Source organism: Ostrinia furnacalis, unplaced genomic scaffold, assembly GCF_004193835.3.
Source record: "Ostrinia furnacalis isolate ACB-3 unplaced genomic scaffold, ASM419383v2 OfSCF3159, whole genome shotgun sequence".
Taxonomy (NCBI): domain Eukaryota; kingdom Metazoa; phylum Arthropoda; class Insecta; order Lepidoptera; family Crambidae; genus Ostrinia; species Ostrinia furnacalis.
Genome location: NW_021133398.1, coordinates 1 through 56,254, shown reverse-complemented (window position 1 = coordinate 56,254; position 56,254 = coordinate 1). Strand labels below are relative to the sequence as shown.

The 56,254-nt window shown below is 40.5% G+C and overlaps 1 protein-coding gene across 2 annotated transcripts; it reads right to left on the bottom strand.

Moving 5' to 3' along the window:
- Window positions 1–219: 219 nt before the first annotated feature.
- Window positions 220–32,730, bottom strand: LOC114357468 (genetic suppressor element 1-like). Of its 2 annotated transcripts, none has more exons than XM_028311083.1 (6): window positions 31,679–32,730; window positions 5,129–5,242; window positions 3,876–3,984; window positions 2,580–2,678; window positions 1,233–1,505; window positions 220–547 (listed from the first exon to the last, which is right to left on the bottom strand). In XM_028311083.1, exons 1-6 carry the CDS (start codon window positions 31,740–31,742, stop codon window positions 289–291), a joined length of 918 nt encoding a protein of 305 aa, XP_028166884.1. In that variant the 5' UTR covers window positions 31,743–32,730; the 3' UTR covers window positions 220–288. The 2 variants fall into 2 exon arrangements, with proteins under 2 accessions (XP_028166884.1, XP_028166883.1); XM_028311082.1 differs by having other exon boundaries at window positions 2,580–2,681; window positions 31,679–32,728.
- Between the last annotated feature and the right edge of the window lie 23,524 nt (window positions 32,731–56,254).

Genomic DNA, 56,254 nt, shown 5'->3' with positions numbered 1-56,254 from the left:
GGCTCGTAGGGCGCGTAGGGCCGGTAGGGCCGGTAGAGCAGGGCGGCTGTGGGAGGTCTAGCTACCTGCGGAGACGGGCTGTGGAGAGGTCTAGCTACCTGCGGAGACGGGCGGCGGAGAGGTCTAGCTACCTGCGGAGACGGGCTGCGGAGAGGTCTAGCTACCTGCGGAGAGGTCTAGCTACCTGCGGAGAGGTCTAGCTACCTGCGGAGACGGGCGGCGGCGCAGGGTCTGGCGGCGGCGGGTAGGGCGCGTAGGGCCGGTACAGCAGGGCGGCTGCGGAGAGGTCTAGCTACCTGCGGAGACGGGCGGCGGCGCAGGGTCTGGCGGCGGCGGGTAGGGCGCGTAGGGCCGGTAGGGCCGGTACAGCAGCGGCGGCGGCAGCAGCGGCGCGCGCAGGAACACGCCGGGGTGCGGCAGGTGCGGCGCGAGCGCGGCGAGTGCTCGCTGCTCGTCGCGGAGCGCTTCGCGCGTGCGCGTCTCTTTCTCGCGCGCGAGCCGCTCGCGCTCGCGTTGCTCTTTCTCGCGTTGCTCGCGCTCGCGCTCTCTGCGAACGTTAAGAAATAGTTACGACCAGGGATTTTAAGGTGTTACATTCTTACGTTGTTGTCCACTTGTTTATTTCTCTCTGTTTGAATCTATGTCTAGGCTGCTTGTATACCTTTCTTGCAAATAAAAAGTTTTCTATTCTATTCTATTCTTACGCGTGCGACCATCAACAGTCAACACTTAATTAAACAGCAAATACACCATATTCTATTTTTTTTTTCTAATTTGTATAACGTAACACGTTCGCCTCAGCAAAATCATCATTAAAATTAACGTTTCTCGTTCCCTCCGGCTTCCACTCTTTTTGTAGCGCGATCTCCTGCCTATTACCTTTATCTCGCTCATACTGGTGCATGTACACGTGCGACAAGCGCCACCAAAAATGGACGCTAAAATAAAGTCTTACCTTTCCCGTTCTCTCTCCCTCTCCCGTTCATGCATATGCGCCGCATGTGCATGAGCATGGGCATGGGGCGCGTGGTGTCCGACGAGCGGCAGTGGCGGCGCCAGCGACGGCTAGAAAGCTTAAAATGAAGTCTCACCTTTTCCTCATCCTTTCCCTTTCTCTCTCGCTATCTCCTGCTCACTCTAAAGCGCGATGTCTTTCTTTCCGTTGACTCTATCTTTCTCTCGCTCACACGCGACGAGTGCCAGCAAAAATGGACATTAAAACGAAGTCTTACCTCTCCCTCTCCCGTTCCCGTTCTCTCTCCCTCTCCCGTTCCCTTTGCAACGCAATTTCCTTCTCCCTATCATCTCTATCTCTCTCCCGTTCATGCATATGCGCCGCATGGGCATGGGCCGCGTGAGCATGTGCATGTGCATGTGGCGCGTGGTGTCCGACGAGCGGCAGTGGCGGCGCTAACGGCGGATAGAGCGCGTAGGGCGGTAGCCAGCCGACGCCCACGCCGCTGCGAAACACCCGCTCTAAGTACATCTGCTCTTCCGCCGCTAGCCTGCGGGGAAATAACATTATTTGTACCACAGTTCAAATGCTTATAAAGTAAATAGGTATAAATAAATATCTTTGGACAATCTCATACAGCGCCATCTAGCCCCAAAGTAAGCAATTAATATGCTTGTGTTATGGGTGCTAGCTTAACGGATATACTACTTATATACTTTTTTTTTAAATACATACATATTATACATAGTAACACCCAGACCCGTCACAGAAATTAAAATTCATCATTTCAATTTCTGCCCGGCCGGGAATCGAACCCGGGACCTCTCGGCATAGTAGTCCGTTCTGAACCACTACACCAAACGGCCGACAAACGTAGAGGATATAAGTAAGCGGAGGAAATACAAATGAGTAGGTCATCTTCATAGAAACGCACCGAGCGCGGTTTGTATGTGAGCGCGCCAATACGTATGCGGCGCGCACGCACACACTGACAAAATTCGGGGCAACTCACCGCTAATCAACGCTAAATTTTGTCAGTGTATGCGTGCGCGCTCACATACAAACCGCGCTCGGGCGTTTCTATGAAGATGACCTACTCAGTTGTATTTACTCTAGTATAAGTCACAAAGACAAATAAACCAACATGATAAAAAGGCTAAAAAAGCTGTAGTTGGGCTATAACATAATTTCTTTCGATTCGTTCGGCTTGGGTAAGTGTGCGTTTACCTAAGGATGTAGCCTATGTTACCCAGGGCATAATAACGAATCGATTGATGACATCTTATTCATCAAAATCGGATAAATTGTTGAAGCACAATGGAGGAATATAAGTAAATGCAAATTATCCACATAGATTGTTACAATCATAACCCGTACCTTCGGCAAGCTCGGAAACGGAGTTTTCTAGCCTGGTCAAGTTGGACATGCAAATTTAGAATAATTTGATTCAACTCATTGAACTGTCACGCTCCTGCATTTGATTAGCACATGCTGTGGAGTTTCTTCTGTCTCCATGCAGCCTCTACAGTATCCATCTATCGCTTCAGAAGTGGAAGTAACCAGCCTAAGTAGTTTTAAGAGTACAATTTACTATGTTATTGGATGAATAAATAAAGCGCTTTACCTGTACTGCAGCGCTGCGCTGGAGTAGAGGCTGGGGTGGTAGGGCGAGTAGGCGGTGGGCTCCAGCAGCGGAAACGACGCCGCCGCCGGGTGCGACAGTCTGCTGTGGAGAGAAGTATATTAGTCAAAGATCCATATTATTTAAGTTTTGATGAGACTTGTCTGCTGTGGGAAGAACTGTTGTATTAGTCAAAGATTCGTATTTTATGTTTTGGTGAAACTGTCTGCTGTGGGGAGAATTCTAATAGTCAAACATTCATTGTTTATGGTTCCGTTAGAGTTGAATAGGACCCACTCTTCCCGTGGATGTCATAAGAGGCGACTGAGGAAAAAATATGCGAACACGCCAAAACCTTTTTACCTCTGGTTAATAAGAAAGCCTAAGGTTTTAAAATATTATTCATGATATTAAGGTCATTTAGACTTCACTACAAGAAAACGACCTTCTCCAATTTTTCAATGAGTAAAATTTCCGGGACTATTGCCACCTCTTTTCCACCACTGCAAACTGCTGTTTAACCAGGATCTGCAGTTTGGCCTCCAATGAAACCTAACCAGTAAAGGATGAGGGGATAGCTATCTTGGAACGAATTTAGTTATTAATAAGAATATAATGTTAACTTCTAAGAACTTAAAGAAATTGAAATTGCTTAAGGTGGGTCAGGTTTATAGGTCCCTCCCTTCTGGAGGAGAGAGCCCCACATACCCGTCGCGCTACTACAGCGGCGGGTATGCAAATCAATGCATTTTTACCACCAAAACAAAAAGAGGTCGGGTTTACCCAATGTCTAAGTAGCTCAGCAGTTAGCAATCGCCTGGCAAGAATTTTTGAGTGTGTTTGAAGTTTTTAGTGAAACCCTAATAATATTTTATTATTAGCGGCCGCCCGCGACTTCGTACGCGTGGATCCCGTTTTACCCCCTTCATCTATCTTACGCGGTTAAGATTTTTTCATACAAATGTTTTTTCCCGCCAACTCCCGTTCCCGTGGGAATTTTGCAATATCCTGTTGTAACTAAGCTTTAAGTTGAATTCCTAAGTATGTATATTATAACCTGCCCAGGAGTATGAATGTACAAATAATTGTACCAAGTTTCGTTAAAATCCGTCGAGTAGTTTTTGTTTCTATAAGGAACATACAGACAGACAGACAGACAAAAATTTTACTGATTGCATTTTTGGCATCAGTATCGATCACTAATCACCCCCTGATAGTTATTTTGAAAATATATTTCATGTACAGAATTGACCTCTGTACAGATTTATTACATGTATAGATAATGTGAGCATGACTCACCTATCATCAGGTCTATACGGCTGGAACCCGCTGGACGGCAGATGGTGCGGCGAGGCACGCTTGGCGGCGGGCGGCGGCTTCTCTTTGCTCGGCTCGGCGGCGGCGGCGCCTGCACACTCGCACACTGAACACGGCCGCTACGGGAAGGCTCGAGGACGGTTGGTCCTTCGAGCCTTACTAAATGGTCCTTCGAGCCGGATTTTTAAGTAGGATTGATGATTATTTGTGGCGGAATAATATTGCTACGAGAAGGGTCGAGGACGGTTGGTCCTTCGAGCCGGATTTTTAAGTAGGATTGATGATTATTTGTGGCAGAATAATATTGTTATGAAGGATGATTCTTTTCACTTTTTCAAAAGATCCTTCAAGCTTTTTTGAATAGGATTTTAAGGCTTTTTGAACAGGATCAATCAAGATTATAGTCTGACTTGGTTTTTTTTTAAATTTTAGCAACAAGTCAGTGCTTATTACGATTTTTTATATTAATTGATAATCGGATATAATGGATGATTTTTGGGAATTTTAATCAGTTTCAAAATGACCAAAAATCAACCAGTTGCGACACTACATTAGATGATAGTAATTTAGGATAAGAATATGAAAATGAGCGATCCTTGATTCATGGTGACCTTTCTGGGTGCATATCATTCAAAATATTAATACTTTAGCACAAAATTACATTCAAGTACTAATACTAAAATATTTAAAGAATTTTTTTTTTTTTTTATGTGATAGGAGGCAAACGAGCAAACGGATCACCTTTAATATATTATTTAGTCATATAAATAGGAAAATTGGTCCTTTGAGCCGGATCGAAGCGACTCTTAAAAACAAAAAGATTATGGTTACACAAATACAGAACTAATTGCAAATATGCACAAAGCTTAATAAATATAAAGATAACAAACATTTTACAAAAGCTAAAAGATTGACTAAAGTGACTGAAACACTTTGGTCAACCATCACAATGATATGCAAATAATCGAGTAAGTAATCAAAGGTATTCCTAGCAGTAATGAAAACAGTATGGACTAATACGAAACCCAACAAGTGTTGGCCCGAATATAAATCGCTTTAGGAACGAAAATAAAAAATGAAAAGGGATAACTTTGGTGGTGGAAAACGCAAAAATTTCAACATGACTTGAAAGTTTACAAGGTTTCTCTCAAGGGCGTTATATAAATGATTGGGAAATGAGGGTAGTTGCGTGTTCCACCAGCAGAGCTTGAGGCAGCAGCGCAGTAAGCACTCACCGTCCTTGGCGTCGGGCCCCGCGTTCTTGGCGAGCGTTCGCAGAGCAGCCGCGAACGGGCCGCCTTTGTTCGGCGCGAGCTCCGTTCGCTTCGCTATTTTGTTCGCGCTCACCGCTGGAAAGAAATTAATGTGTGATTATGTTGTTTGACAATGATTAAAATGTACGTAACCTTAAGTAAATTATGCATAGCTTATGCTTTAATGACTTGGTAAGGGATAGACTTGTTAATATTACGGGAATGAAATTATAAACATAGATGGCGCAGATTTAGGCCTCTGATTGGTTAAATATTAGGAATATTCCTGAGTTTACATTCAGTGTCATAATTATTTCAGGAAGCCCACTGCTGGACATATGCCTCTCGCAATTATTTCCAAGCCTTTCTAAGGTCATCTGTCTACCTTGATTTCCAGATTGGCCGTTTGGTAGGAGGAGACTGGAATGCTTTCCTGCAACCTTTTTAAAGTCATCGCTTTCAACCTTATATGGGTGGACGTCCCAACATAATGGAGTGTCCAGTGAGCGAGCCATCTAGCTTTCCCCCGGGACAAACTTGACCTTCATTGGTTGGGTTTTTATGGCGGTCAAGCTGTAGATCCTGGCTACACAGGAGTTGCAGTGGTGGGACGGAGAGGTGGGAATAGTCCCGTTTATCCAGAGGGTTGTCGTAACACTACCTATTCATAAAATACAAAGCAGCTTTGTCTTGTGGGAAAATCTTTCAAGCAACCTTCGCCTCTACCAGCAACAGTAGCACACCGGTCCGTGCGCTAATTGCACAGTGATTACCAAAACAACACGTCCACCTGCTTATCGCCATCGATATTAAGGTCTTATCGGTGATCTGACGCTGTGGCGCGAAACGAAACGCCCGCGACCCTCGCATCTGCGGGTACAGTCCAACTAAAACGTAAAGCTTCCGTTTGGAAAAAGCTTTTGTGAACTTTAGGAGAAGCCTAACTCGAGCTTAATACACGTGTGTTACAAAACGATCGCTGAAGCACACGCTTTGTAAAGCATCACTAGTCGTGTATTATAGTACCTACGCATTCAGGATTTCTACGCTCGTACAAGATTCACGAAGATAAGGGCACGTGTCAATACCCTTATAAAACCAACTTATACAATAATAGGGTGGTCAGAATCGGTGGAAAAAACGTAGTTTATCCCTTATACACCCAATAGATTAATAGGTTGATCCTTAGAAAACTTTTTTAAGTGGCAAATCACGCATCACCGACCGCGCTAAAATGCATGCCAGAGTGAATCAACGTCTAAATACGACGCAAATTCCCGCTCTGCGATTGAATCAAGTAATCCGCTGTTAAATGACACTTATATGAAGGCATATTTTAGTTCTACATGCCTAAAAAGTGCTCTAAAATAAAACAAGCATTCCCCAACTAAGCGTACGACTACAGAGTTGCTATGCGCTCCTAATACAGTCGGCTGCATGTGACGTAATTGTCGAGCCGAGTGTACCACCCTCCGCAATTATGTTCACACTTAGTTAAATATGAAAGGCTCCAGCTGCGATCGACACGCCACCTAGCAGTTGTTAGGCGTTTCAAACAACTGCTGCTAAGAGTAGTGTTGTCCATCGGCAACTATCGATGTCGTTTGATAATCTCGAATAGAGAATCCAAAAACGACTTTATTTGTAAAGGTCCTCCATTTGTCTCTGGTAAATGAGAGAGTCGTCCTTTTACAGTGGAGACTTAACAGTGGAGTGACCGACCCTTTTCAGGTCACTGAAATACATCACAAATATAGCCATTCGGTGTTGAATTTACCAGTAACTAGACTGAGTAGGTACCTATACTCTAACATATTAGTACCTCAGACGGAATCAGAACACTCCAGCAGCTTCAGAATCGTATTCTTAAAATGTAGGATTTCCACAGTATACTTGCCTAACGAAAAAAATATCTTTATAAATCGTGACAAAACGACATCTACTTCGTAAGCATTATACATCGATAGCAAAAGTATCGACACATCAACAGCCACAGCTCCCGTGACTGGCCCATTTTGTTTGCTTGTTTACGCCTCCAATATTATTTTGGGGTGCGGTTTGAGCGAGCAATGTAAAAAATTGTGGCATGCATGACACGCGGTATTATCGCGGGCGTGCGGGCCCGACGTTGATGGAAAACGCCCGTTTTATTTCAAGCTTTGGCTGATCAATGTCACGCTGCTGAATATATTTGTTCAACAAGCGGACTACTTGTATGACAGAGGCTGTTTAATGCTGTACACAGCAGCTGCTATGACATGGCACTGCTATCAATCATAGACTACGAGTGTGTAGTCATTTCGCGGATAAGACATTCCTTTAATGGCTATAAATCAATAGTAACCCTGGTTGCCATTTTGATTGTTCTTGCTAAGATGAACATTGTTCTCCACCTTCTTGGAAGTTACGGAACGTAGGTATAACGTATGTTTCGTAGTTGAAATGAGAAATGCTTTATTGAGTCAGGGGCATACAACACTACAGAAAAGATTGTACCGAGCAATTTGAAAGGTAAGAAATATATTGACACGATTTTTGTGACGTGGTCAAAATATAACTAGTTCATATCATAATTAAGTTAGTATTTTCCAAACGTGCAAGCAGTATGAAGTACTTAGGCAATTTTGCAGCGGGCTCACGGACTAGCAACAACACTCTTCAGGGGATATTTCGATCAACATCTATTTATTTTTTTTACATTTCAATTTTATAAATAACCACATGTTGCCGCTACCCTATTGATAGACCCATTCAACTACCAATAGGGTCTATCGTAAAAACAATAGGTACCCTTTCTTTCAACGACAGTACACGGTACACCGCAGAACAGGGCCCACGTCACCCGCACGGCAACCGCGGCCGCGTAATTACTAAGTCTTTGTGGCGCCACGCACCCTATTATTACATGCACGAAGAGGTGTCACAAATTGAAATTGCTGTAGTGTAATACGGAAACCAAACGTATTCTAATTATAGTAAAGGTTTCCAAGGAAATGTATTACTTCTGCTTCCAGTGTAGACGCAATTAATCAAGTATAAGAAACGTAATTGACATTTTGATTGATGTGAAATTGTTATATCAACCTTTCAGCTTGCTGAATTGTGTATGTTCATATCATAAAATGCGTCTATCTATACATACCTTAATATGCACATTATAACAAATAATATAAATGTGACAATGGTAAAACCTAAACATGAAGTAAGTACCTAATTCGATGAAAACTTTCTTTAAAATAAATACTTCAAAATTACCACACCGCCTATTCTTCTATTTACACAAAAATTTCGTCAGTGTTCTACGTAAAGTACACGGGTAACCAGATCGCCTCCCAGGGGCATAGCCTTTACGCCGCCACGCGGGCATATGCCCTGCTAGGCCTCAGCCTCGAATTCAGCGGGCAGCGGGGCGGCGGCGGTAGCGGCGCGGGAGCGGCAGGATCTTATGCGTAAAATCAAATAGACCTGTTCTCGACAACAGCGGCGCGGGAGCGGGCAACGAGCGGGTAGCGCACTCCTTCTTTTGCCCACAATAAATCGAGCTTAGGAATAAATTTGAATCGAAATAAAATTGTCGCCGTTGTTCAGACATTTCGTTTGCGAATAAAAACAAATATCACGACAACACAACCCCGAACACAACACTTCGCCGCTAAAGCGCCGCGCGAGCTGCCCGCTTGTTTCGAGAACGGGTCTGCGTTGCCCGCCCCGCTCCCGCGCCGCCGCCGCTCCCGCTCCGCTGCGCGCTAAATTCGAGGCTGAGGCCCTAGGGCCGTAGGGCGGGCATATGCCCTGCTAGGGCGGGCGGGCGAAGGACGCGCTCATTAATCCGCCCGCTTGACAAATAGCCTCTTCCGACGGGCCCTTTCATTTGGGACAGCACCGCTTTTTGTGTTTGTGGGACATTTTAATTTTTGACTAATAATTACAAAGCATGGTAGGAATGGGATTGGGTGTGACGTCGGATAGTGCTGGAAGTGAGTGTAGTAAGTCGTTGAATAGTTTTGTAGATGCACAATATGCTACCAAATATTTGAGCCAAATATATTCGGAAAAATATTATGCCTATCCTACATTTTATGTGAATTCAAGCAGGACAATTTGTCAAGGAAAATTTGTTTTGTTAAAAAAATAAATAAAATAAGTGTGTAACTCAACATTTATCATGATTGCACTTAATGTCAATTTATCTAAGTCCATGATAGGCCCATAAATGCAATGATTTTTATTTATCCTGTGTGCGAAATGTAAAATATTTCCATTTAAATAAATACATTAAGGATTTACATTGGCTTGTGTACTCGACAGCATTGCATCGTGTAAACACAGCTGACCCGGCGACCCCGGGCAATTGATCTATTCCGGGCTGCGCGGGAGTGGAGCGGCGCGACTCGCCACTTGACCTATGGACTATGGTGTTCGAGGAGACTAATGGAAAGCGCTTGCGGTAGTCTGCTGCATAAAAAACTGGTTGGCAAGCGATGGCCGAACAAGGAGTCTCCCGACAATGATCAGTGTCAAAATGTGCACCTAATGGACGCTCTGTAGTGTCTACTTTTAATATTGTGACGTCAGACTTGCATCAGAATCGGGCCAAGTAACGTACCCGAAGGACGAAATTTTATATCTAGTAAGTGACTAAGGACTTAGGATGGTGCTTTATTAGCTGTATAGTTAAGCTTTGCACATAGTATGTATGCAAAAGCAACAGCCGATAGGTCTATAGATAATAGACATCCATAAAATATCCCTCCATACTTCGTTCCAAACTATGCTTGAACAACAAATTCAATACAGGTGTTCATAGAACTATACAAGGATTAAACGTGAAAGTAAAGCGAAAACTATGCCCAGAAGTATTCGATTAAAATTATTGGTTAAGGAGCGATGTTCAAAATAACAAAATTCATCATCGTGGGAGAATCAAACACACGAGACCCTGAAGCTTCTGACTAAGCAAGATACATATAAAAATGTGACGTTACACAGTCAACTCCGTGTTGACACGGGGTCAACTGGCGGGAATATTAATGCGTGTGCCAGAAGCCGCTGCGCATGGCTCCAATTGACCCGGGCCCGGGTTCCAGTAATTGACGAGCGCCAGGGCTGCGAGAACTTACGGTACGGGGAAGGCGAGCCTTGATCCTCAATAATGGACACTTCTGAGAATAATCTTTGAGGTTTACTTTGAAAGTGGGGCAAGGTAAGTTGATAAACGGTAAAATAATACCTGTATTTGGAGATCAGAGGTAGAATTGTGTAAAGCAATCGTAATAATTTGACAGTTCATAACGTACGATAAAGTCAGTTGAACAAAGCGTTTGACAGAATTTGATATGATTGATTCATTGAACTATCATGATCCGTGTATCATGACATTGTCAACATACAGCAGTTAAGATAATGGTGGAAAATTATACGACTTTTCCGACATTAGCGAGTGATGTGGCTCATCTAGACTGTTGCCAAAGTAAAACAAAATTTCAGCTCAAATTGGAAACCGGGAAGTGGGTCAATTTTAAGTTGCAAGATTTGCTGACACTAGACATGTGAAGGTAAATAAAAGCTTGTAAAAAAGACTTTTTCCTATGTTTGCTTCGTCTTGAGTGACATTCATTGAACTATTATAACCATATCGTCAACATACACGTCGTTAATCTCCGGTCGGCGTCGTGTAAGCTGTGAGCAGGCTCAATTGGCGGGTCTCGGGCCCTGGGGCGCCCGATTGACCCGCGTCCACGTGACTCATTCCGCTTTAGCCATTATGTACGGTTAGCGCACAAATTGACAAGTGGATCATAAAAATAAAAGACTTATGCACGGTGAGCGCACAAATTGACAAGTGGATCATGAAAATAAAAGAATCATGCGTTTATTTGACATTACGAGTAGAGTTAAATTGATCATTCAGCGTATTTCTATTGATCTATTATGAATTAGAATTAGACTCTGAAGAAAAGCGCTTATTGCTTGGGGAAAACTTGGGTGGGAGAATTTCTTTGACCTAACCATGAGATAAAAAATAATGCCCGCTTAGTAAAATATTGTCCCAGGAAAATGGAGTAACCTGTATCCCGCGCGAGTAGAGCTAAAGGTTAGGTTAACCGATGACTTGGCGCTTTACCTTAGAGGCTTTGTTTTATGCGAACAAACCAGATGTACTGGATCACGATATTTACCTGAAACAAACAAATACATTTCATTAGTTCTAATACTCTTTTGTTGTATCTACTATAACCTTAACAATAATGCCTATCACGCAGACTTATGATAAAATCTCTTAATGAAGTAATAAAAACCTGCTATTTTTGGAGTCGATTAAAAACCTTCTAAGTCGGGAATTTATTTAAAACGATTGCGTCACGGATTTTTAAGGATTCCGTCAGAAGGCGTGTGCTCTCACAAAGAGGGAAAGTAAGTACATGGCTTCCTCGGAAACGTGCGAACTTTAGTTGTTTATGTTTAACCTTTGAAATCTATAAAGACGTGGTGGCGCTGGCAGTTTATTTTACAAAATCAAATTCAATTCAAATTCTTTGTAAGGCCCTTTCAGGGCACCTAAAGACGTCTGAATATAGTTTGCCGTAAGTACGTACCACTGCGCCGCTTCGGGTCCCGAAGTTCGGGACAACATCAATACGTTTCATCAATAAAATTTAAACCTGTTCTGAGACAAATAAATACTTTCTATTTCTACTTATCATCAAATACAAATAACTGAGGCAGACTTTGACAGGCTTCAACTAAAATAGAGAAACAGACACGGGTCTCAACGCGACTTTTTTATATGAGTTACATAATGTTTTATTTATAAATGACAACCACTAGACCCAATAAAGCTGGTGCTAACCAAAATATTTGCCAAACCAGTGTATATTCAGTAAAATCTGTTAAAGGCCTGTAAGTTCATGGCGACATAGGTCCCTACCCGTCTCATCTGCATATCCCAACAAACAATATTGGAGCTGGGCGTGTTGATGCACGTATGTGCACACAAACCCGACTCTACGTCCAATGTCCGATCTAATATCGGTGGAACTAGAAAATTTTGTGTCAGTAAAGGACTAAGCAAAAGCTCGCTGTTGTATTTTGAGCGGTATCTTCGACAGATTCGTTCGTTCGTTTCAGTCGAAAGACGTCCACTGCTGGACAAAGGCCTCCCCCAAGGATTTCCACGAAGACCGATCCTGCGCCGCTCGCACCCAGGCACCTCCCGCGACCTGCACCAGATCGTCGGACCACCTAGTGGGAGGCCTGCCCACGCTACGTCTTCCATTTTTTCGACAGATTGCATCCAGTCTATTTAAAATTCATTCATTTTAGAGTGAAATCGTTTAATTTCTACCTAGATTACTTGAAAGCTCGGTTACAGCTCGCTAATTAGTACCCGCCTTAAGATAAGGCGCTTAGGTTTGGATTAGCGATAGCTTAACGATTTAGATAGGTTATACACATCTGCACAATTCAAAATCAAAATAAAAAATCGTCAAAACAATATACCAACCCCACTCTGCGACCCTCCATCATCGGTTAGAAGACGTGGTATGCTAATGGGAACATGGCAGTTACTTTAAGAAAGAAACCTACTCGATCAAAATTTAGGCGGTCTAATTGTCAGGAAGCAATCTCTTCTACCTAGGTAAACGATAGAAAGATTGAAAGAAAGAAAGAAACATTTATTACGATGAACATCACTTATACATGACAGAGAATGTATACAGAAAAAAAAGACACAAATAGCACATAAATATTACAAGGAAATAAAAAGTGAACTGAGCAGTGCTATCCTGTCGCAACAGCGATGCCCATCGCAATGGGACTCCACTCAGCATATGCCGTGGCCCACGGTGGGGAAGGCCACGACGCTGGTTCATTGCACGGTGTTAAAGTCAAAGTCAAAGTCAACATTTCAAAGTCAAAATTTCTTTATTTGTTTAGACTAATAAATAGTTCTTACAAATCGTCATATGCTCTTAAGGAGCCTCTACATGTCTCATAATCTTTTTACCCTACCAGCGCTTCGAGACCAACATTTGGCAAGTGCTGAGAAGAAGCGCCGCAACAAACTCAGTCACCACTGTCTGCCGGTTAATAAATAAATAGAAATAGTAGTAGTAGGTACATTCGATTCAGGAGCAGTTCACTGAATTTACCATGCATTCTTGTATGGTGTATCATAAGAATGGGTATACAAGATTGCGTGGTATATTAAACAAGGTAGTGACGTGCTAATATCTAGACTTACATATTAAGGTACTAGTAGAAATGACTCGCATACATAAATTTGAATAACTTGGATTGACTTGACTTGGATTGTTACATGAGCATTCAACAGTGCGTAGCAACCAGCAATGCCTAGTGTCTACGCTTCATCTGCATAACCCAACAAACAACGTTAAAGCGCTGTCCCCGCTTGTCCTGTGTTAGTCGCTACGCACACTCAAATGTAAATTCGATTCGTTATTGATAGAGACGGGGTTTTACATTAGCGTAGAGCTTAAGATGTGTACTATGAAATTAAGGCAAAATGATTATGTTCGTTTAGCTCAAGAAATGCCACTTGAAACAGGCTGCTGATTGGTCTAAATTGTCAGATACTTCACACAATTTTTTCTACAAATACCAATTATTAAGAGGAGAATGAAAATTCAACCCACTGCCATCATGGTAGAAGAGACGCTGTCGCATTTTTAAAGAGATTCATTTGATGATTTCTGTCCTGCAGTGACGGAGCAAAGCTACGTTTTAGACAATAAGCGTCAAAAAGAGAGTTCACAACTCCACATACACCAGTTTATAATAATAATAAACTAACTGTAAAACTGAACATTACCTACAGTTTGTCGGCCGTTTGGTAGTGGTTTAGAGCGGACTACTATGCCGAGAGGTCCCGGGTTCGATTCCCGGCCGGGCAGAAATTGAAATGATGAATTTTAATTTCTGTGACGGGTCTGGGTGTTACTATGTATAATATGTATGTATTTAAAAAAAAAAGTATATAAGTAGTATATCCGTTAAGCTAGCACCCATAACACAAGCATTAAGTTGCTTACTTTGGGGCTAGCTGGCGCTGTGTGAAATTGTCCAAAGATTTAAGTTGACAAAGTTCCGACAGGCGTGATCCCCGCTGTCGCCGAGCCGCGGCTCTAGTTCTACCCTCAAACTCCACGTCCAAGTTGGGAGCCGGCTGTCAAATACCCGGCAAACAGCCAGGGCTGCTGTGCTGCCGCCGGGTCAGACAGGGTTCCAGGTTCTTAATTATACATTGACATTATTATTACCATAATGTCATGAACCAGTGCTTAAAAGAGAGCCCATAACTAGTAGAGAGAGTATAAAAGCCTAACTGGCAAACTGTTATAAACGAACATTACAACAACAGTTGACAAAGTTCCGACAGGCGTGATCCCCGCTGTCGCCGAACCGCGGCTGTACTTCTACCCTCAAACTCCACGTCCAAGTTGGGAGCCGGCTGTCAATTATCCGGCAAACAGCCAGGGCTGTCCTCGCCGGGTCAGATAGGGTTCCGTAGTGTTAATTTAATACATTGACTTTATGACTTTGAAAATATGTTCTATGAATATTATGTTTACTTATCAATGGTTACTGCCTAGTGGTTAAAAACCATATTGGAATGGTACGGAGGTTTTGCATTAAATTTCGCCATATAGCATTGATAGAGCCATGTGAGAATGACTATTTTATTATAGAAAATGTTTACTCTTCTCTAACATGACTAATAAATTGCCCTGTGCCTTGCTGTGGGATTTATAAGCTTACTTTGCCAAAAAAAGAGTTGATATAAAATTGGCAATACCTAATTATTTCAGCTTTTATTTGCAAACAAACAAATGTAACTATTTTTAAGAACAGAACATATTATTATTACATACTCTAAATAATCATAAACATTATAATCACCAACTCTAGCACAAGCACAGACTACACATAGCCCGTTCCCTCCGCTCGGAAGACGAAGTGAGCAGGGTTACTCCGAAAAACGTTACTCACAGTTTCGAATCTAGCCATCCCTCTCACTGCCAGCATGAGCGACGGTGACAGATACCCGAAACAACGTTTTGGAGTAGCCCTCCAGCGATGCAATTATTTCGGTCTGAAGGGCTAATGCCGATCGCAAAGAGTCATTGACGGGGCCCTCGTCAATTAGGCACACAATCCCTTGTATTGGCAGGAGAGGCTGCGATTGTAAATTTATAGATCGTACAGTCACGAGAGAAAATATTTCGTATTTTTCATTCTAATTTAATCTTTACAACGTTGGAATAATTTACGTAAGAATTGTGCTCGTGACTTCTATTTAAAGGTAAAGGGCGTAGAAGGTGAAGCAATATACTTATGTTAGGTAATACATATTCAGTATTTTAGGCATTTGTTCTGCTTTCACTAAAGTATCGATATTAGATTTGGTGAAGGCTTTGGGATTGGGAATCGCTATAGAATAAGATTGAACTCGTTTGAATAGGCTTAGATTCAGGACTGTGATTGGTTGAATTATTTATTTCAGAATAAGGCCAAAAAGCAAAGCCATGAAGATTATCAAACTACCTACTTTAAGCGAACATTATTTACTTGTTGAAACAGATGTTCATTAACAAATCTCATTAATACTACTCATATTAATTCATCATAGATGTGAGATCATTTCACGGACCTTTACTCTTAAACCACTCCATCGGGTTTAATTAAACGCCTCCTTAGAGGCAGCCCTAATCAGGGTTGTCACCGAAGCGGCGAGCGTAATCAATTCAGTCTGAAGCACTAATTTGGGGAGCGAGAAGGCATCCCTCGCGGCTCATAGACTAAATTACGCAGAGGTGACAACTCACTAACTAAATATGCCTAATAATGTCGTAATTAGTATCTCATTGGGAAAACTAACACCACAAATTGACAAATAGTAAGATATTAGTTTAATTTAAATTAATTTGTAACTATGTCAGTGCTTCTGGACAATAATGTAGGCCCATACGTAGTTCGTAGAATCGTGACAACATAGTGGAGAAGTCACAATCATTCTTGAAGCACGTAATAGATGGTTCCTTACTCATCAATGAGGGTCAGAAAATGAAGTTATATCTTGGTTATGAGTTGAGAAGGGGAGTTGTCAAATCCGTCCCGTAAATCAAAATATTTTATGTATGTTACATAAATCTACTATTATTATGTGGACGGCTAAGCAAGAAGGAACAAAAGAAAGAAGAAAGAAAGAAAGAGGCTGACAATAATGACCAAGTTTCTTGCACTGCTTCTTCTCAGCACTGGCCCATTTATTGTTCCGAATCAGGGGTAGGTTAGGTAAGGTTAAACGCCTACTTGCAAAAATAAATTAGTTATATGAGTTTTTCAAAGAATTCATTTAGTTCAAACTATTAACTCTACATTCCTTCTTATCTTTATACGCAGGTTTACATTTCGCTTCGAAAAGTAGATAAGGATACCATTTTGCGCCCGCGCGCTTATAGCTTTTAGCTAGAAGATACATGGTATGTACTTTAGTTCAATACCAAAATCATAGACTATACTCTACTCATTCACATTGCATTACAATAATTGTTTTTATTGATATGACTAAAGAAGCATGTTCTTGTATGAGTTATTAAATTATCTAAAATCGTAGAAGAAAAACCGAAATAACCGAAAAACCCGGATTTATAACTGACAAAAACCGAGTTCCAAATTGTGTCGGTTATCCGGTTTTTCGGTTATCCGGTTAACCGGTTTGCATGCCCTAGTAGACACAGTACCTACATAAATAAATTACACCCTTCTGTCTGCAACATTAGTATTTTACCTACCGTAATTATTCGCTATCTCTGTCTAGGCCGGCTAATTGGTTGATCGAATCGCCATTGTTCGGCACTACGCACGTTGGCGAATAGTTAGGTTAGATTACAATAAACTGTAATACAGTACGCTTAGTCTGACCCAGGCTACTACAAGTGTGTCAGTAGTGGAATTCCGGAAATCGTACAATTACAGACAACACCTAAAAGATGTGTAAAGCATTTCTATGTAATGTTGTTACGAATGGTATGACACTTGTAAAATGTACGACGTTTGGTTCGTGAAAGAGCTGACATCCTTATTTTTTTCTGTTACTTGTAAATGCTCTAGCAGTCGAGCCTATTCACCTATAGACCACGAGCTATGTCAACGAATTATAATAAGTATTTCTTAGAAACCAGCGCTCACATTTCTTTTCTCCCAATGAGATCTTTTGTTATGACCTATCTCCTACATATCCTACTTATCCTAAAACAAAATCTCATGCAAATCAAATAAATTTTCCTTAAAATTGAGGACAAGCAAATAAGCACGAGCTCGGATTCTGAATTTATCTTAGGAATGAATAAGTATCTGGATTCTGGATTCTGGAACTATGGAGAAACATCGAATATTGTTACGCAGGTCTGCTGACAACCCGATCCAGTGGACATGTCTGGCTAGGGTTCAACAAATCAATGTTTTGATGTACGCACTCCATTGTCGTCTGTAATGCCTGTGTAATAACGTCTACTTTGTTTTTAGTGGGATATTGGATTCTACGATTAGTGAAATGGATATTTGTATTCACGAACACAGACTTTTTTGCTTAGCTTTGTGTATTTTTTCATCAGTAATTAGATTAGTACTTTCTCAACTCAGAGAAATTACATGTTTAATTTTATAAAAATTAGGCGTGATGTATTCCATGAACTAATGACGGCACAAATTGCATTAATATCAGTTTCATGTAAAGCAAAGCTATTTAAAACAAATATTACAGTAACTAAGTAAAAGGCGCTATAAACATTTAATTATTCACAAAGACCATGACATTTCTCAATTCACTGAAACATTAATTAACAAAATTTTAATAGAAGAATACGCATTTATGAAATCCAATATTATACGCTAACTGTTCTGATTCCACGTAAAATCCCACTCAGTTCAATAGACACAAAATAATATGAGTTTTTCTACAAACAGCAGGTACGTTTCTATCAAAGGTTTTCTGAGAAATTTTCAGTTGTTTTTGTTTTGAGCATAAATTCACATAATTACAATTCCGAGGGACGTAGGTAATTAGTTCAAATCACAATACAGAACATGCACTATGTTTTATAAAAAATACTAATATACTAATTTGAGAACAATGACAAATAGTAGATTCTGTTCAGGATTTTTTCCAAAACAGTATTGAAAGCATCACGATACAACGATACGCTATCCTTTCGTATAGAATCTACGAGTATATTATACGTATGGACGTTGCTATGGATGGATCGTTCCATACACGGGTCCCTTAAGCTAACATCCCTGTGAAACTTTTCAGCCGCCATCCAAACACTGTATATTTATTAGACTCGAATTAAATCACATCCACGTGTGGTACTCAAGCGTTCAGCTTTATAGTTTTATGCGTTTTTTAACGGCTCCAGAGCTGAGGGGTTCTAAATATATCGCCGCACGTGTCGTCCAGTAATATTGGAAATAGAAGAGGATCCGCTTGTTTATGGACGTATAAGATCCCCCCGGCCAATAAAAACATCGGCTTAGTAAATTGATTTAGTTTCGACATAAATCGGACGGAACGGTTTTGGAGTTGTCGCAGGAGCTAAAATATGGCTCATCCTCTTTTGGATATGGTTAATCATCTAAAAATGCATGAGAATCCAATATACTCCCAAAGAAGGTAAACACTAACAATGAAAGCAATCCAATTTCTAACCACTTTCCTGATTGGAGCTGGCCTTTTCAAAAGATGCCTATAACCCACAGAGCATGGAATCGTCGACAATTCCATGCTCTGTGCTATAACTAATTGATATCTGTTTCAGCAATGGTGGTAGAACATTATGTGGCCAAAACAAAACAGATTATGAAGAGATGAAGTAAACTGAACTAAATGAAAACAGGACTATTCCCACCTCTCGTTCCCACCACTGCAACTCCTGTGTAGCCAGGATCTACAGCTTGACCGCCATAAAAACCCAACCAATGAAGGTCAAGTTTGTCGCGGGGGAAAGTTAAACTGAACTAAATGAAAGCCTGCCGAATATAACTGAAGGTGATGCTAACCGGTCGACAGTCAGGCCAATCATTGATGCGTTATATTGAATAATGTAAAGTATGCTGAGCATTACCAATGCATGCGGTTCGGCTATCGATCGCTTAATTGACACCCAGCTGCTGGGGTGGACGCGGTGAATATTGTATGGCGGTAAGTGTGCAAATAGATGTACGTGCGTAGTCGGACTGTGGTCTGTGAGACCACGGTGAGGGTCTGGTAAGGTATAAGTATATTCGGTTTCTACATGATAGATGATGAAGTTAATGACAAGAGGTACACTCACGCGGCTTCGTACAAAACTCAATTAGACGGTACACAACACTAATGACCTATGGTTGCGGACATATGAATCATGTGTTGGTGGTCAGGCAGTAGATGTAGACCATGGCTACAAAGGAGTTGTGGTAGTGTAAACAAGAGTTTGGAATAGTTCTGTATAGTATGGAGCAGCCCGAAACAGCATCAATGCTTCCGATGACTTTGCAAACTGAACTTTCACAGTCAAAGCTTATATTCGCTCTTTGTCGTTAAGCTTACCTAATTGTGATCGATATTTCCTATATCGATACCCATTTAGAGTATAAATAAGAAGATTCTGCGAATCCCAATCCTACACACAAGCTACATCCCAACTAATATTATAAATGCGAAAGTAACTCTGTCTGTCTGTCTGTCTGTCTGTCTGTCTGTCTGTTACGCTTTCCCGCTTAAACCTCGCAACCGATTTTGATGAAATTTGGCACAGAGATAGTTTGAGTCCCGGGAAAGAACATAGGATAGTTTTTATCCCGGTTTTTGAAACAGGGACGCGCGCGATAAAGTTTTTCTGTGACAGACAAAATTCCACGCGGGCGAAGCCGCGGGCGGAAAGCTAGTAATATAATATTTGGCGAAATGAAATCGACTTCGGTGGCTTTTACGGGAACTTTTCTGTGAATCGTACTTTCTCGGAAATACGGCTTAGCATTCCGTCTACCACGACACCAATTTTAAGACAAAAATTATATTTTGTGGAATGGCAGTGACGCCTTAAATAAGTTTTGTAGGCGAAAATTATTTAATTTAGGTTCTGAGAACTACTTATCATAAATATGTATTAGTGTTTACAAAGCCTGTAAATATGGCGCAGACATCTCTTCATACCGTTTTCAAATACATGGCGCCCATAGATTAGGTAATACAATATTTGGATTTTTCAAATAAGTTCCAGAACAAGTTATTGAATAGGTATAAATTGCAGCGACCGATCGGCCGCTACCAACCGGGCGATGTGGTAGTCATTGGGGGAGGCCTATGATCAGCAGTCTACGTCATGTGGCTGAAATGATGATGACCGATCATCCGCATAGTATACTTTAGTCATTTGTAAGCAATAGTAACAGTACTTGTTGTCAAGTGTAGCAAAGGCCTAAAGATCGGTAATAAGAACGCTGAAGCGGGTGAAACGGCTATGAGCCAGCACGCAACCTGTATGATGCGGGGATGGGGTAGCGGCCGAGTCGGCGCAGTAGGAGCGCAGCTTTATGTGTGGCGCAAGGCACAAGCGTTTAACGCAGAGAAGTTTCTCTTGGAATCTATTTTTCTCTGACTTTTTTCAGTTGCAGGTCCAGTGACAGTTGAACTCCCTACTGGGACAAACTTGCCCTTCCCTGTTTGGGTTTATATTCTGTAGAGGTGGGGGAATAGTTTTGCTCTGTTCCAAGAAAAGGGGGCTTAATTCATACTTGCTTCCACTAATGAAAGTGACAGGTATTTTAAATAGTCAGGTGGTAAATCCCAAATCCCAATAGAACTTTATCTATCAGGTACAGCTGTGCATCATAATATAAGAGACGCTGCATTATTTCGTAACAGATCACTGTATCACATCCAGTTTTGTCCTATCAGAATCCCTTCCTCGCATTGTTCGCACGCATCACTATTCCACACGTTGCTGTGATATAAAAGAACCAAGCAATTTCAATCTCTCTCCCTTCCAAACAACCACCATTTTGCATCCGCGTTCGTTCCTCACTCGCGGCCCTGCGGCTATCGCCCGCTGCACCTGTTGACGCTGCCTACGCGCCTCTCGACTCTCGGAGTAATGTCTATCGATTTCTGGATTTCGGTACATCATCCTCGGCAGAATCGGGAATTCGAATGTGTTGTCTTTATGCGTTGCGGATAGTTTGATCTGCAATGAATACTAGCCAGAACTTAGTCACTCGTGTAAGATTTTGTGATTAGATGAGACCCATTTTCTTGTTAAATAATAACGTAAGGAGAGTTCACTAAAGTGCCTATATACTATATGCTGTAGTAAAACACCCTTTCCGCCCATCTAATGCCCTACATCAAACTCCCGAAATTGCGTAACATCAACAGTACCTAAACAAACTGAATTCCAGCTTGATTGTGTAAGCGACAAATATTCATTACGGTACAACGAAACCACACGTCAGCAAACAGTCGTATAATTAGGCAATAAATCACAATAAGGACCCTCTGCGGTTATTGCTCTACGGGGCACGCCACTCTGTTACCAACTTCATTGGGATCAAGGCGATTACGAACAGTAATCGGACACCCCTCGCCACTTCGGGAGCGAGCCCGCTCGGCGCCAGAACGCAACATGTATCCTGTGAAGCGAACAATCACCAGCTCTACCAGACCTACCTCACCCCCCGCGGGCACGGTTCAAACAGAGTACGGAGGGTGGGCGGACCATCGACGGAGAGCTCCCTGTAAGCTGGCCGAATACCAAGCTACTTGGGACCTTACGGTTCGCATTGAATCAATTTCTACTTGGCCGCCTCACGTTTCGGTCGCGAAGAGGAAAAGTGGCTTTTCCACGCTTTAATATAAAGTGTAATTTACTCCGACACGGATTTCTCGGAGATTCCCCGGTTGTTTGTTGAGGTAATACGTGATTTGTGGCGCTGATGGTAAAGTCGATTTTTGCGCGGGGGCGTGGGGGGTGTATGTTGTAGCCTCGGGGCAATACGGCGTATTTTGATATGTTTCCCGGGATCAATTTGGGAGAGGATTTGGAAGCGATAATCCTAGCGACAGCCGGCGTTGTCTCGTCAACTTTTAATTAAAGTTAGCGGAGTTTGCGCTCGAATCCTGTTATAATACAATTATGGGGCGGCTGTAGAGCTATGCCTGCTCTAGCTAGGCGGGAGCGGAGTATGTGCTAGTGTTGGTGTATCATCGTTATCGACGTTTCGCGGAAAAGCGTACGGAGAGTGTGTGGGAGGACGTAGACATAGACGGTAGGGGTTAATGAGGCTTAAGGGTCAATGGACAAACGAGGGCATAATTTTAGCACGCTCCTTTTTGTTTCGTTACAGCTTATCATGATAGAAAACCGAAATTAAAGCTAAAAGTTTTAAAAGACGTTCTACTAGAATCATGAATATTTCCCAGATCGAAGATATACCAAACAACGAAGTCATTGTTTACTTATTTACAAAATGTTCTTATTCATTAAAACCCTGAGACAAAGCGGCCAATTCATAAATTAGCATAAAGCGAAACAGGGGCTTTAAATTTAATTAAAGAATTGAGCCAGCCCTGAATGAACAACATCTAGCCAAGAATATGAGCGAAAACGCAGAAGGCTCACTTAAAAGGCAATATAAATATAGACCTTTCTTATCTTTGAAATCCAATAATTCAGCCCACATGGCACCAAATCAGTTTTTTTATACGCTCGCAAAATGTGGCGGGCAAAACTCATTTTTTTTCACGAAAATTACAGGCGCAAGGTCGACATGACACGTCTAATGTGCAGTTGTTTATTAACGCAAAAACACACTCAAAGGGTCCATGCAAAACTATTGACATAAGGCTTGATTGCTTGAGCATCATCCAGACATCCAGATTTTGCTCGAGCTTTAGAAGTTTCACCTGTAGGTATAACTTGAGCATGACAAAGTGAACTTACCCCTCCTATTTATTCTATGTTCTCGTGTTTACGAGCGTAAGGTACAAAGGTGAGACCTGCCTCGTTGTGGCAAGGTTCAAAGTCGAACGCGCGCCGTTCATTAAACGGAGGTTAATTATTGGGGCTCGTCGGATTGGCGACGAGGATTCTTTTGCTAATTACTTATTTCTCGACTTGTTTCGCTTTTTACTTTTCTTTGGGGGTGTTAAGACTAATTAGTAAACAAGACGGGACCAGGGAAAATAAATTCTTATTCATTATTTTTAGAAAGACTTTTTCTTGATTCTACAAATCCATTCATTTAAAAACATGACCATGATTATTAAGAAGAGGTAAGATACTTTAATCTAGCTCACTTTAAAAAATGAGTGAAATAGATACCAAATTTGGTTTTGCTAGTATTGTAGATGATTTCAGAACGGTATATTATTAACAATTTATAAAACAGATTTTATTGTCATTACCTTTATTCCTTTTGACTCCATAAGTGTTTGAAAGGTTCCTCTTATCGTCAGTACTTCAGTATTGATCTAAGAGTTCGTATTCGTTCTTAAACCAGATATACAAGATAAAATATCGAATTAACCATCCCTAAACTAACAAAGAACGCCCACACGTCATATACAAACATAGCAAAAACCTTTCTCCATTATCCAATAGGCAATCTCTTCGACATTAGCGCCACTTAGACGCGAATGGGCAAATTATTTATTCTCTCGCCGTGCGGATACCGTAACGGGGCCACAGCCAGGAGACAACGGCCAGCACAGACTGTTGAAGCTGGGTAAGCAGTGGATTACCAGAAAAGCCATTAACTGTATTAATGCAACAACATACACGCAATAAAGTATAGGAGAAGTGTAGACGACACTCTAAGGGAAGAATTTTTTTACTTTGTGACAACAACGTACTCAAGGCTGAGTAAATAGTGGATCATAAGAAAAACTATTAACTGTAGAAATGGGTTGGCAACGAAAGCTTCGAAAATTAATACTATAGAATAATTGTTAACCTAGTAGGTATATTAGTGTCCATAATGTCACATAGAAGATCATTACCATCATGGATGGACAACAGATTCTACACGTAAAAAATAACCCTCGTTACTAATAAAGAGTTGTTCTTTGTAAGGAAATGTCAGTTTAAAGTACTGTTCAACAGGTGTGTAACTTTTTATTAGTAAGGGGGTAAATAATTGTTTTATTATACTTATCGTTGTATCATTTAAATCGACTCACAAATATGGAATGGCTGTTCTATTTCCACTCTGGCTGAACGAGCGAGACAAAAAAGAAATCCCGAGATGTGACTAACAAGCTCGGCGCAAACTTCTGCCCCCTCCCCCCACCCCGGGGTAAGAGCGGGGGTGGGTATTTTTTATATCGCCGCCGACGATCCGCGGATAAGGACATCCGTGCCATTTTATACGGTTATCCGGACGTGGGGGCACCACGCTGCGGCCGGATGCCGGATAAAAATAGCATGTCATTGATCCGAGTTCCGTTTTCACGTCGATTAACGTTGCTATGTGATGCTATCGATAAATGTCGATGTATCATGAAGGATGTAGGTTTCTTATCTCTCTCGAGGTGAGCATACAGAAAATTAAGCAATATGTGATTGAATTATATGTTAGAAAAAGATGGATTTAAAACTGGCTGTCTGTAAGTCTTCATGTTGTATTATGTTTCCCTAGAAAGGCGAAACTGTCAGGAGCAAAAAGGCTAGTGCCCGTTATCACCATCAATCCTTAATTTTTAAGTGGCCCCTAAGAAAACAAAATCCCTGATAAGTGTTACCATAGGGGTCACTTGAAAATTAGTGATTGATAATGAAAACGGGCATAGGTTCTTATTTAGAAATGACACTCAAAAGACTCAAACAAAGAGCATGTGCCTGTGACTTCAATGCTAAGAACCACAAGCTTGAATGTATTCTTGAGTCACATTTACACTTGAGTGATACAGGATTCTGTCCCGATCCATCCAGTGGTCATGGCCACCGCCGGCTCCATCTGTCGGCATTACGGGGATCATTCCGGCGGCCGCCACTCGACACTTTATCACAGCATTACGCCGAACATAAACCGGCGGGGGACGCGCGGACCCAATCCGGGATACCAATTATGTTCGCTGATCACCTTCGGTTGAATGATGTTAGCGAGTTTGGGTCTGATAAATTCTGTTAAACACTCCCTGGCCGCAGGGTGTTTTGTTCGTTGTATGAAATGAAGTTCAATAATGAAATACATATTATCCGTCGTCTATAGTCTGTCTTGAGTGAAGATTCTCATACTTGAGTATCGTATTGAGACAAAGCGAACAAGATTTCATTCATTAAGAGTTACTTTGTAGGATTTTCTAATTTTCATATTCCTCTCCAATGGACAAGCTTATCACAAAATAATACGAATATATTCAGAAATTACATAGCTCGAAGAGCTGATGGCCGCTGGGGCAGGAAAGTTCTTGAGTGGCGACCACGAGCTGGAAGACGTAGCGTGGGCAGGCCTCCCACTAGGTGGACCGACGATCTGGTGAAGGTCGCGGGAAGTACCTGGATGCAAGCGGCGCAGGACCGGTCTTTGTGGAAATCCTTGGGGGAGGCCTTTGTCCAGCAGTGGACGTCTTTCGGCTGAAACGACGACGACGACGATTCAGAAATTAAACTGAATGTGAGACAAGAACGAGGAGAGGAGTTTATTTATCGTTCACCATAATAAAAGCAGAAACAAAAAGTCGTCAATCAACAGAAAATAAAGTACCACCGACAGAAAGTCGTCAAAACACGATCAATCGCGACAAATTCCCGGAGCCCCCGGGACGCCGGAATATTTAAGGGGGCGCGGGACCCCGCCGCTCGAGGTCGGGGCTAATTTCGTCGTCGCCTTTTAACTTCGCATTAAGACCAACTAGATTTCAACTTTTTCGGCGAGAAAAAAGTTCAGACTTTATATTTAGGACGTTATAAATGAATTTCGCCATTATGGTTTAGAAATGTTGTACGCTTTCAAGATTTTCTAAAGAAAGGACGAGTCATTCATAAATGGAAATTAATCACAACTTTAGTGAGTTTTAATTTTGATTGCTGACGTTGTACCTAACTAAATCAAATACTAGCAATACCTACTCAATTTCTTTGCTAGCATAACGTGTCAATTATTTTCCGAAAACAGTTAACTGAAAATATCTCAAGCTGACGTGTCAATTATTTTCCAAAACAGTTAACTGAAAATATCTCAAGTTGTGATTTACAATCAGACGATCTTCTATAGAACAGATTAGGCAGTGTGTTAATTATCATATCATAGGATATGTCAGCACCAAGTCTAACAGCAAGTAAATAAAAATATCGTCCATAAAAATTCGTCCGGTCCGATAAACATCGCCGCGGAAATTGGCAACATTATCGGCAATAAATAATCTGCGGGTAGGCGTCGCGGCGATCGGTGCCGGCGGCCGCTTCCGGCGTCCCGGCGCGTCCCGCCGCGGCGTGCCACTTCCCGCAGACAGCCGTGTAAGGCAGGAAACACGGGGGTTACATGAAAAATCTCCACGTTTTCTAAATTAAAGGTCTTATTCAACCTTAAGGTCCAGTAACAGGTTTTGGGATTTTCCAAGTCGGCAAAAGAGCTGAGCTAGAGATAGGAGGTAGCCAGAGGATATTCTTCAAAAGTAGATAGACACATCTAACGTCCTCTAAGATTCAGTAAAAGTCACTAGACTGAACAAGCTTCACTCAATCTTCTGAAAGGAGACTCATCTATGAAGCGTTTGTAAATGATTCAGCTTCAAGAGCACTAAAGCTCGTATTACGAAATTAAATCACAACGTACTTCATTCAAGCATTAGATTCAAGCCTGTATCAATATTTGAACCTCATAGGCTTTTAAACCTATTCTGGAGTGTATAATCCCTTTGGCTGTTTATAAAAAAATGAAATAACATTAGACAGAATTCGTTATTGGCTGTACGTATCTATTATTTAGTGTTTGATGTAATATTATAAGCAAGGTCAACCACCGTACGACCACACGTGTCTAATATCTACCTCCCCCGCTATCGTCTACTCCTCGTACCAATCCACCCAAAGCACCGGCCGTATATCCCTGCGCGCGCAGCCTCGTGCGACAAGGGATCCGCGCGCCCGGGGACCGTCCCGGTACTCCCGAGTCCCGGTAATTGGAAAACAATCTGTTCATTGTTGTACCGATACGACGTAATTGATACCAGGAACCAGGAGTACAGGGAAAGAGCCCCGAGGTATTCGTTGTTAGAACACGGTTGGCGTTTCGGCGAAGTGGTTTAATTAAATTCAAGCGAAAGTACAGGAATCGCTTCAGCTTTTGGTTAAGGATTTCACCACCTTTTTGATGGCGTTTGAGTTGATATTAATTGTTAACTTAAGCAATAGTCGTTTGTATTTTAGCGATATTCCGGCCTGGGATGCGCGCCACGATATAATCTTATTGTCAATATAAGACGACAAATGAATGTATGGCTTTCCGTCAAAAATCGATAAAATTCCTCCATAAAATATAGGCTAGATGGCTAATAAATACTTGACTTTTAAAAATATCTCCACTTTCTGACAAAACAGTTCAGTAATCTGTCCTTCTTATGCATTATTCGGCTGAGATCTTTCAAAACTGTCTAGCAATTCTCAATAGAAACAGCGTCACCATACAAGACACGTGGTTTCATTAGGAAGGATGCACGCTACAGCAGATGTGTTCCGCACTTCCGTACTTACTCCTTCCACCGGCATGCATCGCAGGAACGAGCCAACGTATTACTTCTTGTTGGCGAAGCTACAACGGAAGTGATATGGATGGTATAAAAAATATATGTCATAAGCTGTAAGTGCTGTAACAGATCAATGGTTGAGAACTCTTCCGATTGTCGATCATGGCAAACTCATATTTCAATAAATCGTTTGATCTGTATTATTATGACGAATCTATAGTTACTCACTAGTATCCTGACCTGAATTACACAGAATTGTAGTCTCAATCTCAACTCAAGGTTTTGGAAATATGATCGATACACCTGATTCTCAGAATGTAAAGCACTTCGCATTTAAATTTAGGAGTAACTACGTTTACGAGACAAACTTGAAGATGGCTTCAAACACAAATAGTCTGATATAATTTTGCATGAAGCCCAAGACAAGATAAATCCACGTCGAAAATTCGATAAAAAGGTTAAATTCTATCAGTTGTAACTTCGCCGGTAAAACTAATCGGACGATTGACGTAACGACATCCATCAACCGGAGGGTCTCGTGACACGCTCGGCGGAGCGCTCCCGGCGACACCTGATCGATCTGGGATCGGGAAGAGCTGCGGTAAACTAAATGACGAGGGATCAACGTGGTTACTACATGTTAGCGTTAGAGATCAATGTCAAGAAATGGATGACAGTGGGAAGTGGTGTCGATAAATGGGTAGTTGATACCATTAAACTATTTAAAAAAACATCCCTGGAAACAGGGTTAGTTTTTAGCTTGGGGCCATTCAAATATTAAACAGGGGGGAGGGGGTTGTTCTATTCTTATTTTTTCTTATAATAGGGGGGAGGGGGTCAAAAACTAGCGAAAATAGTCTTACGTGAATGAATGGCCAAATTGTCAAATGAATTGCCCCCTTGCTGTATAGTACAATTTGTCTTAAATCTATTGTATTTGCAAATTAGTGACGTTAGATTAGAATCCTCTTTTCCAAATGTAACTCTTGCGTTTTGCCATTTCTTAATAAGTATGGACCAGTGTGTTAAGTTTACTCTATTGGTACACTAATCTATAGACGTAAAGATATCTATCTATCAAAGAGAGCCAATTGGCAGCCATGTTTGCTTCAACAAGCTGACTGACAAGCAACCACCTGACCGATCTGAAGGCAGCGACTCAGGATGTTGTGATATTAATTACTACGTCATCTCAACTGGCAAATGTAATCGGACGAGTGACGTAGCGACACCCATCACAGCGCGCCCATTCGCGGCCGTGTCTCCACGCTCTGTTGAGCAGATGTTTGTTTCAACAAGCTGACTGAAGGGCGACCACCTGACCGATCTGAAGGCAGCGACTCAGGGTGTTGTGATATTAATCACTACGTCATCCCGACTGGCAAAGGTAATCGGACGAGTGACGTACCGACATCCATCAAAGCGCGTCCATTTGCGGCCGTGTCTCCACGCTCGGCTGAGCAGCCATGTTTGCTTCAACAAGCTGACGGAAGGGCGACCACCTGACAGATCTGAAGGCAGCGACTCAGGATGTTGTGATATCAATCACTACGTCATCTCGACTGGCAAAGGTAATCGAACGAGTGACGTAGCGACATCCGTCAAAGCGCGTCCATTCGCGGCCGTGTCTCCACGCTCGGTTGAGCAGACTCCCAGAAGACAAACTGATCGATCTCAAAGTGGTAGATTGATAAAGTTGCGGAAAACAAGGGTGACATGTTTAGAAATCAACTACACGACAATTTTTTAGTTCGTAATGACGATAGATCTTATGAAAATATTGGGTCATCGTCTAAGAAATAAGGCGAATTTGTGCGATAAGCATGCCTAATTGAAAAAGAAATAGAGTTTAAGGCTTAACGTGACCGTGTAACCCAAATACACTGAGTACAGGTAGAAAATTATGTATCCCAAGAATTTCTCAGAATCTGCGAGATATTCGCGGATTCTAAGAAATTTTTGGATTAAATAATCCCTACAAATATTATAATAAAGGAAAATCCCTAAAAATATTCTATGTAGGTAAGTTATAGACTATTATTGTTCTTAGGGTGTAATGCACAACCTACACTTAATCAATGGCCTTCTTTCCAATAGACGTCTACGAGTCTAGGCTGGCAGGTGAACAAATTCCCAGACCCTTTCCCCGGCGGCCTAGTAAGTGCCGGCGGGTAAATCGAGCAGGTGACGTCACGCATCCGTTAAGGCGCCGCGCTCAATTAGCTAGGAGTGGGCGGGGCTAGGCTGGATTAGGGTCGCCACCTGTTTCCAGCTCTTCGCATGCTAACACTCTGAACTTCGTTTACCGCATGAAATGCGAATGATCTGCGATTTCGAAGTGTGAGTTATAACAGTATATGTTAAGAGAAGACAACAACAATGTTAATAGCATTGTTGTGTAATTGTGTTCCGGCAGTTAGAGGTAAGATAGCCAGTTCCTCTGTGGTTTGAGGATTCCGAGTGAAGCTCGCTTCCCTTTTCGGCCTGATCATCACTTACCAGCAGTTGAGATACAGGCCTAGAGCTTCCTCGGTGTGGATAAAAAAAAGACAAATAAAATACATTTCATGTCCCATCGCTCTAACCCAAACAAGGTAAAAAGCTGGTGACGTCACGACATTCGTTAAGACGCCGCGCTTGATTAGCTGAATGTGGGCGGGGCTAGGCCGGATTAGGGTCAAAATCAAAATCAAAATCAAAATCAAAATCAAAATCAAAATCAAAAATATTGATTCAGTTTAGACCACAAGTGGCACTTATGAACGTCAATAGAAAATAATAAAAAAAGAAAAAGGTAGCCCTTATGGGGCACTTTACATGTCTCCTTATCTTTTGGGCCCTACCAGCGCTTCGAGACAAACATATGGCAAGTGCTGAGAAGAAACGTCACCAGTTCACCACCTGTTTCCAGCTCTTTGCTCAGCTGAGCTTCATACAACGGTACGATGAAGCAGGTCACAGGTGTCAGCAAATATTCAGAGCGAAATGCTTCGTCGTTTCTGTTTTGTGATTGATCCAAAATCTACTACTCCACTACCAGTCGCAACACAGTTTTTACTTAGCGGCGGGTAGACGGAATCTGATACATTTTTCCACCCTCATGATTGCTTATTCAATGGTACTTTACTACCCTCCTTAGCCTCAATAACAAAATAATTATATGAAAGAATGGTAATAATAACACACTATGGATCTGTCTTTTTGTCAATAATACACGAAGAAATGTAACTAAAACACACCAAATAACATTTCACCTGAATACACGTACTTTAATGTATTTAATACATTAACTTCCGACAGCCCTGACGCACTCAGCAAACAGAACATTACCTGTATTCCCCGCCGATCAACTTTGAACTTTACTGCTCTCGCCTTAAACTTCACATTCGAGCACCGCACTCAGCGCTAAGTGCCCACGTTATAAAAGTGGAAGAGGTGATAACTTGACTTTAGGTAGGTATTTTATTACTCCTAAAATATACTGTCAGGTCATGTTTACTTAAAAGCGCAAGCTTTAAGTAGGTACTATCTATTTCGTATAAAATATAATGATATGAGTACCTATAAATACTTAAATGTTTGTAAAAAGAAGGAAAAACGCATCAACAGCAGCGTTGCCTGCATTTTGAATGTGATTTATTTGTGAGCTTTGTGTTCAGAAAAAAGAAGGGAACTCTTTTTAAGGACCTCAGAGACCTCACGTCCTTTCTCACAATTCATAACCTTGCATTGGTACTAGGAAAAATAATAAACACAAATATAAGACTACATAAACATTGCATTACCTGGCGCATTCGGGAAGTACGTCGACCCGACGCTCATCGTCGGGTGCGGTCCCCGATATTCCATGGTCACTACACACTGCGCATCACTAGTCCATCGACACCGTCACTGCACATCACTACGCGGCACTGCGCGCGCGCAACACTCGCCACCCAGTCAGGTGACACGGCACAACACTAGCGCTAAACGCATTTTAGTATTTTACGTCTCCGTTGACATATTTTATTCACTGTTTTTACGTCCGACACTCAATTTCTCATCACTGTGCTAAATTTTATGGTATTCTGCAGATAAAAATATTATTAAGACTTTATACCCTATTGATAGATGTAATAAATACATTTGCATCGTTTTAGTCAAGCATTAAATCCGTCTAGTGATGCGCACGCTCGCTCATCGACATCGATATCGCATTGTGCGTCGCATCATCAGCCGACTGATGTATCGGCTGTCGAGCGCCGCCCATTCGACGTCGCTCGTCGCGGTTACTGAACCAGTGGACGGGAATACATCCGCGATTGAATGCCATTGCGATGTCTTGAGAGATAAGCATTAAAGAGCTTTTATGTGCCTATAGAAAATTTCAATATTTAAGACTGTCGTTTATCGTCTCAATCGACCGTCACGAATTACTATTTTATTCAGTCAACCAGATTATTTTTGCGAAAACAATAACAATTGTTTATGCATGTTTAAAATGGTTTACGAGTATGTTAAAGCTGAACATTTTACCGTTTTTGCACGCCATATAAATTCAATCACAGTTTTCCACAGCAATGTTTGTGGGATCGATGAAACATAAACCCACAAACGTTTCCGCGCTTTAAGTGCTACAATGCCAAAGCCCATAGTCTCTATAAATTAACAGTAGGCAAACAACAATGGGAACGGAGAAAAGCCTTGACGATGGCTTAACGATTTTTTAATGGCTCCGACTGGCACTGCGGCTCACTCGCCCGCGGAAACTTGACCGTGGTTTTATTAGGGAACTATGACAACCTCGAGGTTGTGGCCTGCCAACTCATGGTACCGTATCACATAAAACTAGGACGATGCAACTTTTAAAAGTATTCACTGGAATTTGAAGCAATTTCTCCAGTATCAAGTAAACAGTGCCGACTTGAATAAGGTTGAATTATCATGTGATGGGCACAAACTGGGAACCTTCATCTTCCTGGTTGAATCAACCAGACGTCATAAAGAAAATTGTGCCTCAAATAGCAAGATGAACCTTGCCGTAAAGTACATATTCATCCAAGTTGAAAACTGCCACGGTATAAAAACTTGAGATCAAGGAAAACCTGCTTGAAAGGTTACACGTATACACACGTACCCTGAACCCATAGCATAAGTAATCGTCTGAAATGTTTTCATTCATGTTCTGTTGAATTTTCCGGGAGAGCGGGCGCGTCTCTCGGGCCAGTACGTAATGAAAAACGTCGTCATATTTTTAATTTCCTTCCAATAAAGCGTTTGTTTCCTCGAGCGAGCGAGAGACAACACGCTGCAGTTAATCTCGACGATGCGATCGCAAATACAGACAGTTCGTTTCAAATCGAAAAGATTTCTGCTGATAGTTTTTCAACTGTTTGTTTTATCGGATACGTTTAGAACGTTTGGTGAAATTGACTCCAATTTTCTCACTAAAGAAAATCGCTTTCAATTCGGCACATAGTTTTTAGAGATACCTACAATACCTACTATATTTCTGATTAAAACCCATGTCTTTTTTATTTGGATTTCAGTCCGCGTTTGACCTCCATCTCACTCGATGTTATGTGATGATGGGATCTAAGGCCCTGCTCATTGAATTCCTATTCACTCAAGTCTGTAAGGCTTTATTTCCTTTGCATTCAGACTGACTCTATGTAATTTGAAAACGGAATTTACATGCAAGCTGAATGTGTTTGGTCATTTTGAACATTTGCCATCAAATAACCTTACAGTAGCGACATGATTCGTGCAAATCTCTGCACATCGCAACCACCACACAACACCTCTCCGTGACGTCATTAAAGCCGGTTGCAAGAAGCAATAAACTAATAGCACGAGCCACCGCATTACCCGGCATACCCGGTAACGCAACAGGCTCCCAGTCACCCCCCACTTGGGGTGGGGAGGGACACAAATTAACAAACATGCCGCGGCGGGCACGCACAAAAAGCCATAAAACCGCGTATCGGATGCCCGCGGCCGCTGAGCGCTTTCAGCTGCTTGAAAGCTTTTGTGAGAAAGCTATAGGTATAATATGGTACGAACGACTTGTACAAAAGATGATCCACAAAGATAGAAACATTTATTAATTCTTCTTGACATTTTAATGGCAATTCACTATAGTGACTGCCCAATTATCGATAATCGATATCGGCCATAATAGTCTTTTTCTTTCGTGGAAACTATTTGACTTTTTTATCTATAAATAAAAAAATCCCTTTGTGGCTTTTCTTAGCATTCAACTCTGAATGGAAACGATTTCAGGGAATTTCAGTTAATCAATTTCAAGGCTAAAAAGTCCCAGTTATTCGCAATAATATCATCACATGTGATACAATATTGATACGTGTTATTATGGTAAATGGAGAAATCAGCTTATCCACTTTCAATATGTGAAATATTAATCAGGCGTCAATCAATTAGAAGTTTATAACGGTAGGGGTGTAAGTTATTGACAAAACATTTATCGTGAATAAACCAATAAGTATGTTACTTATTTAGAAATCAATTTACTGCAACTTTTTAATAATGTTTGTCTTTTAAACGCAAGATTTATCATTTTAAATATCTTCAAAGCAAACTTTGGTAAAGACCCGAATCTCCATTCGTCTGTACAGTAAACACCCTTTGAAGGGGCGCGTGTGAACTCAGCACTAATCGCAAAGCGCTGCAAGCGCTGGAGTGAGCAGCGGTAGCGTATTTACAAACACAAGTAGCTGCGAGGCGGCCGAGAGAGCTTCGGGATAGGGCTGGCACTTAAAAAAAAAGATTTTCCGTGCCATTGCTACGCTCAAAAAGCGTTTTTCTGTTTTACCTTTTGAACTGAGCCGAGTGGCAAGCGCCCGTGCCCATTCAAAAGTTTAACATTTCTATTTTGAGCACGCAAATATTCTGGCACTAACAAGCAAAGAGCAAAAGTCTGTAAGTGATAGCTATAGCTTTCCTAAAAGCCCGAAATTTTGCATTGTTTTTGTGTCTTAAACATTTTAAACCTTATTCTGTTGTTTAATAGGAGCTGATTATTAAATGACATCCTACCTTCTAGTCGCCAACATAATCAAGTTGTTACTGTCTACAACGCTCAAGTATTTACGTCAGTTCCGCAACTTTCCAGCGGCAACAGGGCAACTTTCGCGCAATTAATTTGTATTAATTACACAGCGGGGCCAGCCCTGCGCCCCGGCGGCGTATAACGCGGGTTAATGGAGACGTAACGTAGACGGGATTTAAGCGGTATAATTAGAATGAATTATGTGCTCTTGACGCGTCACGCGCTGCATCTGATGTAAGCTCCGGATGGGAGCTTTTTGTGAGCTTACAATTACATCTTCAGGATAAAAAAATATATAAATAAGTAAGTTAAAAGATAAACACCGCAATTTGATAATTTTGGTATCGAATAAAACATATTTTTCTTTTAAGACATTTTTGTTATTTGTAAAAAACAATTCTTGTACTTAGGGGTGAAAAACTCTTCACTTTTTTTCTTCAAAAACTTCTTCAGTCATTTCATCAGCAAATGAAGAAAATTGTATTTCATGCAGCATACATTTTGTTTCATTACGACGCGGCGACGTAATAAAATGGTTTTCCTAACAATACGTATAATTCCATATCACAAATTTAAAAGCTCAATACTTTTACTTCCACAGTAATAAGCAGATATTAAATTACCAGCAGCACATCATCGGATGTCATCAATATCAAAACAGTTTATTGAATCAAACGGCGCAATCACAGTTAAATCAACTGCCCCGCGATCGGAATCCATTTAACGGCCATCAATATTTGATGGAGTGCCAGCCACCCTGGCTTTGTCCATCGGCCATTAAAGCTTGTTCTGCGAAACGATTTCCTTCTTGTTTCCTAGTAAATGCTTAATAATAAATTGTATGAAATTAAATTATCCACAATACTTGTGAGTATCACTTTGGGAATTGCTTGTCGCGCTTTCATTTTACCGTATTTTGGTATGCATATAAATAACAACGCAAATGGCATTTCATTATTTTATCCTACGCAAATCCTCATACCCATTAGTTCCTATATTCATTTGTAATTTCTTTGTATCAAAATCTGATCCTGCCTACAATTTGCAATTCATTCAAACAAACCATTAAAGTAGCAAGACGTAATTGCCACTCAAAATCCAAATCACATCGCACAGCACATTACACATCAAAACATCGACAAAAACTATCGACACGGCCGCGCACAGTCACATCACTATTCGCGCGCATTCTCTGCGCCGCGGAACGTTCGCCCCGTGTCGCGGTTGGCGGCTGACTGACATAATAAAGCTTCTATCATCGCGCACGCGCGGCGTCTCATTCGTGTTGCGATTTATTCTGAACTCTACAGTCTTTGTTTTAAGCGTGCTTTTGTGTTGACGTGTACACAGACACCTGTACAAGTGTGGGGGTCGGAAGTCGGCGGTGCAGTGTCATTTCCACTCTTTCCACATTACTTCCCTAATAAAAATGAGATTTGCCGGCGAGCGTGCATCGGTAACGCGGTTACTTGCAGCGGGGGCGGGAAATCATCGATTCGGCGGACGAATGCTTGACGAGGGCTTTTAACGCCGAGCTTTTGTTGACTCGTGTGCGGAATTGAGAAGTCAATGTCGAAACATTCCGCTATACATAATTAGTAGATAGAGGCATGATATCGATATTTTTATTAATTGGAAGGGAAACAACACTAAATATTGTTACTGTGAATTCAGTTTATTATGAAAGCACTCTATTCTCCCTCTGCTACTACTAGTGTATTTCTAAAATATTATTTTTCAGATTAAAATTACAGCAGTAAATTGTCGAAGTCAACAGTTTAATTCGAGTTCATATGCCATTTCAAGTGAATTAATAGCACTTTTGTAACAATAGCCGCATATAAAAGATATGTAGCATCCAATACATTACCCAAAAATGGTACAATAATTTACTTGAATTTACCTGCGAATTGATATTTGCAGGTAATATTCCAAAAGCGAATTTAATTAAACGCAATCACAACGGTTGCGTGTAAATTGAAAGTTATTGTTCATATTATTGAAAAATTACATACAACGCGTGCATTCGTTAAAATATAAAGCTCGGAGGTTTAATGGCGACCGTAAACTCATTTTCAATAGTGCGCGTGTTTATTTTTAATCTGTGCCGCGGGCCGCTCCAGGGTTCAGACTATGGGCTTATGGCCACAGCTCGGGGGAAACAGCCAGGTCCCTCTGTAAGTGCTTTTTCATTAGCCCGAAGGCTGTAACTGTACAGTAAGATCAAAATAGAGGAGAAATGTTGTGACGCTGACAAATAATTTTTGCACTTATTTTTTTAAGCAGCACGAAGCACTGTGATCACATCGTTTTAGGTTGAATAATTTATAAGTTGCAGTTGTAGTACATTTGTATTGTGTACTTACTAACAATTTATGTTAAATGTTTAAGTCTGTATTATAACATTCGAGTACGAATCTATCGGTCTACTTATTGGATTTCAACTAAACAGATTTTGAATCAATTGGCCATGGAAATTTTCAATAACTAATTACATTGTTTTGTCCAGCGATCACATTTACCGTTGCTGATTTATTGTGAACTATTTCAGGCCTCGAGCACAACATCTATTAACCGAAACGTGAGGATCGAACGGATTTCCGAGTATTTGTGATTAATTAATATCTTTTTCGGAGAACTATTACATGGTTGTTGTGAAAAACATCCCAATTCCCAATACCTGGTAACGATAATGTATTATCGTATACCTACTGACTGGGACAGATAATTTCGATATGTTTTGAAGAGGCCGTTATAGTGTGAGCTTAATTAATAATACTATATCAGCTTCTTATTGTTGAGTCTAACTAGTGCAAGCATTTGCCCAGAATGAAAATGTGAGAGAAATGCATGGAACTGAAAATACAGAATCTGCATTAGAGTAGAGCAAAAACTGGGCAAAGTAAGTTTGAAACTTTCTAACACCTATTTACAAACGACACTACGTCTAAGTGAACACTAGATTATATAAGGCTTCGCATTTAGTTGAATAGATACGAGCTTTCAATAAAAATGGTGACGGGAACTAATCTGATGTTCGACTGTGCCCTATGAGCTAGCTGTTCTCCCCGGCCTGTTCGTTTATACCAGACGTATCGGCATATGGCAGCAGTTAGCGGAATAACGAGCGGGTAATAAAATAACCTCCGTTTGCATTATAAATCATACGGAACCCGGGACTCAACACATTTGTAATTGCTTCGCGATATATTCGAGAGACATATCGGAATTCAATTACCGCGTTGGAAGTTGATCTTTAATTTATTCAGCATTCGAGGGTAAATTTAATTTTCATAATGAACGAAAATATCTTGTGAAACACAGTTTATGCGAAAGGAAAATTCAGTACTGAATTTTCCTTTCTACCAATGTTTTTGAAACTTTCCAGTATTTTTCTCGCTTACGCTTTCAAACCCACCTCTTTCAAAAATTAGATACCTATGTCAGTTATCAATATGATTTTATGTCTTGTTATCACTTTGACACATAACAGATCTATCTTGTCTGTCCAAAAAAATATTTTTCAATCACGCGAAGTTATATTTTTGCAAACACATTAAATTGGCGATCGGCCGCTCACGCGTCGAAAAAAAAACATAACAAAAATTGAGCCGAAAATCAAATCGAGAGATGCAACGCTCTATGCCGAATACTTTATTTTTCCAACTCCATTCCAATTCCAAAAATCCCAGTGACAATTTCATCGAATAGTAATATTAAATTCGTTTCGCTAGCTTTGTTATACCGTGTCACATGCAGTCGCCTGAGTCGATAAATAAACAAGCGACTGCATACTGTAATATCGATATCGATAAATATTACAGTATGCAGTCGATATATTATCTCACGTAAGTGAATTATAATTCTTGTGAGAAATAATAAAGATCTTAAACCACAAATAGGTTCAGGTGACCTTAACCTGTCATTGAATTATCGACCTAATTCTGATAGTATGGCGGTTAAGTTTGTTCTTTGGAAATATACACTTGCGAGCAAAAGTATGGAATCACTTACATGAAGTTGTTTCCACGCGATCTTGTGTACTAACCAATTTGTTAGTAACAAAAAAAGTAGCACCATTTTAAAGATTTAACTTTTAACTTTAAATTGATACCAAATTCATTTAAATCACACCAGTATTTAAAAAGATATCCCGGCTGATGTGAAGAAGTAAGGAAAAAGACATGTATCAACTGTTTGATACGTCGCGAGTTGCGGCCTATTTACCCCCCATAAAAGCAAGTGTTTTCGGATTTTTGGTTTCACACGTTGATCCATACACATCTCCGCTTCTTTTGACACTTTACCTGGGATTCTACACCTTCAGAAGCAGCACAAATCGTTGCACTATTGCAAGAAGGGCTCAGCCAGCGGGCTGTCGCACATCAGCTCCACATAAGCCAGTCCTGGGTTTCGAAAGTTTTAAGACGCTTTCGGGAGACTGGTGGCTTTATCCCGAGACCAAGTTCTGAACATTGCCGGTGCACATCGCAGAGGGAAAACCGTTTTTTCATGTCAACTTCTCTACGAAATCGTCATTTGACTGGTATCGACGTCCAGTAAGAGCTCAGAAATGTTCGTAGGATAGCTGTTAGCAAGTGGACAGTTCGTCTAAGATATAAACAATAGAATTTGACTCCAAAAAGGCCTGCCACAGGCTTGAAACTGACGGCAGGTCACCGATAAGCACGCTTTCAATTTGCTCCTACACATCTCGATGGGAAGTCGAGCAAGCCACCCCCATAAGCCAATGTTTTAGCGAACCAGCACTGCACAAATCGCTCCCCAGGCCGTCTATAGACCCGACCTCTTCGACTGCTGCACTGCAAAAACAGTCTGCATCCATCGGAAAACAAAACTCGCCTCCATTACTCGCCTTCCGAGTGCGAGCTAATTGAAAGCGAGCTTGTCGGTGACCTGCCGTCAGTTTCCAGCCTGTGGCAGGCCTTTTTGGAGTCAAATTTTATTGCTCATATCTTAGACGAACTGTCCACTCGCTAACAGCTATCCTACGAACATTTCTGAACTCTTGCTGGACGTCGATGCCAGTCAAATGACGATTTCATAGACAGGTTGACATGAAAAAACGGTCATCCCTCTGCGATGTGCACCGGCGCTGTTCAGAACTTGGTCTCGGGATAAAGCCACCAGTCTCCCAAAAGCGTCTTAAAACTTTCGAAACCCAGGACTGGCTTATGTGGAGCTGACGTGCGACAGCCCGCTGGCTGAGCCCTTCTTGCAACAGTGCAAGGATTTGTGCTGCTTCTGAAGGTGTAGAATCCCAGGTAAAGTGTCAAAAGAAGCTGAGATGTGTATGGATCAACGTGTGAAAGCAAAAATCCGAAAACACGTGCTTTTATAGGGGGTAAATGGGCCGCAACTCGCGACGTATCAAACAGTTGATACATGTCTTTTTCCTTACTTCTTCACATCAGCTGCGATATCTTTTTAAATACTCTTGTGATTTAAATGAATTTGGTAACAATTTAAAGGTAAAAGTTTAATCTTTAAAATGGTGCCACTTTTTTTGTTACTAACAAATTCGTTAGTACACAAGATCGCGTGCAAACAACTTCATGTAAGTGATTCCATAGTTTTGCTCGCGAGTGTATAAAAAAAACTCTTAAAACTAATTTATTTCTGCAAATAGGCTTTTAAAAAGCACTTTTACTTTATTTGGTACACGAACTTTTGGGTCACCTGATGGTAGGTAAGTCTACCACAGCTCATTGACATAAGCAACACCAGAAAACCAGGACAGACAACAGCAGCTTAAACCCAATCATCAGTGCATCTGAGAGAATAATAATGGATACTCTTGCGTAATAGTTTAAAAGGCTTCAGTAAGGTCATTATGAATGAAAATTGTGCGTTTTTGCAGCAAAAGCTCGAACTGCTGTTGACTTCTTAATCATGTATTTTTTTTTTTAATATTGGTCAACTATCGTTTATAACTGAGACAGTGAATAAACATAATTCACCAGCGTCATTATCAGAACTAAAACGTTTTAAAGTGACATTTCAACTGAACCGAACGTCGGCTTATGTTAATTTCGGTGGCTCTAAATAATTCCGGCTTTTTCGAACCACCGCAATCAGCGCGTAAAACAATAAACCGAATAATATAACGTTACACGCCGGTTCGCTGATTGAATTTCATTTATTTGCCTAAAACCGCAGTTGTTAATTACGAATGCAATGAGCTTTGAAACAATATTAATTGTGGCTCGGGAATCACATTCCGCTTCTCGGAATATGGATTCATTTCGTTATTCCGCGAAATTGGTAATAATTTGCCAATTGCCAAATTCAAATGTCGTTCTAATTTGTTTCGAAATAAATGCTAACATTCAATAACACAAATTATTTTTCAATCTGAATGAGTCGTGGAATAGCAAAATAACTGTTTGCGACCGAGATATTTTATTTATAAATTCTATCGATAAATTTTGTGTAGTGTCCCATCACTGGCCAGTTTAATTAAACAGCGCGGGAGTCCGACACGTCTGTGTCGATGGCTCGATACATCGCAGTAATCTTATTGCATCACCAGTTTGTATTCGATGAAACACGCTCGCAGTGCAGCACTATGTATGTAAATAACTACGCTGAATTTCTATGACGAATGAAATGGTAGGCTAGAAATATTTATCAAGTCAAGCTGTCCACGGATGAACGGGCTCGCATGAAACATGCGTGTATTCATAAATTATTGTCTACAAAAAACTGACGATTAAATAAAGCTTTTACATCATGTTTTAGCTGTACATTTTATTTGTGATTTGAGGCATGTAGTTTATTTTACCGTAAATATATGCTTTACTCCCGAACTAATAAAAAGTTACACGCTTGTTGAACACTGTTTTAACGACATATTCATACTAACAGTCACTTTGAAACACTGTTCGACGAACGTGTATTTTTTATTAGTAAAGGGGTTAGTCGCTAACATTCATGCATTTGATGGCTCTGATCAAGAATGCAATATACTGAACAAATTGACAAAATACATTACTCTTCAATTTTTATCGATAGCATGGTACAACAACGTCACTGATGGGATTAATGAGTCGGGCAGGGCCTAAGTACATACCTACACGGAAATGTATTGATAGATGACATACGGTCTTAATTTAGTTCCTTTAACTAGAAGCATATTATCGATTTGCATCATTATACTGACCCTAACTAATAAATCTGCTCTAAAAATTATTTTCTTGTTAAATACGCATATTTTAGTCGTGCTTTTGAAATATCTAAGTTGGAATCAACCGGCAAAAGCTAGTATCTTAAACCGCGCTACCTTCCCGGTGGCATTCCACTAATTCATGAACATTTCTCATAAAGTGACTGGCTCTCGGCGGGCTACGTCCGAGATTTGAATACATTACGAAGTATCATAGTTCCAACGGTAACAGGGATAATATTAACGATAATATTTTATAAAGTTTTAGCATAATCGATATTTGCAATAATATGTTGCATGTCATCATGACACTTCACAGGTCAGATGTCAAATTATTTTCGTAGATTTAAAACACATGTATGCAAAATAAACCTGGATAACCTTTTACGTCTTTGAAATTTAGTGTGCCATGATACAAAAATAGCTACATACAACGCGTTAGTATTTGTGGATGTCTAAAAAGTTACGTAAAGATTATCCTAAAGAGTTTGTACGAAGACAAGACAATGTAATAGTATGGTTTGCAATTCGAATTTCATATTGCTATTCCAGATTTAACTTTAACAATATGTCGTATGTTTTTCAGCAAGATCGTAAAAACGTGTCTTCATCAAACTCATTTCATCGATATGTATCAGTGGTGGTGTCCCATCACTAGCGCGCGACGGCGAGGGTCGGATGTGAATATGTCTCGGCTCGCCGCCGCCCGTCCTGCCGCGACGCGATGCTAACCACCGCGCACCGCGCATGCGCCACAGAGCAGTGAGGTGAAGTGCTCGATGGTAGCGGGTAGCGATAAACACTGGCCCAGGCAATTTTAATTAATATTATATTCAATTTTCACTTTAAACTCCCCCCGATTTTTACTGACGATCGCGCAAGGAGCTTTCTTATTTATCAGTCTTTTATTTTAGAAAAATAAATCATTTTGAGCTCTAGGAAGTCAACAGGTAAAATAGATTTAAAACCCTTTCTATCGACTTATTTCCGCCTGTATAAAAAAGACAACTGTAGTTTTCTTTTGGCAATAACTATCACCACCACGTTCCACATAAGTGTAAACTTACCTAAATCTGCCGAATTTGTTGTACATCAGTCGTGTTTAAAATTCACTTACCTGTAACAAACAACAAATCATTAATTACAAAGTCGCACAACGTTATCTATATCACAATCTAATGAGTCAATACACGAGCCTCATTAAGCCAGACGGTGATTATCCGGCATCGAGGGTGTATGGAGCGGCACGGTTAACCGCAACCGAGCGCTTCCCGTGCCGTGCTAGTGGCGGAGTCCACAAATTGCAGCCCTAAGTGTAAGAGAACCCTGAGAAAGTGAATCAATTGATTTCGCCAGTTTTGTCGCTTTGATACATTTTTGTTTAATGTGGATCCACCTAACTCACCTATCCCAATAAAAAGAAGAGCACCACATTTGTTTCTTTTAAGGGTGCTATAATATTCATACATTACACGAAACTATTTAAAACCCTTCAGAGCTTTAACATTTGTATGCCGACAAGGCTGATCACGGCTTGAACACATCTTTTGTTTGTACACCTTACTCCTTACCTGTGTTTCACGAATAAATTATTTGTATTAAATTATTTGTATTTGTAGCAGTTTTATCAATATTAATGCGGAAGGCAGTAATTTTGTAACAGAAATATTTTGATCGCATTATATCGGATATCACGGGACCTCTCAACTAGAAGGAAATGTTCGTGCATACTGGAAATTATTTTTCACACAACGAAAGTACTGCCTCAGTAAGAGTTCTAAAAAGCTTATTTAACAGTTATTAGGGCAATAACTATCCATAGCAACCATCTTCCTCCGAATCATTCCGTCCCAAGAGGTCATAATAGCGCACATCACAAAACCGTGTCAGTCATCCGTAGCCCCACTGCACCCGGTATACATGTAGCAGTAGGTATAGTAATTTGTCATACATTCGGATGTAAGTGCGCGACGGAGCGGGGCTCGTCTGCTAATCACGAGGAAACTTTACCCCCACCGGCCCTCACCCCAGCTGGGTAGTGATGGGACACCGAGTATCGATATGTTGATGGGAAGAGTAATTAATACATTATTTAGTTTTGCTGCCATTGGGTTCGTCGTTCATTGCTAAACTAAAGAAATAATACAATTAAAACAACATGATATCAGTAAAAATACATGTATAATTGAGATGTAATATTTAACGAAAGTGTAAGATCACGTTAGACATTTGTGTGCCTATTTTTTATGCAATTTTCTAATCAGAAGAGAATCATTCAACTGATATTATTGATCAAGTTATGTAACCATTTATTTCTGTAGATATGCAATTAAGAGAGAAGAACAGAGTTCTAAAACCGAGTTGAAAAATTATGAGCGAGATATGGGAACGTTCCCGTTAAGAACATCGATACCACCCCATCCCTACCGGGCTCCTAGCTAGCATGCACTCCGTCAGTAAAGTCGCCGTGAATAATTCCGGGCACAGTTGTTGCCAACTTTATGTCGGTGCCTCGCTGAATAAATAATTCATGCTGCCGGGGACTCTTTTATACGTGTTTACGAATCGTTTGCCGTGTAAACCAGAGTAAATACAAATGAGTAGGTCATCTTCAAAGAAACGCACGGGCGCGGTTTGTATGTGAGCGCGCCAACACGTAATATGCAGCGCGCACGCACACACTGACAAAATTTAGCGGGGATTAGCGGGGAGCCAGTCGTGGTTGCGCCGAATTTTGTCAGTGTGTGCGTGCGCGCCGCATACGTATATTGGCGCGCTCACATACAAACCGCGCTCGGTGCGTTTCTATGAAGATGACCTACTCATTTGTATTTACTCTGTGTAAACGCAGCACTAGCACGGGAATCTATAAATCCACTTCGACGTCACTATAAATCGGGATACGCGAGTGGATTGAGTGAGACGTCTGGTATCGAAGTAATGATCCAGTTATGTAAATGAAATAGATCTTCAAATCATTATTTTTTGTATGGGAATACTCCGTGACTTCTGTTTTTTTTGGGGGAAGAATTTACTTCCAAAGTGAATTTATCTATTTTAAATGACTTTACGAAATCAGCGCCACTGCCACATCACTCAATATGGTTTGTTACAATATTACTTAAGTAGGAAAAAGTAGGTAAGATAAATTGAATTCGCCACCAACATTATTCGTTTGCCTCCTGTCACATAAAAAAAAAGATACCTATTTCCAAAGGACACGCACTTTTATTGAAACAGATCTATGTACATCTTTGTCCTCTGGGTTCAATAAAAAGACCTAGTCGTAACAGTAAAAAGAACCCACTGTGTGAATGGTAGCCCTTAAACACCCGCACCTAGGGTTGCCAGGTGTCCGGCTTTTTACGGTCTTGCCCGACCTGTCCGGCTTTTTATGTAGCTGCCGCGCCAGGCGAAAGTCGAGCTACAGAATAATATCAAGCGCACGCATCAGGATGTTAGGCAACCGATGATGATAGTACTCACTCGTGAGCTATGACACTAATTACACCCCCCTCCCCCCGTGCCATATCCGGCTTTTAGGGTTAAATGTCCGAACAAATGAAGCTCAGGTCCGGCTTTTGTGTTTTTGGACCTGGCAACCCTACGCATCGTAACTTGGCATACGCAAATCCTGGAATATACATACTTGATCACCTCGTTTAGTCGCAAAGTTCGGTAAGTCCCGGTATAAATAGGGCCCCATTTGCCAAGAGATGAGGTTGTTAAATTTGAATCCGGTAATGCCGAAGCCAAGTTCCAACTATGGCAGATTTCGCGTAAGCTTAGCGAACAGCTAAGAACTGGAATTCGCTACCTGCTGCTGTCTTTCCTGAAAACTATAATCCGGGCCTTTTCAAGGTGAGAGTGAATAGGCACTTACAGGGCACAAATGTATCGTCCTAGACTGCATCTCACTTAACACCAGGTGCGATTGCAGTCAAATACCTGCCTTGTCATGCATAAAAAAAATAACAAGGAGAAGAGATAAATATTTATGATATAATTGCATTCTTCTCATACTTTCAGAATATAGATGATCTACTGAATGTAGACTGACAACTAGGTCATCCTGTTGCCATCTAGCCAGTGTGCATAGCATAGCAACTTGTACCCTTAATCGCTCGTCTCTCAATCAAGCAGGTGGTCGTCCCACTATCCGCGCGCGCTACGTCCCAAAACCTTTCTTATTGTTAAAGCATAGATCCTTCACACTATCTGCCCTACTTGCCAATTTAGCTTGTTGGAACTCCTATGCTTCATTCCATGGTGTGAGTTGTAACTTGTAACGATTGAAGTCAACCTCGACCGTGTGAACCGCCATAGGCGCCTGACGTGACTCAGTCTGACCGACATGGCATAAATTGCCCGTTGAAATGACGGAGTCAAATAGTCAAGCTATGACGTCACTTTTTCTTAAACTCGTATCTATTAATTTAAAGTTAAAAATGTATTTTTTAGAAAATTTTATTGCCTTGGAAATGCTACGGCACTATTTGCACCTCTCGTTCCCACCACTGCAACTCCTGTGTAGCCAGTATCTACAGCTTGACCGCCAGTAAAACACAACCAGTGAAGGTCAAGTTTGTCTCGAGGAAAGGACATTGTCAGAAACCGCCTAAAAACCGCCCAAAAACATTAACCCATCAAAATTATTTTCTATTTTTTTTAATAAATTAAGCACCCATTCANTCACCCTGTATAAAACCGTGATGACAAGGATATATTGGTGCACATAGCGAGGGGAACGAAAATAATGTGACAGTTTGGGGACTATTACAATTTTATTAAGTTTTATTGCATTATAATGTCCTGAAAATATTTTTTTCAATCGCATTGGAAAATTATTGCATTATTCTCACAAAGTAGGATAATTGCTTTAAGAAAGAGGTTGCCTGAATGATTACGTAATTCTAAAAAGACCTCAAAAGGTAGAAGGAATGCGCCGGATGCAGGCCACTACCAACCGGTTAAAATGGAAATCATTGAGAAAAGCCTATGTTCAGCTGTGGACGTATTAGGAACTTACTCGTCAAGTATAAATAAAGTTAGAATTGATCAAGCGTGTTTTAACCGCACATTTTGGTTCTAATTTGTCAATCAATGCAAAAGATTAGTCAAATCTTAATTTTGTTTCAGTTTGCCAAACCTTGTTTTTGTTCCAATTGATCAAGTCAATGAAAAGTCCTGTGGCTGAAATGATGATGATGATGACGAAAATAGTTCTAGATTGATTATTAGTATGTACCTACCTATATTTTAACAATTTAATGATGAACAAGTGACAGAAACAAAACAAAATTCGAACAAAAGAAATTGTCCATCCAAAATTTCTATGCCCCACAATTTACAAATTAGCCAAATTACAATTCAAATTCCTCATTACTGTGCCAAAAATACCGGCCCACATAAACCGGAATGTACATAAAAATGTAAATCGTACACCAGAACATAATGAAGAACATTTACGAGCGAATATTTCTTTTCCGGGAAAAAATTAAACATTGTCAGAAGTAAAAATAACATCTCATTACAAGAATTACTGATATCCTCCCCCTCGAGGAAAACATGGTGAAATGCATTTTCCTAGGGAGATATGACAACTGATAAGGCGGGACTTTTTCACAAGGACTGTCTTAATAAATGGGGGAAAGGTCTATACAGAAGCGGACGCGGTAAACAAGGTTATTTTGGATTTTTTTTAGTGATTTTTACATCGTCGTTTTAGACAAAGAAGTCCACTGCTGGATAAAGGTCTGTCCTTAGGATTTCCACAACGGTCTTGCGCTGCCGGCATTCAAATGCTTCCCGCAACCTTCACCAGATCAACGGTCCACCGAAGCAGGCCGCCTGGCTATCCAAGTTGCTGTTATTGCTCGCCGTGAAAAAAAAAGGAATTCGCGCCGTGATAAAATCCTGTCGATGATTTTAGACGACAAACGCTTAATACTTAAAAATTGATAAAAATTAAATGGCGCGATAAAAGCTTATCGCGGCGCGCATCCTATTAGGCCTAGACGATTTTTTTGCAATGTACAAGAAGATTCAACAGATTAAACACATTAAAAATGTTTGGTGACTGAGTTTGTTCCGGCGTTTCTTCTCAGCACTTGCCATATGTTTGTCTCGAAGCGCTGGTAGTGCCCAAAAGATAAGGAGACATGTAAAGTGCCCCATAAGGGCTACCTTTTCTTTTTTTATTATTTACCTACTATATTTTGACGTTCATAAGTGCCACTTGTGGTCTAAACTGAATAAATATTTTTGTTTTTTTTTCTATTTCAAACTATCCAAGCCAAAATCTTATAACTTAACCCCGACGCCCTCTACCGAGAAATTGTCAACATAAACACGTTCCTTCGGATTCTGCTAAAGGGATAACTCAATTTGCGCGCGTCGTTATGCCGTTCGGTTCCCGCGCGGGACATGTATCGTTGTATATCTCATTGTTTGCAGCCTTGGAGCTATTGATCTATTTATATGGCGTATTCCTTCAGAGAGTTCTCGAGTGGCGACCACGGGCTGGAAGACGTAGCGTGGGCAGGCCTACTACTATAGGTGGACCGACGATCTGGTGAAGGTCGCGGGAAGAGCCTGGATGCGGGCAGCGCAGGACCGTTCATTATGGAAAACCTTGGGGGAGGTTTTTGTCCAGCAGTGGACGTCATTTGGCTGAAACGGCAACGGCATTCCTTCAGAGTATTCTACGAGATCGAATCAGAAATGAAGAGATCCGTAAACGAACCCGAAGCCCGACGGACTAGCAAGCTGAAGTGGCAATGGGCAGGGCACTGAGTACACAGAACTGACGGCCGATGGGTCAGCAAGGTTCTGGAGTGGAAGCCGCGTACCGGAAAACGCAGCGTGTGACATCCACCCACAAGGTAGCAGGAAGGCGCTGGACGCAGGCCGCTAACAATCGGGCAACATGGAAAGCATTGGGGGAGGCCTATGTTCAGCAGTGGACGTCCTAGGGCTGAGATGATGATGATGATGACGAGTATTCCAAAGTTTGCATACAAATAAGAGAAATCCAATCCAAATAACGTTCCAATTCATCGTTTTGGATCTAAAGACTTTAACTTTCCCCTCGGACAAACTTTTTGATCTTGACTACACAATAGCTAAATTATTATAAATAAACTAGCGGCCGCCCGCGACTTCGTACGCGTGGGCTCCGTTTTACCCCCTTAGGGGTGGAGTTTCGTAAAATTCATTCTTGGTGGATGTCTTGTCTACAAGGAACCTGGCAAATTTCGGTGTTATAGTTTTTAGATCCATGATGAGTGGACTACTAGAATTTTTTTTTTAAATAAAAAGAGCTAAGTACAGCAGAAACTACCAATATGTCGATAAATTACTCAGTAGGAGACTTTCTTTGGAGTCACAAAAACCCACCATGCGAAGCCAGGGCACAAACTTATGCTATGCATGTATGAGTAAATACTTCGGTACTTCCCCACTTGACTCTAGAACAATGCCTTTGATGGTGGATCGTGTTTATTTTCATACAGGGTGTCTAATTTAAAGTCCCATCTTCGAAACACGAGAGATCTAGATTGTTTATCAATTTTGGTTTCATAATTATTATTACTGACGGGATTGCTACCATGTACCTTAATTTTGAGTTTCCGATATTTCGGCACTGTTGCAAGCGTCATGGTCACGGAGTAACTGAGGAAACTTGCGGGTGAGATGTTATGGCCAGACATAAATCAAAATTAAGGTAAATGGTAGCAATCCCGTCAGTAATAATAATTATGATACTTAGTGACCATGAAAGTTTAAAACAATAAATTTTGGTTTCATTTTATATACTATGAATTACCATTTCTATTTGTGACTATTTTAGGTATCGAAATAAGCAATACCTACAGCATTTAATTTTAACATCTCCAAAATACAAAATGGAATCTACGACTTCGGTAGGTTATAAAGAGCGTTAGGCAAACCCGACTCAAAAGTAATTAGTAAGAAGAAGCAGCGCATGAAACTGCATTTATTTAGCCTTAATTTTTGGGACAACCTGTATTGAGGACGTTGCTCGGATGGAATTTCAGAAGACCCAATCGTGTCACGATGACCCTGTTAGGGTGTTAACATAAAGTTTTCTGCCGGTAAGTTTGTTGAAGCACTTGAAGAACAAGATAATAAAATTATTTATTTGTGCCAGATAAATTAGTACAATATAAACTGCACACTGAATACAAACTACTGTAGTGATGAAGAAAGATTGACTACAGTGAACTTACGAGACCTCCAATGGAATATTTCTTCTCTAAATCCAAGCATTTTCTTATCGACACTGCAATCCATGATGCAGAAGGCAGAAGTGGAAAATTATCCAGGAATAATACGTGGATATTTTTTTAGTGATTCAATAAGACTGACAAGGTTGATGTGGTTTAAAAAAAAGTTCTACTGTCGTCTTCGCTAGCCAGTAACAATTAATAAGGTTGGAAGAATAAGGTCTGAATTATCTATGACGAATGGGAACATAGAATACAAAATAATTTAAAATTAGATTTGTATTAAAATATTTCTTGGATTTTTTTGTTTCTGCGCAAGCTTTTTTCCCCAGTAGATATTTTCACCAATTTTGTCACAAGTTCGACGCACAAAAAACCCTTGCAAAGGGAATCCGTGCAATTTTTTACCTGCCCAATAATATACAGGTGTAAAACCTGTCGACTAGATGTTAACCCTCTAACGCCGTAACCCTAACACAATTTACGATGGGCCTATTGGACCGTCGAATAAAATCGATTGTAGCACCCGCCCGAAGGGTTAACTATGGTATCATAATTTGATAGCAAATTGAAGGGATCTAATAACAAACGGATTATTATTAACCAGCTTTCTCTCCAAGGTTTTACCTATTCTGTATTCTGAGGGTATTTGGACATAATTTAATGACAGATCGTAAATGAATCTTCTGCAGGTCCATTGAAGTCAGCTCTTCTGAAATAACATACTTACACAGGTCCGTAAAACTAAGGACGAGTTACACCAGCTAACTTTAACGGTGAGTTAACGATAACCAGTGCTTTTTGGGTGGAGTTTGACAGATTTTTAACGTTAGTTACAGTTGAATTAAGATAGTGCAACCCAGCCTAACTAAGTATCACTTTTAATATTGCAATAACTTTACACAAGACATACTTTCGCAATAAAAAGGACTTGAAAAGAAGATAAAAAAATATACCAAAGTTTTTATTTTAAATATCTAACTTCTGTAGTTTAGAGAATAAATACATTTTAAAAGTGTGATACTTACTTTTACAGGCCAGTGTATTTTACTTTTCCGCGATCTGGAGCGTAAACTAGGGCTACCCTGCAATCCTACACTTAGTAGTTCTGATATAGGTAGGTAGGTGTTTTTATGCCAAAAAAGTTAGGTGTAATTGTAAACAACATTTTGTTTTTCTAGTCTAAAATCTACAGCTAGATCGCTAACTAAACTAGAAGTTTAAAAGACACAAGGGTAACTTTCAGATCGTATTTATCAGTCAATAGGAATTGTTCTCAAGTGTCTTTAGGCTACTTTTCACTAACTATTATCANGATTATCGCAATCTGCCTCCAGTCGACAGCTGAGCCCTCCCAAGGGCATCTCATTACTTTCCATAAAAAAGTAATCAACACAATTCGTTGTAATCTCCATGCGAAAATTTCTAATTTACCTTCAAAGCAAAGAGGCACGTACTTAATCATTCTAAAAACGAAACCAATAAAAAATTTGCAATAAAGCAATCCCCAGTTGTAATACAAGATAAATGAGACATCAGAACGCCATGTTTAAAAAGACAAACTTTTTAGGGTTCCGCTTCGTTTGGATCGAACCGACACCTACATATAATTTAAGTAACACTTATGCCCGTTTTCACCATCAAACCCTAATTTTTAAGTGACCCCTATGATAAAACATTATATGAATTTTGTTTTCATAAGGGTCATTTAAAAAAATTAGGGATTGATGGTGAAAACGGGCATGAGACTTATAAAAGAGCTTTTACAATATTATTGCACTAAGTAATACTAGGACGAATAAAAGAGCTTTTTAAAAGTAGGCTTTACAATGTATGTGTGCAAAATAAATGAATTGGAATTTATGGATAGATTGGCTTGCAATTTCTTTCTCACTAACATCATTTCATTTAATAATATTTGAATGAAATAACACTAAGAAAATACTAACATTTTCCCCACGTTATAAGAATATTTCTATGATAATCTATGATGAACTATTGAGTTATAGAATACATAACTGACCCAATTCCCAACAAAACTTGTAATTATTTCCAATAATTAGGAATAAACAAAAACCAAAGTTTACTAAACTAAGCAAAACTTGAACTTCGAGACTGAATAGCAAATCAACTTCAAGGAACACCTGGTAGCATCAGAATTCCTAAGAAAACTTAGTAAACATAAAACAAAGTTTATCTTTTGGCCTAATAAACCATGGCAATCAGGCGCACACTAGGCGACAAGCGACAGCGACAGGCAACTTAAACGCAACGACAGGCTGCGGTCGACAATTTCATATTTTGTTCAAAGCTTCGCACACTTAGCGTCAGAGTCGCGGAGTCGCGACGACAAGCTAATCTATATTTTGTAAAAACTAAAAGACACCGACTGATTGGCTGACTGACTCACTCACTCATCACGAAATCTCAAAAACTATAAGTGCTAGGACTGCTAGGAGTCTCAAATTTTTGCATGGTGGTTCCTTTTAGAACGTAGGTGCTCACTGGATTTGCAAAATTCAACCCCTAAAGGGGTAAAACGGGATCCACGCATACGAAGTCGCGGGCGCGGCGGTCGCTAGTATAATATGAAATTGACTAGATTATGCGTCTAGTCGCCGAGCTGTCGCTGTCGTGTGTCGCCTAGTGTGCGCCTACACTTAAATTAATTACGTATCTTTTGCTAATTAAGCTAAGAATCTCTCAATGAGAATCTAGGTCTCACAGGACAAAAAGTTTCTAAGTATGCCTTTCAGAATAATTGAAAGGGGCTTGATCTTTGGAGTTTCTCTGAAATTACGTTAAAATGCCTATTAAAATATATTTAATTAAACCTTTTCAGGATTCTGTGAAATTTTAGTAGTAACAAGAGGTTTCTTTCTCTTTATAGGTATATTCCTCCAAATATGAAGGAATAAACTTTTGTACCTACTGAAAATTCAGTAAATAATTTTATTAAACAAACGCTAATTAGGTACACCTACTATAATTATTATTGCTATATGTACTCAGTATAAATTAATTTTGGATTTTTATTTACCTTTAAAAATGATAGAAAATCTTTTTTGTCACCCGCTCACGAATAAAAACTTTCTACCTAATAGTCAAAGATTAACTAATTAGTAGTTTTACTAGATCCTTTTATTTTATCATACGGAACCCCTAAAAAGTTGTTTTCATTTGTTACGTCGTTCCCGAGCGTGCCACAATCGCGCGAACTTTCGACATCGAATTTTTTCGTCTCCAAAACGCAATACATTATCTCAGCAGACTCTTTATTATACGAAACTTATTTGTCCGAGTAAAGTCGCGAAAAACTGGGTTTATTTCGCATTCCTTGTAAAGAAAATGTAAAAGAGATTTGGATTTAAATTACACGTTTAATCTCATATTTTTGTGAATCTTGTTTAAGTCCTAAAATAACTTAGTTGAATTATTAACTAGACTTCAGATGGCTGGTACTTGGCGTGGTATTTTCTTAAGAAATTATTATCATACAATTCAATTCATGCCCTATAGATCGAGTATTGCAATAAAAGTAGCCTATATTCTTAGTAAATCTAATTTCTTTAGGGCTCTTTAGGTTATATCTATCTCTATACCAAACTTATCCAATTTCTTAATTCAAAAAGAACAAATTAATTTGGTTTAGAAAACGTATCATACAGAATGACGAATTACTTTCACATTCATAATACTAGCATGGACATTAATTATGCTTCACAGGATATGGGTGGATAATTCGAGCACACGAGTATTATAACGATAATAATATTATCCACATAACGACTAGTGGTTTGAAGATGCAAAGCTTAAGAATCTCTAGAGTACACTCTCCATAGAGTCTATAAAACCCGAATACCGGTATAATATTACGAGTAAATGTGTATTTAACTTTGTGAGGATGGATAGATGGATGTTTGTTATTCTTTCATGCAAAAACTATTAAACTTTGATGGAATTTTAACTAGAGATAGTTTATGATCCAGGGAAAGACTTTGGACAGTTTTTATGCAGATTTTTAAAGGAATACAATACATGTGTGATAATGTATCTATTTCAAAAGCCTATTTGCAGAAAATAAATTACTTTTTCTGACTTGTGTGACAGACCGAAATTACGTGGGTGACGCCACGGTCAAAAGTTAGATCATTGAACAACTTGAAACAACGATTCGTTCGTTTCAGCCAAATTACGTCCACAGCTGGACAAAGGCCTCCCCCAAGGATTTCCATAACCACCGGTCCTGCGCTGCCCGCATCCAGGTACTTCCGGCGACCTCCACCAGATCGTCGGTCCACCTAGGCCTGCCTCCGTCCTGCCAGCTGCGTCCTCCGATCCGTGGTCGCCATTCGAGAACTTTTCTGCCCCAGCGGCCATCAGCTCTACGAGCTATGTGTCCCGCCACTTGACCTTCTCATTTCTGATTCGATCACGCAGGGAAATTATCACATTCCAAAAGAACAAACGCTTATATCGCTCAATACAGTCCGGGCAATTACAGGAGAGCTCCTCAAAATAATGGCCGACGTCAAACTACAGCGAAGTTTCCCGATAAAACACCCTTGTTTGTTGGCGTAACTGAGAGAAAAAATAACAAGCGGACCGCCGCTTAGCTGTCATGTTTTCAGTGTGATTAGGGTGGCTATAGTTTGGGTTGTGTAAAGATAAACAAATCAAATAAAAGATAAGATTCTCATGATGAGATTTTTGTCGTAAATCTTTGGCGTAAAATTCAAGCCCTAAGATTGATTCTTAAAAATTAATTTCATTGTCTCGATAAGATACATATAATCAAACCTTGCCGACTTTGCTTAATTAATCAGAATAGATTAAAGTAAAATACACTACTGCAAAGTAGTTCTTCTAATACATTTACGATTGTCTGTTCTTATCATCAATTTCGCAATGAATGGAATGGACCCTTTTCTTTGCAGTCCTGCTATTTTTTGCCAGTGCATGCAGTGACAGTTCAACTTTGCCAGTCCAATACAATATGTAAGGTTTTATAGCAGGTCAAGCTCGTACCTACACAGACCTAAATGTTGAATTTTATTGAAAGCCAATTTGTGGACCCTCAAAGATAGGTAGAGACGTGAAAAGTAAGAAGAGAAAATAACTGCGTTCATAATAGAGATGAAATCTAATCCGGGCCTATCACCTTTAATCCGGGCCTTTTCAAGGCGAGAGTGAATAGGCACTTGGTATGTACCACCCTAGGTGCGATTGCACTCAAATACCTGCCTTATTCTGCATAAAGAAAATTATCAGCCCAAATAAAATATTTTTTTTTATGCTAGACTAGGCAGGTAGGTATTTCACCGCAATCGCACCTGGTGTTAAATGAGATGCAGTCTAGGATGGTACATATCTGCCCTGTAAGTACCTATTCACTCTCACCTTGAAAACGCCCGGATTATAGAGTTCAGGAAATGCAGCAGCAGACAGCGAATTCCAGTCTCTAGCTGTTCGCATTATATACGAGTCGTCGAAACGCTTAGTGCGAGCTAGTAGAATGTCGACAATGTAGGGATGGTACGCTAACCTGCTAAATAATATCGATATGGCCACCCTACTGTTGCGTAACGAAAGGTCCGAGTTTCCAGCTCGTTTTTGCTGTTCCGGCCATTATTTAAGGGTACGTAAGCACAATTGCTAATAACTCGCTACAAGGAAGTATTAGCAAAAATGTGTAATAAGTTTATTACCCAAATAAACAGACGATTTACAAGCTTACGATAAATCTTTTTGAGGTAATAAGAGTAGAAAATTAATGCAATCATCATCATCAGAGACCATTTTACCGAATTTACTGTCTTGTCAGGGACCACTTAACGTAAGTGCGCCTATTAACGACCCCCCAAAATTTGTATTCTAT

Excerpts from the sequence above, each read along its gene's own strand:
- LOC114357468 (XM_028311082.1), bottom strand. The coding sequence starts at position 31,742 with ATGGAATATCGGGGACCGCACCCGACGATGAGCGTCGGGTCGACGTAC. Across the intron at positions 3,985-5,128 it reads GGGGCCCGACGCCAAGGACG|GCGCCGCCGCCGCCGAGCCG; the intron begins GTGAGTGCTTAC and ends GCGAGTGTGCAG. Across the intron at positions 548-1,232 it reads CGGGAACGGGAGAGGGAGAG|AGAGCGCGAGCGCGAGCAAC; the intron begins GTAAGACTTCGT and ends TAACGTTCGCAG.